Below are 72,089 nucleotides of genomic sequence, written 5' to 3'. Positions count from 1 at the left end.
ATCCTAAGCTTCCTTGGATGTAGAACACTTCTTTATTTGATACATGATCTTATCATCTATCCCCAAAAATATATCACCTAGGGATTTCCTATCCATTGCTACCCAAGCTGAAATATCACTTTCTAATGCTTTATCACTTGCTAGTTTAGGAAGAGTACCATCTACATATTGTGAAACTCCATTATGCATTAAGTGATACCACATTTTTATTGACCACATAACATAGTTATGAGGAGTTAATTTAGGGAACTTAAAGTTTCCCATAATGTAGAAAATGAAAGAAAAGTGTAGAAAAAAGAGAACACAAAACCAAGAACACACCCCCCCCTTTTCAATAAATCAAAAAACCCCCCCAAAATAGATGCTTTGGGTAATTTATTAGTAGTGCAATTATAATGGGCCACTTGCCAATTTTGGCCTTCATTGACTTCTAATTTTACTTGTTACAACCTCTAAATAGATTACAAATTTGGAAATTTACAATGTGCTCCAATTTTGAAGCATTACAAAGCAAAGAAAGACCCTATTGCTGAAAGTGACACTTTTGTCCACACAACCTTGCAATTTGATAGCAGATCTAGAGAGTAGATAAAAAATAACACACTTTCAAAAAAATGGAACCTATTTTCAAATCCAGATGTGCCCATATGGAGTGTTTGAAGTTACAAAGTGTAAGATTATGCAGGTATAGTTGCCAAAAAATGCAATTTTTGAACAATCCATGCACCAAAACCAAAAAATAGCTGCACCACTAAAATGTTTAGGAAATTATACCTAATTTCAAAAAAAAGTTGCACCTAATTTTGAGTCCGAATGTATGAGTTATGGCCTCCTAAAGTCAGACTACAAAAACCAAAATCAATTTTAGAGGGGTTGCATCAGCGAATGACGGGGTTAAGTTTGATGGTCATATAGTCATCGTAGTAGTTCAAATTGACCCTAGAATGATGGTCAGATGACTATCAAATTTAGGCTCATAGATTGATGATATCAGTGTCCCTTTAGCCTATGATGATGTCAGCATGATATGTTGATGACATCAACAGTATGGTTCCATACTATATGAATTGCACAAACACACAAGAAAAAATTGACGTGTCTACCAACAATGCGTTGACTGGGCTATCTTACATGGCACTGCTAACTAGATTTCCTACGTGTCTACCATACAATGAGCTAGTGACTGATTTGGCAGTCGACTACGTGGGTGAATGAAATCTTGCCACTTGTTTGTGGATCTAGTAGATGTGGATGACTATCTTCTGCGTGGTGTGATGTTGGACTGCCATGTGTCTGGTTGAGTTTGAGTTGTGTGTGAGATGTTTGCTACATCCGCTAGAATCTTCTTTTCTTACCGCTAGGAACGTGTTAATACAACGGTCAGTGTATGCCAAAATTCTATTAAATCGATAGCCGATATATTCCACGAGGACTATGGTAGTGTTTTCTAAGTTGTTCACGCATAGGTGCCAAATTTGGTATTCTAATACTAGAATGTACTTAGTGTTGTTAGATGTTTGAATGCACATGGTGACTGGTCTTCCTTTAGCGATGGCCGAGATTTATTAATTGACCGTCGGGGTTGCAATTAAAAGTCCCACATTGCTAGTGTGTGGGACTCTGTGGAGGTTAAAAGAAAACCAACACACATTGAATGGTAAGCCATTGGGAAAGGTATACCTGCTCGTCAATTAGTTGAGTTGGCTACCAGATTTGTAAAGTGGTTCATCCACTGATTGGTGGTGGAACTCTGCCAAATTTTAAATGGCTTTGGTTGTGGTATGGTGTGTGGCCATCAAAAAATTATAGCCCAATTTAATTGTAGAGGTCCACGGATTTAACAAGGAATATCCCTATGAAATAATTAATTTCACCACACCAAAATTATAGAGCCAAGCTGGGGTGTCACTGCCCGATTCAGCTAAAAAAAATTTCTTTGTCTGAATGAAATGATTCTAAAAAAGAAATTTAAAAAAATGTCCCAAATTGCAGAGAATTGAAATAATTGTAGATCTAAAAAATTAAATAATTAGATCAATAGAATGACCATACCTGAACTGCAAATTGGGGCCTCCGAGTTCTGATTTGCAATTTTTTTTTTGCCTCATGATCAAATTTCACCTAGCATAGGAAAATCTATAGTTGATCTTCACCAAATTGACACTTCAGATGCAATGGTGAGGTTAGATCTGGCTCTAGACACTCTTAATTTCTATGAATCCTCTAGATTTAGGTCGAGGTGTTGAAGCATGAACGGTCTCGAATGGCTATGTGATACCATGTAAGAATTTGGGTTAGGCCAGAATTCACCCAAGACCAAGGAACTCAAACACAAGCACACAATATACCAAAATAAAGAAAGTATGATCAGAATGACGATATTCATTCAATATGCCTGCTTGAGAGTACACTAGGAGTGCCTATATATAAAGGCCTCAAGAGAGCTTCTAGAATGCATAGAAGTTAGCATCATATAAATCATACAACCAAGCACATGTCCACTAGATATGGGTTATCCTCCATTAAGCATGAAATTAAGTGCGATGATGTGAGGATAAGGCTACAATGGTGTAGCACACAAATTAGTGGTGTAGAAAACATGTGCTAAATGAGGAGTGTGGATAACTATGTTGTCATCATGACTATTTAGTGAATGATGCAAACTCCTATGTTGTAGACACTATGTGCATAATTAGAGTTGCATACATTAATAAGAGTACACAAACTCCTAAGTGTCTTTCCTAAATGAATAATAAAATAATGCAAAAAAATTAAATAATACATTAACTTAAGTAAACTTAAGTAAGTGTAATAAGTAAATACTTATTTACACCAATAGTTTCACAACACATGCCCCATTTTTCCTAGAAATGGGGACCCCCTACATTATTTTTTAGCTTTCTAGACCCCTAGTCCATGGTTTGAGTCTTTTTAAGGGTTTTTGCCTAATGTCTTTAGTCAAATTTGGGTCCCAATTTCATAACCTAGATTTCAAAAACAAAATTCTGAGGGAGAGTTATTTTTTTTGTAAGAAAGAATGTGCACTAGCGTATCTCCCTAGGTGCACTAGTATGCTAAGGCAGTTATCAAACCCTTCCTTCTTGGAAGTGTGTAGCAACACAATTGTGCACCTCCGAGAGGTGCACTAAGGTCCTAGGCCTATAAAGCCTAGGACCCCCATCCCTCTCCTCACCTTTATTTTTCATCCTTCAAGCTCATTTTTTGCATCGTTGTATCTCCTCAGGTGTGTTGCTATGCCTTCTTCACCTCACCTCCTCACACCTACACAAAATCACATTGAACTTCACCAAAGAAAGGTGCATAGCTACGCACCCTTTTTTTGCATTAATCTTTAAAAAATAAAAAAAAAACTTAAAATAAACCCAACACACTAAGGCTAAGCTAGGGATAGATGCATAGTTTCATACCTATCTAAGGTGCACAACTATGTACCTTTACCAGGGTTGTATATTCCCTAAGGACATGAAAGAGTGCACACTTAACACACCCTATGAGGTGCGCTAAGGACACACTTATCTTATTTTGCACTTACCTTTAAGAATTAAGGGGTGTGCACCTAGCACACCCCATGAGGTGCACTAGATGTGCATGCTTAATAGAATTTGTATATATGTAAAGCGCACCTAGTGTACCTCTCAAGTGCACCAAGTGCACTCTTTTTTTCATCTCAGGGATAAAAATATGGTTGCTAGATATTTTTAACACTTAGATTTTCTAGGTTTAATCATGTCATCATTAGGGTTTGTATTAATTATTTTTTTTAAAACTCTAAACTAATAGATGTTGATTTTGTGTAGATTCAATGGCTTCTTCATCATCCTCCCTTGCTACAAACATGGTCTTGAAACTAGTTATTTTCAAGTTCCAAGGTGCTTTGGAAATGTAACACTTCCAAGATAATTATTTAGAGATCTGAGACACTAAACTTGTCATACATATTGGGACACATTCCTAGTGTTATGCAACAAGCCCACATAAAGGTCCCCATTGATATCCACTCTTATCCGATCAGGACTAGTCAATGCTATATCACACCCAGTATCAATACAGTCCTCAAAATTGATCATGACACTAGCAGAAAACTATGTTTCTAAAGAAAGGTTTGTGAAAAGTATAACTAGAGAAATCATGCTAGATATTTGATCTAAGAACATAGAAAAGATATTCCATCATCCAAGGGAAAATTAATTTATTAGATTAACCTATCACTAGTTAGAAAGATGGTATAGAGAACATGTAGTGCAAGTGTCTAAAATTATCTAGTCCTCATACCTCATTGAGAAGAATCCTTTGGGGTGTAAAGCAGATAAAGTGGACATGACAAGGGGTTACATGAAAGAAGATATTGGGTATTCTATAATAATCTTGAACAAAGTTATGGGGTTACCTGTATCAAGATTACCTACATCAGGACACCTAAACATATGGATGGTGCATTTAATTGAGACTATAGAAACAAAAAAGATGCCAATTGATTGGGCTTCCATTCTTAGTGAGAATTTGGATGAGTAGTTGGTGATAGTTAAGAATAATTATAAGTTTTACATGACATCATATTTTGTGTACCTACTAGCAGCAAGGGCAATGGATTATCCGAGACTCTTCAAAAAGGGCAACATGCAAGATGCAAATGCATGGCCTTATATAGTATATCCCAAAATGTTAAATGAAAAGCTTTGAGAGCACAACAAGGAATACATGATAGTGAATGATGATTTAATTTTTGTGATTATCCAGTTCATTGAAGGGGATTATGCAAAGAGGATGTCAGATGAGGCAACAACCAAGATTTTAGAATTTGGCACCTATTACATCCAATTTTGAATATTCACTTATTTGAAGGTAGCAGGTACCACTATCAATCCCAAGAAGTTCCCTAGGTATCCAAGTGACATACTTATACTTTTGAGATTGCTCAACAACTCTTCTCTACATATGATAGAGTAAGGAAGGAACACAATATAACATGGGTGTGGCCTATTACTATAGGACCATTTAGTGTGGTCTGGAGATAGGATATTCTATCTTTTAAGCCTAAAGGGGATAAGTATTTGGAGGAATATAACTCTCCTTGTTCTTATTTTGATAGCATTGGAAGAGTGTAGTACTTAGTGGGCAAGACATTTCAACATGAAGATGCAATTGAGGACCACTAGATGAATGCAATAGATGACTACGATATTTGTATAAGGGATTATTGTAGGATGAATCTCTATCTAGTAAGCCATGCTTTTAAGATAAAGGTTCCTTTATTAAGGTAGTGCAACAAGATATTGATGATGCCCTTGATCCACTGTATAATAGAGACAAGATTTTTGATTGACCCATTATGAATGCTGAGATTGATAAGGAAGAAAACTTAGATATTAATCATAGAGCTAGGCATGTGATCAAATTGACTAAGGATTGGATCAAAAGACCTTTCAAACTAGATCCAATTCATCAAGCAGTAGTCTTTTGCACTATAGCCAAACCAACAAGAGGTAGAGGAGCTAAGATAATAGTATTCACTTTTACAACTCAGTCCCTAGTGAGGCCGAAAGTAGTGCACCAACTTAATAGAGAAGTTGCATATTATAGGGCTTAGAAGGGTGAAGGCAAGAAGAAGAGAACTTCTCCCCAACAAGTTGAGCTAGAAGAGGGACCAACTCAAGCACTACTACAACCTATGACAAAAAATCTCCAATGGGTAGAAAATGTACAAGGGTCAGAGAATGTAGAAGCTATGCAGACCCAGGATAATCCTCAAGTACCACCGCTAGAACTAGGGAAAGTAGGGGTTGAAAAAAAAGTACAAGAAGTGTCTCCTCCTCAATAAGAGATGCAAGCCTCCCCATCTACTCCTAAAATAAGAAAGATCAAGACTTTGGTCAAGAGGAGACAAAAGGTTATTAGGAGAGTTATTCCTTTCCCATCAAACTTAGAAGTCATTCCAGAAGGGGAAGAAGAGGATGATGAAGATGAAGAAGATAACTTTCCTTTGAGTTAGAGGACTCATCTTGACAGAGCCATAGGGTTGGAATAAATCAAAAGCTCCACAATTACACCACCATCCATCCCAAGTAGCCTATTTAGTCTACCACTTTAAAAGATGAGCTGTAGTAATGTATTGATGAGTAGGAGGGTCAAGGGATTGATGTCTTTTAGATGTCAAATTTTGACTTTATGCTAGTTGACACTAAATTGGTGGGTGTACACTAAGAAAATATCCCACTCCAAACCCTTCTATCCAAAGGATTCCATTGAATTCAGAATGCTTGGATGTCGTCTTGGAGCTCCCTATCCATGGAGTGCAAGAGAGTGTATTTCAAGTATAAGAGCTCTCAGATAAGCTTTAGGAAATACTCTTCTTGCTAGTAAACCATAAAATGGGAGGTTCCAAAGATGAGATACAAGAGTGCAAATGTCCAAAAGGAGTTCCTCAATGATGCAATGCAAGATGAACTTAAGCTAGAATGAGAATGCAAAATGTAGCTATTCTAAACAATATGAAAGTGTTACAAATCCCACTATTATGCTATGTGATTTAAACTAGTGTAAAGAAACTACATTAACATGCAACTATGCTAAAATTATATATGTAAAATGCCATGGTTGAGAGAATGAGGATAATAAATAGAAGTTCTCCACAAAGAGCTCTCAAGAATTCAAATGGTAAACCTATAGCATTAAAATAATCAAAAGTGTGTATCCTTTGAGGGGGGAAGCTCTCTCCCTTTTAAAGTCATACAAATGGTAAAGATCAATATGAAGATGGTGGATGATCAATAGTGGAATTCAAAAAGAGGAGTGATCCATATGTGCACACAGGTCAACCAATAGAATATAAGTTGACTTGTCATATAAGACAAAAGTCACAAAGCCTTTTCTTTTAATTTGAAAATTAGAAAAGGACTTTATGTGTGCACTTTAAGCGGTTTAGAAGAATGGGTTCTTTTATTTAATTAAAAGGGGACATGTTCTTTTATTCAAATAATGAACTTAGGATAGCATAGTCAAACTATAGGTTATAATCAAATTAATTGATTATTAGCAAAAATGTTGAGAAGGGGCTAATAGTGTAGATGACCATTTTTAGGTTATTACATTTTCCCCTATTTGACTAATGTGTGATTGATTTGGGAACACATTACTTCAAAGAAAATAGAAGCCAAGTAGGTAGTGATATATATATATATAAAATTTTGAACAACGAAATGCAGAAAGAGATAGAAATTCTTGAATGTACAACTTGATAGCAGTAGTACTAAACACTAGGAAAAATATGATGTTAGAATTGAGGAAGAATGCTAACACCTAGCAAAGCAGTATATCAAAAGCAAGTGAAAAGATCAAACAAATGCTCCTAAGAAATAGATAGTTGTAGCAAGCAATAATAAAGTATTTCTCCCCCCTTGGGATCAAAATCAAAATGAGGTAAGGGGACACAAAAACAAGTACAATATGAGTAAATTAGAATATAGAAATGTCCAAGATGACAGATAGATGATTAGAACCAAAGAGTGACTATTAAGGAATGACATAATGCCCTAGTTTTGACTAAAGTTGACTATGAAGGATACAACAAAAAAATGAGGTCAAATCGAGTAGAAAGATGATTTTAGACATGAAAGGGTGAATTTGAGTAGATATGAAGCATGGAAATAATGAAGACATGAAGAAATGAAGATGCCCTAGTGATGATTTGGAAATTAGACCTCAGAAGGTTAGCTAATGGCTTAGAAGAAGGCAGAATTTTAAAATGAAATTTTGATTATCAAGATGAACTCAAATTTCAATTTTGATCCCAAAAATGGATCCAAAATGTCAAAATTAATTAAGGGTGCAATTTTCACAAAATTTCAAAGAGTTTGAAAATTAGGTCAAAAATGAGGTCGAAGGCTATAAAAGGGGCCCAAGTGTCATTTTCAAATCATTTTGTGTTTTGTGAATTTTGAGAGCTTATGAGTGGTCAAGAGAGCATCATGGATTTGGTGAAAATTTTGACTCACTGGCACTATTTCAAGTGCAGCTGGTTGTACAACTGACCAGATCACTATAGGGCATCAACAAGTCACTACTTTTTTGTCATTTTTTCAATCTTTTTTGGTCTTTTTTGCACATTTTTAGAAGTATAATGAAAAATATTGGGTGATATTTTAAAAGTATCACACAAGTACTTTATAAAATATTGTGTGATATTTCACATCAAAAAATTGATGCATGAGTAGTTTTAGTTATGTCATATGGGACACACCCATTTGTCGCCTAGACTAGTGCAAAATATCACACGAAAAAATTGTATCGTAGTGGTTTAGAATAAGTATCATACAATATCATTCCATCATTTTATGTCACTTGCATGTAGGAAGAAGTACCACACAACCTAATTTTGAGCATTTCTTCATTTATTTTTGTGTTGTGATCATGTTTGTGATGTGTTACTGATGTTTACATATCGTGTGTTTATAGGAGGTGTTTCCAACACTTCTTATCAGAGCTCCCAAAGTGGTGGGGTTGTGAGTTGTAAAAATTTTTACTAATGATGAGCTTGCTACTATATCAACTATGGGGTTGAGATGGGTTATATGAATGCCCCATATATGGGCAAACCATGGGATGTTGACTGGGCTTGCTGAGCAATGACATAGTGAGCATAACACCTTTCACTTATCGACTGGAGAGGCCTAATGTGTATCGTATGTTGTGAGTGCCTTGTTATTGTGATTCAATAAGTTTTACATTTGATTACTTTGTTGTATTTTTGCAATTTTATTTTGATGCAAGGTGTAGTGATGTCAAGTTTGATTATGTATCATAGGTCTACTATGATCAAACCCTGATAGAGGGGCGAGTGGCGATGCAAAAGATGTTTCAGGATGTTACCATCCTGGATCATCATCTAAGTTGGGAGCAACTCATTGATGAGTATGGTGTAGATTACCCTCTTTTGAGCTTGTTGTGTTCTCTATTAGCTTGGGCTTTGGTGACAATGAGGAGCCAGAAGGGCTTCCCTTTAAGATGATGTCAATTGATGGTAGATTTGGTTGCATAGCCACATATGATGGCATGAGATTAATGATACTAGCAGATATGTACCATGAGCTTCATGAGATAGGGTATCATGGTAGTCACTATTGGGCACATGGAGAAATATTGGCATAGATCTAGGCTTGGGAGCACATTGTTATGATCTAACCATGAGTGCAACCTCAAGAGCACAACTGACCCTACATTTTTGGGTACACAAGATTTTTCTTGCAGGCTCATAATGGGGACATGACATATTACCACCAAATTTTTATGAGCTAATAGTATTTATGTGGTGCCCCCATTAAGAGTGCCATAGATGGTTAGATGCTTGGGAGTTAGATTACATGAGATATAACAGGCCACTTGTGGGTAGGCATTCAGAGATCATAGAGTAGTTCGTAATTAGTCAGGTATGGCGGCATTTTGTAGAATGCCAAGTAATATTAGTGGAGACCACCACCTATGCTCATTTTCACTCTGATGAGGCATGGGGATGGTTTTTGATGTTGGATTACTAGATAGTGGTATGAGATACGAAAACTCTAGTGTGGAGTCCCTAGGATTATTTCCCAGATGTGGCAGATGCAGGAGCTGATTTGACCTACTTATATGAGATGTAGAGATATCCATTTCCAAATTTTATAGAGCCAGATGCACTACCCATAGGAGAGGGACATGGAGGAGGTAGAGGCAAAGGAGGAGGAAGAGGTAGTGGAAGGAGATAGATGGAGTTTGGAGAGGGTTCCTGATTTGGGAGGAGAAGGATGTAGGCATAGGCCACTGGGGAGGAGGAGGAGGTGTCATTGAGGTTATGATGAGTGGCATGGGTGGAGGTGGAGGTAGAGTAGCTAGCCCAAGGGGATGATGATCAAGATGCAAGATCTATACTTTAGAGGTGGAGCTATAGGCAACTTAGGTCATGATTGCAGTACAAGATCAACAACTCATAGATGAGTTGGCTTAGGGAGATGAGCTCCATAAGGAGTGAGATGTGGTGAGGTGAAAGGCATCATATCATGGTGCATGTACCACATATTATTATGTTTCCTACAAGGGTGTGGTGCCACTAGGGTAGGGGCTTCCTGACTACTCAAAGTGGGTAGGTAAGTTAGAGGGTGTGGTACAACTGCCAGATAGGAGACATGCTCCACCACTAGGGCCACCACTAACTAGAGAGGGTGTGAGTCAGTCATAGGCTAATTGTGACAGTTTTGACATTTTTGGTTGTAGTCTATGTATTTTTGAGGTGGATATCCAAATTTTGGATCTCACATCTTTATATATGTACTATGACACATTGATATATATATATATATATATATATATATATATATATATATATATATATATATATATATATATATATATATATATATATATATATATATATATATATATATATATATATATATATATATATATATATATATGAGATACTAGATTTTGATCGACATATTTGCGCACTTATCTCATTTTGATGGATGTTTCAATTTCTATTTCCTACTCATGTATGTGTTTCTTTCATGTTTATGTGTATATGCTCATGTATCTCTCTCACGTATAATGTTTTAGCTTGCATGTGTATGATATAGACTTATGGTTATGAAAATATGTGACACTTGGATAGATTGAATGTGATGTTTAGATTAACCCCTTGTGATGATAGAATAGCAAGATAGAGATGAAGTGAAAGCTTAAGAAGGCGAAAAGACATGATAAATAAGAAAAGAAAGAAAGATGTGAAAGCAGTTAGCTGATATGTCTACAAAAAGGATGAAGAGAGAGCTCTCCCCATATGCATGAATGTAAAACTAGACTAGAGAATGAACCTATAATGCAAGCTAATATACAAAGTGGTTTACCAGCAAGAAACACATAAAATTTATACTCTTATTTCATCATTGAACATTTATTATGGACATCATGATCATACAACCATCACTAGTATAACTATGAGGATATGAATATGATCAATATTAGATAGGTATGTGGAGATCCAATCTAAGCATCAGAGACATATAAGTAACGATGACTATGCAATTAGATTCCCTAAGTTTTGTATAACAAGATTACACTTGTATCAAGGCATATGCCAAGATAACCCTTGAGTGTAGTCTTGCAAAAATAATCAAGGATGATACATTTGCAAGTAAAAATGTCAAATAGGATAGGCCTGAATGCTCAAAAACATCTTAGACAAATAAAGTATACCCACAAGCAGAAATCAAGAAAACATGCCCCATGCCCCCAGTCTTCTAGTCAATTACATCCTCGAAAGACTATTAGGGAGGGAACATATAGCAAAATAAATTTTCATAGACAACACACAAAGTAGATAAAGATCAGCATACCTTATACATTTAAGTGTTTAAGTGCGTGTGTGTAAGTCAAATAGCCATTTCTTCAAGACTTGATTCTAATAGTTAGAAATATTGCGACATCAGAGACCATAGGTAAACTATCTAAAAAGTGTTGAGAAACACTTGATGTCAAGTTGGGGGAGTAGTGTTGAGAAAGATTGTTTTGTGAGTTTCCAAAAAAACCTTAATGTACAAAGACACCTTAATAGGATAAGTAGTTATGCCTTCGAGACGAGGACAAGAAACAATCCCAAGATAGGAAATGTGTTATAGAGTGGGTGATTGAGACTAATAGACATAGGTTGAAGGGTCTCAAGTAGCACCTATTTCTAGGTTTTCACCACTTAACAAAAAATTTCAACACTTTTTTCAATTCTTTTAGATTTTTGGATTTGTTATTTTTTTGGTGATACATTAAAGAGGCTATTGTTAGGTTTCCACTAAGATGATAATTTTTTAAGGACATTTTCTAATTTTAAAGATTTTCTCAAGATCATAGATATGTACAAGATAGTTGAACAGTAAGCCTCTAAGCATAGAAATTCTTCAAATGTAGGACATTGATAGGCTCTATAAGTTCTTTGCCTTTAGTAATAGACAAATGTTAAGCACTGGACCCAAATACTATTATGATAATGTATGGACCTAACTTTCCCTTCTGATCTCTATGGTACTAATTTTTTTTATTCTCTCTAAGCACAAGTTTACCTACTTGAAACTTCTTATTATAATGAGTAGATATGTGCTTCTAATAAGCCCTCATGTGATCAAAGGTATCCTTACAAAATTCATCAAGAGTCCCTAATTCCTATATTCACATAGCTCTATGGTCTTCATCAATTATCAACCCATGTAAGGAGACTCACAAGGAGTTGATCTTAACTTCTAATGGGAGGAAAACCTTAGATCCATAGACAAGATAAAAGGGAATGGCCCCTATAGGAGTACAAATGGTAGTTCTATAGGCCCAAAGTGCCAAATTTATCTATAGGTGCCAATCTTTACTAGACTTGTGAACCATGTGGTGTAAGATTTTTAGCAATGTTTTGTTGGAAGCCTCAGCTTAGCAGTTCCCTTAAGGGTAGTAAATAGAGGACCAATGTTGTTTGATTTGAAATTTATTGCATAACTTTTTGAGGTTCTTATTCTTGAACTATCCTCCATTATCAGTGACAATGGAGGAAGGAATACCATACTGATAAATGATGTGGTTTAGTATAAATAGGGAAACATGTTTGCCTGTAGCAGTAGATACTAGCACAACTTCAACCCATTTGGTGAAATACTTAGTTGTTGTAATGATAAACTTGTGACCACTAGATGAACTTGGGTGAATTTTGCCTACCAAGTGGAATGCCCATTGTTGAAATGCCCAATATGTCACAAAGGGAATCAACTCACGTCTAGGAGCATGAATTAAGTTTCCATGAAGTTGAAATTTCTAATATGACTTGACATAATGAACAACATCAATTTGCATGGTTGGCCAGTAATAACCCACCCTAAGAAATTTTCAAGCAAGTGCAAGGCCATTATAATGTGCCCCACAAATGTCATTTTGGACTTTAGCAAGTGCCTTTTTGGACTCTTCTAGTACTAAACACCTAAGAAACATTATGTCTAGACTCTTCCTATACAAGTCACTAGAGCCAAAAGTATAATGTGAGGCATTGAGGAGGAATTGACATTTTTGGGTATACATGAGGTTTTCAAGAATAATTTGATCATGTAGGTAAGAGAAGGTAGCGTATAGTAGGATGAATAATGACCTAAAACAATGCAAATCACTTGGTTATCTAAGGAATCATGGGTGGGATGACATCATTCTTCCACCAACAACTCAAATCATGATTTATGTTCTTGTAGTTGGACGATAGATGCTAGAGTGGCCATAGCATCAGTAGCCTTGTTTTCTACTCTAGGAATTTGTTGGAATGCCACAAAAGTGAAATAGTTCCTTAGAGTCTCTATCAACTTTTTGTAAGGTATCAACTTGTCATCCTTTATTTGATAGTCATTGTTTACTTGGTTGATAACAAGTTGAGAATCTCCATAAATGTGCAATTTAGTTATTCTCCATTCAAGGGTTATTTTGATCCCATTTGTTAGTGCCTCATATTCTGCAATGTTATTTGTACAAGGGAATAAGAGTTTGTAAGATTTGGGGATTCTATATCCATGAGGGGAAACAAACAAGATACCTACTCCAGTTCCATTCTATGTATGAGAACCATCAAAGAATATTTTCCATGTTCTCTCAGTGATGTACATAATTGAGGCATCTAGAAATTCAACTTGCATGGTTGTTGTATCCTCTAGTGGAATATTGGCCAATTGGTCAGCTATAGCTTGTCCTTTGATTACTTGATGTTCAACATACCGAATGTCAAATTCTAAAAGAATCATTATCCATTTAGTTAGATGACCACAACTTTTCTCATCAAATATTTCAAAGGATCTATTTTAACAATTAGGTGAGATATATGTACCAACATGTAATGTTAGAGTTTTTGAGAAGCAAAGACCACTGCAAGAAAATCATTCTCAATACTGGTGTAGTTCATTTTATAAGAAACCAAAGTTCAACTGATGTAATATATAGCTCATTCTTTACCAATCTCATCACTTTGGGCTAGTAGTGCTCCTAGAGAAGAAGCTATAGCTGAGATATATAAGATCAAAGGTTTTCCTAAAATAGGGAGCATCAAAACTAGAGGCTTTGCCAAGTACCCTTTGATTTGGTCTAGAATTTTTTGACACTCATTTTTCCATATATGAGTAGAGCCTTTATGCAAATTCTTGCTAAAAGGTTGAGCTTTGTCAACCAATTGAGAAATAAATCTTCTTACGGATTGTAGAAATCCTTGTAGAATTCTAAGTTGGTTGATATTTCTTGGAGGAGGCATTTCCATGATAGCTTGGACCTTTTTAGGATCAACCTCAATACGTTTTGTTGAGATAATGTAGCCTAGCAATTTTCCAGAGGTGACACTAAAGGCACACTTTTTTGGGTTTGGCCTAAGTTGAAATTGTTCTATATGGTCCAATATTAGGCTAAGGTCTTCAAGATGTGTGTCTCATTTTCTAGATTTTGCTAGTGTGTCATCAACATAGTCTTTCATATTTTTATGCATCATATCATGGAATATGGTGGTCATTTCTCTTTGATAGGTAGCACCAAAATTCTTGAGCCCAAAAGGCATGACATTCCAGTAGAAAGTACCCCATGCACATGTAAAGGTTGTCTTCTATTGGTCAGCTAGAGCTATCTTAATTTTATTATACCCAGAAAATCCATCCATGAGGGAGTACATTTCATAACCTACAATTATGTTCACTATCATATCAATGTTTGGTAGTGGAAAGTCATCCTTGGGGCATGCTTTGTTAAGTTCTCTAGAATTAGTACAAACTTCGATAATTTTATCATGTTTAGATATAGGTATGATGTTGGAAATCCAATCTACATAGTCAATAGCTCTAATAAAATTTCCACTCAAGATTTTTTCTAATTTTGCTTTCACCAATAAGGATACATGTGGATGCATCTTTCTTAGTTTTTGTTTAATAGTTTTGATCTTAGGAGAGATAGAAAAATGATGCATGATAAGATCTATGTCAAGACCAAGCATTTCTAAGTATGTCCATGTGAAATTGATCTTCTTCTCTTGAAAGAATTTGGTAAAATATTTTTTTCATAGTTGACAATGATTGAGCTACATGAATAAATTTAGGAGATTCCTCTTTCTCCAAGTTGATAGACTCTGTAGGTTCAATGAGAACCAATGATCTATCCTAAAAATATCTTGGTAGACTACCAAGTACCTCATTCATAGGTGCCTCAGGGAGGTTTTCACCATTAGATATGTCTTTGTTTTTACTTTTTTTAGGTTTAGATATTGCCACAATGTAGTTTTTGCCATATGACTGTTTATTTTTTCTTTTAATTTTATCACTAAGGTACTTGATATCTGATTTTGTCATATGAATCGTGGGTTTTCTAGTGGAAGAAGTGATGGGTTCAATGGAACTTAGGTAATAGGTGATCTCATAATCATTTTAGAAGATAATATTTTAGGTCTTTGATGTTGAATGGAAAAATCTATGAGATCAAGATGGATCAATGAGAGTGAGGTGGAAGCTTCAAGGTTGTTAATGTGAAAAGAGTCAACTCAGGAGACATGCAAAGTGGAGGCTAGAATGAATGTCATAAAGGAGTATAGATAAAGAATAGACCTAGAGGGACTAGCATGATCCACTAAAGCATTTTGCGAGCCAAACTCATCTAACCCTATACTAGACTCTTTGACTACATTTGGTTGAGTTGCATAGGGGTGAATAAAATTGAGTCCTAGTTCATAAGAGATTTCTGACAAGTTTTCCTTTCATACTTTTGAGAGTCTATACTCTACTATTTAGCAATTAGACAAGCAATATTTTGTCTAATTTTTCCTCTATTCAAGTCTTCATGGTCAGATTCATCTTGTTCTGGCTATCGAGAAGTGGAAGCTTTAGCATCACCATTGGTAATTAGTGTTTCTTCTCCCCAAAGAAGAGAAGTTATAGGCATAAAGTCCTCATCTTGTGAAGTGGTAGCAACAAAGGGAGGATCATCATATTTTGATTCACTAGATATGGGTTTGCTTTGATCAAATGTTGGCATATCATCCTCTAGCCCAAATCTTAGGCCAATAGTATCTCAAGTATTACAACCTTGAGTATGACTTAAAGGTTCAATTAGAGATTTTTTATTACCAGTTAAGGACCTGTGGCCCTGATAGTCCATATTTATAAGCATTTTATAGCCTTTACCATAACATTAAATAGAAATGGGGGTAGTGACTGTGACATCTTCCTCATCTTCCTCTTCACTATAGATCCAATCTTTAATTGCTTGTTCTTCTTACTATGCATCTGGGCGAGCTGAGGACTACACAAAAGTGCCAAAAAGGGTCATGGTGGAAGTAGAAGGCTTCTTTTTAGTAGATGGTTTCACATAAGACTAAGGAGAAATAGGTATAGTAGCAATGGAGTCTAGAGTGTAATCACCCATACTAAGGCTCATCATTTTTAATTTCTATTCATACTTTATAAAGGATGGTGTTGGCTCATGAGAAGAGCAATTATGTGGAACTAGTGTTTCAGTAGCAGATAATGTGTTGATAGACATGGAGTTGTTTCTAGGGACAATGATTTCAATACCATTAAAAGGGAACTTGATGCACTAATGGTATGTAGAGGGTACTTCTTTCATATCATGAATCTATGGTCATCCCAACAACAAATTGTATGCAAGTGGTATGTCTATGACTTGGAAAATGACATCCTTCTCAATTGGACCAACTTTGATTGGAAGCACAATTAGAACTTTGGAAGGTTGTTTGACCTCATCATAGGCTTTTATAGTGATCTTGCACCTAGGACTATTGGCAAATTCAGACATGCCCAACTATTGAATCATAGTGAATGATATTTTGTTTAACCCTAGACCATTGTCTATCAAGACTTGATGAACATGAGTGCAAAAGATTTGGACTTTGACATGGAGATAAAGGTTGTGGGGATGACTAAGTTCTTGGTCATCTTCTTTAGAAAAGGTGTGGTAGTAAGGTGAAGAGATATGGTTCACCATAGCTTGAAATAATTTTAGATCATTATCTGTGGGAATTTTTGTAGAATGTAAAGCTTTTTTGAGGATATCCTTGTGCAAAGGGGATAATTATAACAACTTGAAAATGGAAATTTGAGCCAAGTTACATTGCAATTGGCTGACAAGGTCATAGTTAGAGATCCTAGATGTAGTTAATTGTTTAGAAGATGAAGCATTCTTAGGATCATGAGAAACTTTTGGGACAACCTTAGATTTCCCCTAGTGATGAAATTAAGTGGTTCACTTTGTGAAGAGGAAGATTCAGCCACTTGGAGCACCACCTTAGTTCTAGAGTCATTATGGTGTTGAGAAACATTACGCATTTTTAGGACAACTTTGGGTTGTTCATCTTTAGGTTGGTTATCATCATTAGAACTTGCCATGCATAAATACTCAATAGGCTCAAGCATTCCTATAACATTGTCTGTGTCAACATAAGCATGGTTGATCTTGGCATCATGATTCTTCTTAGCAGCTTTGGAGATTTCACCTTTCTTGTATTCTAGCAAGGTTTGTTTAAAAGCTTTATGGTCAACATTTTTGACAAGGCCAACTATGAAAAAGTTTCCCTCCTCAATAAGATCTTGAATTATGTCTTTGAGCTTGAAACAATTTATAGTGTTGTGACCCTTGCTTCAATGATAACTATAGATGTGATCCTCTCTACACTATGGGGGTTTGATGGGTGGGTCATAGGGTCTAGAATTATCTGGTAAAGTAACCAACTTTTTTTCAATTAAATTTTTTAAGACCACTTTGTAAGGCTCAACAATTGGTGTATAAATATGTCATTTCTTGGTAAACTTAGAGCTCTTGTCAAATGTTTGTGGTTTCACATTTTCTTATTGTTTTGTAGCATAGATAGTAGTAGAAAGGTTAAATGCAAGTTCCTTGGTCTTAGGAGTGTCCACTACTCCATCATTGACAACATACTTGTTTTTATTCCAAGGTTTACCTTTGTCTTTACCATTTCCATTGTTATTTTTATCTTTGTTCATAACAATGTCACCCTTTTTGATAGCAACATCTCCAATGCTATACACACTCTCAACCATGGCATTAAAATATGTGAATAATTATTTTCTTAGATCAAAGTATAGCTTTGGTACAAGTGTATTGGCAAAAATTTCAAAATTTTCAGCCTCAGGAACTTGCCAAGGGTACCAAGAGTATAAGGCTCTCCATTGTTGAAGATATGTTGCAAAAGGTTCTCCCAATTTTTGTTTGATGTTGCATAAGTCCAACATAGTTACATGATTTTGAATGTTGTAGGAGTATTTTTGGATAAAGTGTTGTGCAAGTTCGTCAAATTTTTAAAGAGGGGGACTCAATTTAATGAACCATTCCATAGCTTTCCTTCTTAGACTCCTAGGAAACATATGCATAACAAATGTATCTTCATGCATAAAATCCTTTCTAAGAGCATAAAAATGCCTCACATGATTGTGAGGGTCATCATTTCCTTCATATTTTTCATACTTAGGAACTTCTATATCCTTAGGAAATGGTAGCATGTGTAGACTCCTATCAAATGGAAGAGTGCATATTGATTCAACAAATGAAGTTTTAGGTGGCTCTTTTGAAGTCTGCAATTGTGTAAATTGTTTCTTTGGTTCTTGTATTTCTTCCATTAAGATTTCAGCTTCAGTCAATTCTCATTTTTTAATTATACATTATATGTCAAAATCTTGAGGGAGTTTTCATCCCCTTGCTGCCATGTATCAAAAGTATTGGTATCCATTTTCCTCTAAAGCTCTAAGCATCAATTTTTGAGCAAGACTATATTGTTGGAATTTTATAACATATTTGGTAGTTACTTCTTCATCACTTTCATGATGAGAAGGGCATGTGCTCATGGTGACTCTAGGAGTTCTTGGAGGTGTGTTGTTGCCATCATTTCCATCAAAAGGATTTTGAGAGCAAGTCCCCCTATTCCCTTCATGGTGGGTATGGTTATCAATTTTAGCTCGTTGATGTTCTTTTTCCCTAGCATACATGGCTTCTGGGATACTTTGGTTCTCACACACTTGTTCTTCTAAGTGGTGTTGGACTTTAATAGGGTGCACCATGGTGAACAAACTATTCTCACCCTTAGGTGTATCACAAGGTTTATCGAATGGATTTTCAAAACTATAAAGTAGATTATGCTGAACTTGGTTGTTTGTGTTTGAGTAGATTTGGGGTCCTCCACACAAGGTTTTCTACGAGGAATCCTAGGTGGTGTTTCCAATTGCTTGAAGACAAAAGGGGTATGACTATCACTACCAACTTCAATTATAATTATAATCGACATGTAGGGATTCATCTTTGCTTAATAAGACAAGAAAAGTATGTTAGATTTGAAGCTTTTACAATCAAGATTAGAAACTTGTCAAAGTATACCAGATGTCTTGTCAAACAGTGCTCAAGAATTTATAGCATTGGTGACTCGAGTTGAGTGAGCAAGCAAGAAGCTCAATAGAGAGTAGCTAGTATGGAATGGTAACCAAATTTTGACAAGTGATTCATCAATGACATTTCAGGACTTACATCTAACAAACTAAACCCATCTTTTCAAATTTAGATAGCACCTAACAGATGGATGTGCAACTAGGAATAGGAAGGACTAGGGTGACAAGACCCTAGATTAAAAAAATTAGAACAAAGACCCTATTTTGGCAACAAATAATCTTAGACGATACTTTCTTAAATACCAAGTGATAATGAGAACATAATATGTGGTACAATATAGTATAGAACATTTGCATGATAATTCTCTCTTGAGTGACAATTCACACAAGGCAAGATGATAGATCTCAATATAGTAGGGCAATAGACTTTACAAAAAAAGGCCAACACAATTTTGGAAAAGATTGTCACACAATATTTTTGTAAAGAAAAGGTAATAAAAAGTGCCAATTTTTGTGCAAAAAGGACCAATTTTGACTCCAAAAGTTTATGTTTCAATTTGACAATTAGGTAATTTTTAGATTAGATAGTGTGACATTTTGGTTCACATTGGTTATTAGCAAGGTTTTCAAACAATAGGGGTTTTAACATGTCTCAAATAATTGAGCAAGGGAAAAAATAACCTTGCGAATATACATTTGTGATATCAGAACAACCTTCCTACCAATGTTACCAAGATGTTTGATTTATAAGAACATTAACATTGGTCAACACATTCAAAAATATTAGCCAAGAAATCTACCTTAGAGTCATGGTTCATTACTCAACAATTTGGCCCACACTTGATGCTCCTTTTCCTCACACCAAGTGGTTCACCACAAGATATATTGGCTTTCTCATGGAAGTGCCATAAGCACAACCATGGGAACACATATGGTGAGTGTAAATCTTGGGGTGATTCAAGTAGTCCACTAGGATCAATCCTTGCACCAAGAAGTTGAGCCAAAAAATAGGGTAGCTACTAACCTAGGGTGTTTATAAAGGGCTTCCATTCATAATGTTCCTCTTGCACCCAATTAAGGGACACCCCACCTTGTGGTGGGAAACAAACCTCGCAATCACAAGAGCACCTTAAGCATTCTTTCCTAGTGATTTTCTTATGGTCAAAATCTCATAAGAAATCACACTAAGTGAAGAAAAAAACTGCGTATACTGAGGTTTTGTGTCCTTGATAGCCTTGAGTCTATAGTGGGTTGGAAGAGCCATGTAATTTTCTTGTCCCCACTTGGGTAATTCCTCTTAGGTTGTCCAAGAGTAGGCCCTTTAAAGGATCCCAACTACCAAAAAATGGATCCACTCTCAAGGGTCAACATCTGAGTTAGCTCAAGGGTGAAGAGCATACTCTCCTATCTTGATTGCTTCATCCAAACATGCCAAGAAGCTTCAATTATCTGCTTGCTTTCAAAATCCAAAGGTACGTCAAGATTTTTGATTTATTGCAAGGGTAAAGAGCATACTCTCCTATCACCAAGGAATCCCAATTGCAAGTTTAATGTGCCTAAAAAAATGAACAACTAGTAGATGTCACACATGAAATAAAAAAGCAAGCAAGTTGGGTTTTTATGCATTGAGCAGCCCTAAAAACAAGGATTAGTAGCCCTTGTGCATTTGAAGCTTTGACATGAATTCTTTTAAGCAATTTAGACAATGTTGATTCTTCAAGACAACACCTTGCAATCACAACTATTAGCCCCACAAGTTAGCTTCAAAAACAATATACAATTTGTAAACAAAAACCTCTACAAAATAGCTAAGGAATTGTAAAAACTAGTAAGTAGCAAGAAACCATAAAAATAAAATAAAATCACCTTAAATGGAAAGGAAACTCAAGTCTAGTGATAATTTTTGCTAGAATACTATCATACGTTACTTCTTAGCATGAGTGTGTAATAGAAACTTCTTGTATGATATTTCTTCCTAAGCCAAATGACTAAACTTTCTATACTAGGGCGACCAAGTATAAAATAGTCATGTGAAACTATTTTCAAAAAAGTATCACCCAATAGTTATGAGAACTTTCGAATCAAATTGGAAAAATGTCGCCCAAAAACTATGACTGTGAAAAAAATGAAAGTTTGCAAAAAATGTAATTAAAAAAAAGCAAAGTAGAAGACAAAACTAAATGTTCTAGCCCATGGTGGGCATAAAAAATGTACACTAAGAAAGTGTCCCACTCCAAACCCTTCTATCCAAAGGATTCCATTAAATTTAGAATGCTTGATGCTAGCTTGGAGCTCCCTATCCATGGAGTGCAAGAGAGTGTGTTTCAAGTACAAGAGCTCTTAGTTGAGCCTTAGGAAATACTCTTCTTACTAGTAAACCATGCAATTGGAGGTTCCAAAGATGAGATGCAAGAGTGCAAATGTCCACAAGGAGTTCCTCAATGATGCAATGTAGGATGAAGCTAAGCTAGAATGAGAATGCAAAATGTAGCTATTCTAAACAATATGCAAGTGTTACAAATCCCACTATTATGCTATGTGATTTAAACTAGTGTAAAGAAACTACATCAACATGCAACTATGCTAAAATAATATATGCTAAAATGTCATGGATGAGAGAATGTAGACAAGAAATAGAAGTTCTTTAGAAAGAGATCTCAAGAATTTGAATGATAAACTTGCAGCATAACAATACTCAAGAGTGTGGATCCTTTGAGGGGGAAAGCTATCTCCCTTTTAAAGTTGTATGGATGGTAGAGATCAAGATAAAGATGGTGGATGATCAACAGTGGAATTTGAAAAGAGGAGTGATCCATGTTCACACACAAGTCAATCAATAGAATATAAGTTGACTTGTCATATAAGACAAAAGTCACAAAGCCTTTTCTTTTAATTTGAAAATTTGAAATGAACTTTATGTGTGCACTTTAAGTGGGTTAGAAGAATGGGGTATTTTATTTAATTAAAATGGGACATGTTCTTTTAATCAAATAATGAACTTATGATAGCATAGTCAAACTATAGGTTATAATCAAATTAATTGATTATTAGCAATTTTGGTCCAGGTAAATGATTGATTAAATTAGCCAAAATGCTAAGAAGGGGGCTAATAGTCTAGATGACCATTTTTAGGTGATGACAATGGGAGATAAAATAAGGGATAATCCAAATAATCAACCTCAATAGGAGGATTGGAGTTAGTTTCCATCACAGCTACAAGGACTCAAAGTAGCTCCACCATTGCCAAATGCAATTGCATTTTGTATGGATAAAGGTTTAGCTACTCCTCTTCCTCCTAGCAATGAAGAAGAACAATTCCAAGTGGAATAGGAGGAAGAGCCATAATAAATACCCACCAATTAAGTGTCAAAGGAAAGAAAAATATGTGAGAAACCTCAATAGACTTCCCAAGACATAGAGGTAAGAGTTATGGACTCAATAGATATAGGGACTGCCAATGCATAGCTCTCACAAAAGGAGAAGACTCTAGAGAGGAGTGATTAGGGGAAGAGCATAGTAGAACTAATGCTTTCATAATCAAAAGGAAAATCTCTAATGGTGTATGTTCCAAGATGGCTAAGAAAAGAAGCGATTAGAAATAAAAGGCAACAATATGATTCTAAGGAGGAAGGAATGAGAGAATTGATTGAAGTTCTCAAGAAATCTGAGTCACCACTAAAAGATTCATAGGCATTAGCCTTCATCATGAGTGATTAGAGTTAGGATTTATTTGCTCATGTTGCTATCCCTCCTCTGCATGTAGATATTTAAGAATTGAATCCAAAAGATTATCAAATTAGGGAGGTTATGCTTGGGAAACCCACATTGGACACTACTAAGTCAATGGTAACAATGTGAATCAAAGAAGTGTTTAGGCACTTAGAACAAGATGACATAGAATTGATAATACTTTGAAAATAGAATGAGATCTTAAAAGGATATCTTAAAAAAATTGTTTTTACATTAGATCCTGAAAACCTCGAGGAGACTTTGAATGCAACATTGGAGAAAAGGGATAAGGAGATGATAAAACTAGACCCATTTTTGAAAGCTTGTTTACAATGGAAATAAATTTTGAAGAGAAAGGTGTGTAGATTGTACAAGGAAAACTTAAGCTGTTACAACATATGTAGAATAATATAGATAAGCTAATGGATATTTTGAATAAGGATTTTAGTTTAATGGATGAATTACATACCTAGGGCAGGGACCTGCAAGCACTACAATCAGTCAAAGGTCAAAGGTGTTGGATGTTAATGGAGGTACATACAATGGAAGAGTTAGATAAAATTGATGATTGGATAGAGAATATTGTAGATGGAAATAAATTAATGGAGACATTACATGCAGATATTCATAAGCTCAAGGACCAAACCCAAGAGCAAATTTTGGAGGTAGAGAAACATTATAGTGATGTGTTCTTAGATATTTTTGAAGATGATTCAAGGGAAAAATTGTTGATTGTATAAGAATTTGTTGAAAAAATTTAGAAATTTTTTGAAGAAGCTTCTAATGATGATGATATTAGACAAGCATTTAGGACTAAAGAAGCATTACTAGATTTAGATGTGAAATTGGGAGATTTTGTAGAGACTCACATCGAGGTGGGTAACTATAGGTAGAAAGTGAAGGGAAAATATGAAGCCTTAGATTTTTGAGATGCAACTCAAGTCACTAATATTATTGAGAAATTGAAGAGCAAGTACCTAGACATAGCTCTAGTATGAAGGGGAAAAAAACCCAAAAGCTAGAATTTCAGTTTTGACACTTGGTGAATTTTTTTATTTTTTGAACTTGCTTTTGAGGTGTGTAGGTGTGCTAGGTGTGTAGGTGCACCAGGTGTGTAGGTGTGCTACTTCTGAGGTGCACTTTTTTAGAGGTGTGTTAGAATTTTTTTTGAAGAAGTCAGATGTGTGCTGATAGTTAACTACCAGTTCTAAATTTAGAGCTTTCTATGCATCAAAAACACATTCTGATGGCAGTTTAACTCTTACAATCTTCCCCTCAACATGAATTGAGGGGAATATTTCTTATAAATTTAGGAATTTAATATGTATTCTAGGCCATTATTTTGATGCAATGATATATGTTATTGGTTCTTGCATTAGGAGTGTAGTGATTCTTTCATAAGTGTATTATATTTTGTGGATGTATGTTCATGGAATGTAATTGAGTCAATAGTTTTATTGTGTTATTTTTATTGTGCGATCTATTAATTTTGATGTTTTCTATGGGTCTAGAAATTTTGCTGATGTACTTAGTTTGAGAAGAGATCATCTATATTGCTCTTGCATATCTTTTTGTCTTTCTTGAGTGCACTTTTTGTGGCCTTGCAATTTGATTAAATGTGAAACATCTTATGGTTATTGAATTCCCATCGACAATTGAATTAGTGGAATTCAAGAAGCATTGCTCCTATTTTCATTGTTTACCTACTCATCTTTTCAAAGGCTTAACTTGCAGATGTATTTTTTTCGTGGCTTATGTCCTTTAGGATTTTACTTGTCATTTTATTTTTAAAATTTATTATTACCCTATCTTCATTATTTTCTTTACTAACCCCTTAGTTAAATTAGGAATTCATATAGTTGCATTTTTAGATTGCATTCATCATAAAACAAAAAAAGTGCAAAAATATATTTCTTTTTGTGTGGTTTTTATTTTGAGATAGAAAATAGATTCAAAATCTTATCCAAATTGTTTAAGAACTAGAAAAGGCCTCCTCATGAACACTCACATTTATCCTCTACTGAGTAGATTCTAGTAGGTCACAAGATCACCTAGAACCTTGGAGTTGATCCCAATTAACTTTTCAAGAGAGGAGTTCGAAAGGATTCTTGCTATTAAGCATTATGCAAAATGATAGCTCAATAACCACAAAGAGACCATTTCCTTTTGACCATATTTCTCAAAGCATCAATGTCAAGTCTAGCCTCTAAAAATTTACCAACTAGGGTAAAATCCATAGTTGAAATAGAATAATCAACAATCGAGTCCAAGATGAAGATTTGAAACTCACCTTTTTCCCACCAGGATTTAGAGGTTACTAGTGGAAAAGAAGACTTTCCTCCTAGTCTTATTCCAAACAAAGAAGACCACTTGTGTTGATCCATTTCTAGATCTTCCTTATTTTTCTCCTCCACATATAAAAAATTTGCATTCTTAGTCACATCCTCTGAAATATTCCTTTCCTATAGTGGGTCCCTACTATGGATAGGACACTAGGGAAGAGTATTAGAGTGAACATCAATGACCCCACTTCTTGTAGAGCAAGAGCCTGAAAATTCTCTGTCTTCTTCTTGATCCAATAGTCCATCACAATCCGTGTTTGACTTCCTTGCAATTCCTATTGAGATCTACACTTTCAAAATTCCTACCTCTCCAGAATTAGCCCCTACCACTAAATTTGTGCCTACCAGGTTCCCGTCTACCAGAGCTCCCACGATTTCAAATTAAGTTAATTGAATATTTATGTTTATTTTTAGATTTAATAAAATAAAATAAAAGTGTAATTAACATATTTCACCTCTATAAATTATATATATATATATATAACATTTGTATTCTAATATAACAATCAGTCTTTATATATAAATAAAGATTATTTTTTGTAATTATGTAAATTAAATTATTTTAATGTGATGATATTAAATTGCCATCAGTGGCACATGTATTCTTTTTTAGGGACATTTAAAAAAAAAAAGGTTGAATGTTCCCAAAATTTGTCCAAAATACATCGCAGGATGTTGATCTATATTGATCAAATGGTATTCAACGTGTCCCCTTGTTGGTAGATTGCTGTCCATGTAGATGTCATGTATATGTCTAACATTTAACACATAATTAGTTATGTGTCATCATTGTTAGTGGACACTAGAAATTTGTCATGATTTCAAAAGTATTTTGCAAATTTTAATTTTAATTTTCCCTGCGGCTCAAAATACAACATACACCATTGATCTATTGTATCTAATAGTTTTTAGGTCTTAATACTAATTTTAATGGACAATGAGTCCCGTAAAAAATAGTCTAAATTAAATATTGTACATGTCATATTTTTTGGGGAGTATGAAAACCTAATTCTCATTCTCAACTTTGACCCAAAATACTCCTTGAACTTTTGATTTGTTTTAACCCAATGGATGAAGGCATTTTGGATATTGATTTTTATATATGTAAACTATGCAAGGTAATTTTTTTTTGATATTATACTAAACTTAATTACAATCTTATCATTTTATATGAATAATAAATCTTAATGTCAAAAATATTAAGCTGCCAAAAATATTTAAGAAGTCAACAAATGTAGTTCCCCTCATGTTTGCATTTTTTTCCATGGCTTATTATGATTTCAGAGATACTTTAGTGATTTTAGGTATATTTTCATATTGAGATGCTTTGATAACTTTACATTATTTTATTTGCCACTGTCATAATTGATAGATTTTAGATGTGTTACTATTTAGTTTGATCATGTTTGCATGCTAATGTGACATGATGCTTTATGATGATGTCTAGATATTTTATATTTAGACATGGATTACTATTTAAAATTGTCTAATGGAGATCATTAGATTTGTTGATGGTGTGATTGCACTACATATATTTATCTTGTTCTTTCAACAAACTTATGCAATGATGTAATGAAGTTAATTAGATGCTTTATTATGTGATTAAGCATACTTTTTTCTTTGGTGATTATGTATTGTGCATTTACACTTGACATTTTCTTGTTTACTATACACAAACTTATACCCTGACAATGACACCACATATTAAAGTTAGTGATGCAACCATTCATTCTGAGCCAATTTCATCCCTATATGGGAGACATATCTGTCTAGATGATATTATTAATCCTCCACTAATTAATAAATTAGAATTCATAATGCATTTTGTGATTAGACTCCTGAGCATTTATGTGAATTTAAGATTCCACAATTATCATAGAAAATATTTTTTTAATGCAATTTTAATTATCTAGAAAAATTTATATATATTTTATTTACCAGCTAATTTACCATCGTTGAATTTTAAGAAATTGGAATTTCTTTATTTATTTGGGAAAGGGGGCCTATTAGTTATTAAGTCATTTTAATAACCTAATTTATAAGTCACAATGGAAAAGTGCTAATATTGGCAAATGAATTTTTTATTACACTTTTTGCATTGCCATTTTATGTTTTTGGAGTAAAACTCCTTAAACTCTCTTGTTGGCAAAACCTCATTTTGTTAGTTGGGAGAGATTGGCTTGCCAAATTGTTTAGAAGCTGGTAATGCTGAATTTGTAGAGGGGAAATTTTTCTTTTCCAAGAATTTCATCATCTTTGGTTTATTATTCATTATGTATTTGCGTTTCTCATTTTGATCCTTTTGGTTGTGAGGTAGATCCTTCTTGTTTTATTTTGTTCACTCCATTTTAGCTCCCTTTTTTATTGCTAAATGATTGGAGGATGAGAAATAGTGTTCCCCTCTATTTTCTTGCTTCAATTCGACTCAATTGGCCAGGAGCAAGAATATATGTGTTTTAGAGGTTTTAATTTGTAAGTTTTTGCACTCTTACACTATCAAAATTCACATGAGAGCTTATTTTAATTTGTATTTGGGTTTTTGACCTCGACTACGAAATGGGTTTTCAATATCATTAAATTATGAGGAAATAGATTTTTGAGAAAATTTACATCACCTTATTTTGTGTACCAACCAAATTTTGTGAGAATTTAGCGGAACAAGTTTTGATTATAGATTTGGAATGTATATAAGGTTTCCAATATATGCATGGCTTTACTTTGTGTGCATTGGGATTCATGTCAAGTCAATACACCCAATAATATGTCCAATTGAGTGAGTTTTAAACTTTATACTTTTTATGTGTTTTCATATCCAACCCTTGCTTTTGGTTGTTATAATTTTTGTGAAGTTGGTTGTGACCATACATGAGTACATGCACATGCATATGACTAGATCTTGTGAGACTTGAAATCCTGAATATAGGAAGATTAAGATATGGTTCATTGGGGTTGGGTTTGAAAGTTGCATTAGCTATGGGCACTCATCATGTAATGAGAATAGGTATGTAGGGTAAACACGTGGAGTGGCTTCTCTTATGTAGTTTGACCTAAAATTGGCCAATAAGGTAATATGAAGAGGTTCTAATAAGTGATGTCCAAAATTGAAGTATTAGATTATTAAAATTAATTAGATAGTGATGTAGCCATCCAGGTGGTAGCCAAGTATCTTGAGGGAGCCAATACAAGAACAATGTATCTAGGTAGTTTCCAATCTTCTATGGGAGTTGGTTTGAGGGCATGAAATGAGGATTCCTACTAGAATTGATCCATGATAGGTATGTAGCCACTTGAGGTAGTTAAACCATACCATATTTAACTTGGGCTTGTTGATGCCAAGTGATTTCACTCCACTATATTCCCTACACAGTTATCCTATAGTGTTTAAGTAATGACCCATATTGCATTGTCCTCAAGATCATGGTGTTGTATTTTTTTTTATTGGAATGAGTATAAGCCTTGGATTATTTTATTTTGTGTATTTTGTTAGGTCACTATCTCCATCAATACGACAGCTGTGGACCTAAGGGTACTATGCGATTAAGAGACATAGCTACCTATACCACTGTTGGGAACCAATGCACATAGATGGTCTTCTTCCAATTCAAGGTTAGAGATTGATGTTCACTTGAATTATTTGGTTATCCAAATTATATATCCTTGTGGTTTATGTTATTCTTTTATGGTTAACATATCATTTTATGCGATAATGTATCATATGTTTACTTGATGTATTCCCTTTTTATGATGTTGTGTAATATGACATAGAAGTAGAAATTTACTTCATGAATAATCATGAATAGATTTATAGCTCTTTTGATGCTATCAAGTTCCTATTCCTCGATACTCATAGATATGGTACTCCTTAGTGTGGAGGTTCTATTATTGTATTAGATTATATTTATGTTTTGAACTTAACTTAAGTTCTTGGTCAAAAATTGAGGAATTATTTTGCATGATGAAATGATGTAAGAGTTTCATCATACCCAATATAAAGTTTCATCATGCCCACTATTGAGTTTCATCATATGTATTATGGTTTTTGTAATGCCCTGCCAAGGGAACCAAGAATTAACCTAAATTTTTACTAAGTTTGGTAACATTTTTTTAAAAAAAACATGAAAGTAAAACCATTCATAACATAGTAGCAAAAGCAATAACATTAATCAACTAAAAGTATACATAAACATACATGACAAGTTACATTCTTCATGGATCCCTTAACGTTGAATTACATCTAAATCAATTATTAATGATTCCATCTACATCCACATAAAATAATAATGAAAAGTCCAATGTTCATAATTTACATTTCTGAATGCACAATCATCCACTGTACATGTCACAAGGTATGAAAGGCTTAAAAGAATATACATCTATGTAAATAAAGTACATCATCATCCAATACTAATCCATGATGCAGATGCTATAAGGTAAATGAAACCACATTTCATACATGTTACATCATCATAAGAGATAACCATAAATCATCAATCATAATTAACTAAGTGCACAGTTCCTCCCAACTGTAAATAGCATCATTAGACCATTATGGGCCCTAGCCATCCCTCTGTGTGTAACATTCCAAATCACTGAAGAGATCATCGATTATTAACATAGTAGGAATGTCACTCCTAAATCATACTACATCATATGCAGAAAGCAATCTAACATGCTACAACATATAATAAGAAATCTAATCATGCAAAATAATTCATAAGATAAGTAAACAACATCATCTATCATATGCTAATCATCAATATAAGGATACGTGTCCACCATCATAATCAAAGAGTGCATTAGCCATGGTATCTCAGACGGTTCTCGTATGGTAAGAGTGAAAAAGCACTACCGCCTGACTGTGTGGAACCTAAATGGTCCACTCCGATCATGTTGAGGAGATAATCTCAAGTCCCAAATGGGTTATCAAATCACATAACACAAATACTCTCTAAGTCCAAGAATCCTAAAAGTATACTAACTCAAAGGTTCCAATCACAAACTGACATCTAATCCTAGAGGCACACAAAGACATGTAGTAAACCTACTATGCAAGCGAGAAAGTGTCATCACATGGATCATGCTAGAGTTACCTTGGTAGTCTGCCAATAGATCTTGACCCCCTAGTGATCCCTGTGCGGGCCACTAGTATCCTCTCATACTAGTGAGGCATACTACAAAATGCAAGGTCGCAACCAAACATTCTCTCTACTCCCATCCTAGTCTGTACTAGCACTTGAGGCATGGGCGAGAACAAACAATTATCTTATTAGGTTCATTTGAGTCAATATTAGGTGTAATATTTTCACTTATTAAAACAACTTAGAATGAGTTACCCTGGTAGCCTCTTAGGGCTCCGATCCCCATTGCAAGCCACTTCTTGACACTACAAGTAGATAACCTACCCTAAGCTCATAGAATCATAAATCAAAAAATCATGACAGTCCTATACAAGCGACTGAAAAAATACAAAAAGATAATCCACAAAAGAGCATCAAATCTCCATGAGTAAACGAAAAGCATCCATAGATAATCATGACCACAATAGTTCTCTATTGGTAACTGAAGGTATCACTGATAATCTCAATAATCATTGGTTCTCAAAAAGCAACCAAAAAGTATCTCAAAGTAATACTAATCAAAGACTCCAAAATGGTTGAGTCAAACATGTCACAACATGACATTCTCAAGATCAAATAAATAATTCAATCCCATCAAGGCAACTAGAAAGTAATCCAAATACAACTGATCAATAACTCATAAAAAGGTTACATATATCACAGCTTACACAAGAAGACAATTTCAATCAACATGCCATCACATAACCATGGCTGAGTTTTAAAAAAGATTGAGATCAAAAGACATCATCATGACATCACAATCATAACCCCTGAGCCTCTGGTAGACATCTTATAACTAGTCAACAAACTAGTCAACCCAAAAACCCAAAACAGATAGCATAGAGAAAACACAAAATGCAAGCACAAGTTTGGGTTCGTTAAAATCTTATAATTGAATTAGGTGTGGAGGTCTCAATTTTCATTTCCAAGTTTAGATGTTGATTGGAGAAATTTGCACGTTTACCTAACCTATGTACCCGGTTGATAGATAAAAGTTTTTCCCATAACCCATTAAATCTAAATTTTAAGATGTTACTAAAAGTGTATACAATATTTGAAAAAGACCCCCATCGTGTTTCATAGGACATAAGGAAATTTCAATGTAAACAAACACAATTCATACTCATAACCTAACCTTCATTCTAAAACTGATTAAATTGGATTTATATTAGTAAACTAAAATATTATAAGATGATTAATTATTAAAGAATCAATATATTAATAAAATTCTATTTATAATATATATATATATATATATATATATATAATATTTAATAATATATAAAAAAATTGATATTTAAAAGTTATTAATATTTAATAACTTTAATCACATTAAAATTGAATCACATATTTCAATTAAAAATAAATAAATAAAAAACATATTATATATGTGTTCAACCGTTGTCGCGGTATGTAGGTACCTAGCTGTCGTAGGGCCTACGGCAATAGCGAGTATATCATACCCTCTGTCGGCGCAGTACCTGCGATGGCAGGTACCCTGCGAGACAGTGAGTACAGGGCGTGGGTTCGTTCCCCCCAAGGTTCAATTAATTTTTAAATTTTTTTTTCCTAAAACGTTTATAATAAACGTTCACCCAATACGATTCAAATATATATATATATTTTAACATTTTTTCAAAAATGTTTATAACCTGCATGAATCAGATTGTTTTTAATATGTATTTCCACTGTGACTTTTAAAAAAGATCAGCGTTTTTACATATATATGCATATGCATATGCATATGTATATGTATATATATATGTGTGTCTGTATATATATATATATATGCAGATTTGTAAATGTAGATGTATATTTTAAAAGAATACATTTACAATAATGTCTGCGATCAGATATATATAATTTTAAATAAAATGGGTTTTTTCCAATTTTATAAATTAAGAATTTTCCCTTTAATGATCGTTCTCTAGATTTGCCTATAGCATCATAAACCCTAGTCCAATAAATTCCTCAGATTTAAGCATATGAAAATTTCTTATCTAGAATGCATACCATCAAGTTATGAAAAATCCTAAGAAAGCAATCAGAAGAAACGAAGAAGATAGGAAGTGCAAGAAGCAAAATTTCATATGCAAAATTCATAGGTGTCTACCTGGACACTGATACTAATTCACTTCTCCTTAGAATCTGCAGAGCAAGCTCCTTCTTTCTCCAACATTCTCGAGTCCTCCAAACACACGTTGTCTAAGCTTCTAAGAGTGCTTGAATATGAAGAACTCTCAGGAAGCACTTAGAATGTCTCTAGAAACAACAGAAGGTGTTGACAACTAAGCATGACTCTTTTCCAACCTTCTAGATGAGTCACAAGGTTGTACACACGATGTGCTTAATTTGTCCACTAACTCTTGTGTTGTTGACATATGTGCAATCAAGAGGTGCGTTTACTCCTAGGCAAGCTTATAACTTTTATTTTAATTCTTTTATTATTTCTATTATTATTATTTATTTATTATTTTATTATTATTTTATTATTATTATTAATTTTAATTTCTTTTATTTAATTCTTTTCCTCAATTAATTCCCATTTAATTAATTATAATCAAAATATCTAAAGATCATGATATTATATTAATTTTTCTCAAATAATTAAAGTATTAATTAAATCTTTTAATTTAAGACTTAATTAATAGAAAATTCACCATAGACCTCCAAGATAAAATATGAAAACCCATCACAGAACAATCCATACAAAATTAGTCTAAAGGGTTAAAAATCATGAATTATGTCATTCAACACATTCAGAAGGTAAAATATCCAGATATTTGTTCGACCTCTCTAGGACAAAAGGTTTAAGGGTTTAGGATTTGGACTTGAGAATTTATTTCCCCTCTCTTACCATTGAGACAGTGCGATAGGGTACGCTCATCCTGGTAATTCAGGGAAGTCGATACCCAATACCTGCAACTTACATAAAATCCATGCATGTACATACAATATATATGAATGCTAAGCTAAACAAGCAATGGCAGGAAGTGGTGCATCGTGTAGATCCCGACTAGTAGGTGACTACGACTCCCTTCCTTAACTACATTAGAAATGCCATACAATAAGAGAACAAACACACACACCATACACATGCAAGTGTGGGGTAAGTATCCATAAGAAAACACATGTGATAAAAACCATCTATCTAATCATTATCAATAACTGGAAATAATAGAATAATCATCATGCATATATGAAATGTAGAGTCTAAGTAATCTCATCATACATCAACTGAATCCATAGCATAATATCTGATAGTCTCAAAAAAATACTACTAACCATCATCATAAAACTAGTCTAACATAGTCTGACAATAATACCAACAATGTGTCCAAAAAAATGTAAACGAGGGCAAGCACTACATCTCTACATGTTTTAGTTTACTTTTGCAATTACATGGTTAAGCCAAATATGAGGTTTCAATTTTTGTTTCAAGTGTATAAGATTCTTCATTTAATCTACAACTCAACTCATTTATTTTTTTGAATAAAACATAGAATTATCCCTCCATTATTTTAAAACAATTTTCTAAAATAATCATAAGATAATTATTTACTTATTTAAATCATTGAACTAGTTCCCATTGACTTTTAGATAAAATCATTCACATTATTCAAAACATTAGAATAATACTTATCAACTTTCAAATAATTAGTTTACAATTTCCTTTAAACACTTCAAGGACAATCATTTATTTAAAATAATCTTCATTGATTTTAAATAAAATCAATCTCATTAATAATTCAATTATTTAATTCCACTAAACACTTATTAATATCTCTTTTCTTTTAATTTTCCCTCATTTAAAAATCCATTTACTTAAATTGACTAATAATTAATTAGACTCCTTCTACTATTAACTAATCTTAATTTAATTAAATTTAATTATATTAGTTAATTAAATCATATAAAACTAATGCATAATAATAAGATTCTATTTTAATTCGAACCCAAACCCGAATCAATTTCCAAATCTTGATTCTACTAAGGGAAGATTGCAATAATATTTTTAATTCCCATAACTGCATGAAACAATATGCATGCTCGAATTACAAAATTGAAAATTCATTCATAGAGAATTATTCAGATACACATAATAGACACGATGAAGCCAGGAAGAGAAAGAGTGTAATAAAATATTTTATGAACATTGGACTTTTCATTATTATTTTATGTGGATGTAGATGGAATCATTAATAGTTGATTTAGATGTAATTCAACGTTAAGGGATCCATGAAGAATGTAACCTATTATGTATGTTTATGTATACTTTCAGTTGATTGATGTTATTGCTTTCACTACTATGTTTTTGATAAGAAAAACAGGTCTTAAGGGATCCTGAAACCCATAAGTTTTACAAAAACAAGGTTGATAATAAGCCAAAGAAGCCTAGCCAAAACAGAGGTCCAATAGTTGAAAAAAAACCTGAAGGCCCAGCCCAAAACAAAGGCTCACAAAAAGGCCAGAAACCAAACAAACTTAAACAGACTACAGAAAGCCTGTCGAAAAGCCAAAAGCCAAGAAGACAAAAAGACAAAAGACAAGAAAACTAGTCTTCAGTTATCTTCTCCATTTCCTACATAGTCTAAGCTGCCTCGATTATCTTTTGCTGCTCCTTTACCATTTGATCCTAGACCTTCTCCATGCCCTGATCCATACTGGTGAGAGTACTGATTGTGGCCTTGTCATCTTCCAATTTGGCCTTATCATTGTTATGTCCTCCCTCCTCCACCAGCAAGCCCCTATCCTTAAGTTTACCAGCAAGGGATTGGATGTTGGCATTCATCGAACTCAGGAGAGAAATCATCCGACTTGCTAAGTTGTGGTTGTAGTTTTCAAGATTTCTTAATCTCCTTTCATTTAAGCTTTCTCTATTTTCCTGGTCCTCCTGGCTGTCATTACATGTCTTAGTCTTAATACTTTCCATCTGAGATACCCTTTCTCTAACTTCCTCCAGCTCATGGAAGAGCCATTTGATTGATCTAAATTTGTCAATCATACTACTGCAGGCATTATTTAGAAGGTTCATTCCAGTCTCCCTTGCATTGTTCGAGATGGCCAGGATAGTTGGGTCTATGAGCTCATTGAGCCTAGGCTACTCCAAGTTGTCCACTAGGATCTGAGGGTTCATAGCTTCCCTAAAAATCTCCATAGTAGCAGTCCTCACATTGAAATTTTTCTAGGCCTTTATCCTATTTTTGACCTGCACTTCCCCCTTGTTCTCACTAGTGATGTCATTCACTTTTTCCTCTGAAGGAGGCTAAGACTAGACAGGGGAGAGGGGAAGAGGCATAGCATCTGTCCTCTAATTTTTAGTCTCCTCAACTCTCACAACCTTCCTCTTCCATTTTTTCCCAAGTTTCTCCTCTTCCACCTCCTCCTCCAACACTTTGTCAAAATCATTTGTATCCATTTCCTCCTCCTCCTCAACATAACCCTCTTTTTCTTGAGCTTGGCCATGATCCCTATGGATTTTCCTACTAGGAGTTGTAGTAGTGGACAATTTCCTGGCTTGACCTTTTTTCTTCTTTCCTAAGGAAACATTCTCCTCCTCTGAGCTAATGCTCTCAATGTCTTTAGAGTTAGAAGAAGAGCTAGAGCTGCCTTCGTCAACATCCTCAACATGAGGAGGGTTCTTGCATATAGACCGAGCTTTGAAATGCTCATGGATGAGGAGCAATAATCCCTCATGCAAAGCAGGGTTAACAGTGGCTTTCTTCTTGAAACTAGAGATTTCCTTGTTCATAGAAGTGAGAAGGTAAAAGGGAATGATAATTCTTTTCTTATGGGAAAAATGATTTAAAATCACAAAATGGTGAGTTCTGACCTGATCAAACCTAGGGTCCATGGTAACATAATCAATGAGGGCATATAAAACATACCTCCAGATCTTCTTTATAGTCTCCGTCACATAGAAAGACTCTTTCTTTTCTAGCTTGTTCATCTCTGCAAAATTTTTCACGAACTCCTTGATTGCATTGGATGAAAGTTTCTTTTCCCTGTAGAATTTGAAACCCTCCATAGGGATACTAGTGACCTCCGCAACCACCTCCTTTGTGATTTGGAAAGAAACCTCATTCACCTTGACCTTGCCATTGTTCCACGAGTTCACCATGCTGTTGGTGACCTCAGGGTCAAAACCATGGAGTTTCTCGAAAAAATTTGCAACTCCGCCCTTTTCCAATTTTTTCCAGACTTTTCCCATATTCTTCAACTTCTCCACTTCACCCGCCGGCTCCTTTCTACTCCATTCTCCAGTCATGACGTCTATTTTTCTTCAGCAATTCTCATGAGCCCTAATCTCTGCAAATTTTTCCAGCCAAGATTTTGGCTCTGTTTCTATAATTGGGTTCGTGATCATTCACCTCTCTGATACAATAGCGAGTGAAAATGATAACAATCCTCCAAACATGTCAAAAAGATGGAGAAAATCCCTTGAGATTACAAAAACCAAGAAACATATTATTGGTCGTACCAACATCCCTTCTTTCTTTATTAAACATGATTACAGTTAGATTGACTTATACTTCCGTGGATTTTCTCCAACTTGATTAGTGACTTGGCCTCCATCGAAATATCTTTTTTAGAATGCCAGATCATCTCTTTATCTACTCCCACCCCTTTGTTAGCAAACCAGTCAGCAACTGGGTTTGCCTCTCTAAATGCATGAGTGATGTGAACCTTCTCAAATTTTGTGAGGGTGGCATGTGTCTCATCAATTATATTTGCAATTGACCACGAGGGAGGGGAGATACCATTAATATTGTTAATTATGTTTTTGGAGTCCCCTTCAAGCTAAAGTTTGGAAACTCCAGCTTCAAAAGCTAGCTTTACCACACTGCATGCGGCTCTGGCTTCAACCAAATGGTTGGTCTGGGTTCCAAGTAGGAGATCAAAGGCCACAATCCCCTCCCCAAAACTATTTCTTATAATTCCACCACTTCCAGAGGGGCCAGGGTTGCCCTTAGAAGTGCCATCAAAGTTGGCTTTTGACCATCCTTCTGAGGGTAGAATCCATCTGGCATCCTGTCTTTTGGGCATAACATGGCCTCTCTTCATGAGGTTATCTTGCATTAGAATTTTGTTATGAAGGGCCAGCCAATAAAATATGTTGATCTTAGGAGTGATCCTCGAGAGCTAGGCATCCACCCAAGGGGGTTTCTCCTTTAAACCCCAGAGAGAGTTGTAGCTAGAAGCAACAGAATAACTTCCATTGGGATTATCCCTCCAGACCATCTCATCCTTATTATTACTAGGGATCAAAGTGTTAAGCATAGTCATTATTGGTTTCAAGTCCTTAGAAATGAGGGAAAGGTCTCTCCATTCCTGACCAACCCTATAGTTGCCTACTTTAAACCCATATAGCTCTGTGCATTCTTGCACCCATCTATCAAAAACTGGGTTGCTTTCACTACTATGTTATGAATGGTTTTACTTTCATGTTTAAAAAAAAAAAATGTTACCAAACTTAGTAAAACTTTAGGTTAATTCTTTGGATCCATTGGCGAGGCATTACGGTTTTATTATACCTAGTTAAAAGTTTCATTGTATAATACAATACAAAGTATTGCATGTAGTATGAGGATCTCACCATATCTTGTATAGAGTTTTATCATATGATGTAGTTTGGAAAAGATTGCATCCCAAATAGTAAGTTATTCTCAACACATTCATAGAATGCAATCTTGTAATTCAAATACACTTTTGGGAGTTGTTTCTTCCCAATTAGAAATAGTTTTCCTATTGGATATTTTTTGGTTCAAACACTTTGACATATCACATTATTGTGCTTAAAATTGATTAATATACTTATATTTCTTAATCATCTAAGAACTTGTGTTTTATATTTAAAATGAATATTTCAACAAATGTTAGCTTATTTCTTGGAATGAACCTTGCATGGTTAATTTATGTAGATGGAAATGAGCATATTAGTAATTAGTGACACTTAGAAATATTTGGTGTTTGGAATTTAGTATTTCATTGTGATCTTTGTACGATTGTATGCATGTTGTATCTTTTATCTTTAAAAAATGTTAGTCTATGTCTATCCTTGTTTCTAAGGATCTCTAGTTGAGGCATTACATCTGGTATCAAAGCCTAGTTTTAATATTTGTATCTCTATATATGATCACATTGTGATATTTGGATATTGAACTCTTAATTTATTGATACTTGTAATAATGGTTTCTAATTTTGATATAGTCTTGTATTATTTTGTGAGATTCTAACCCGTGTCATGTTGTCCCCTAAAGGATGCCTCTTGCCTGATGCGTGGATGTTGTGATTGGAGAAACACCTACAAGAATGACCAATAGAAAGAGAAACACGAGGAATTCCTTGATAAGGAGTGTTAGGAAGAAGGGGTGAGATAGGGTGAGAATAGAGGTAGAGATGAGGCATTGGTACCCTTGCTTCAAGAGCTTATATCTTAGTTGAGACCTTGAGCCAAGAGTTCTCAACATGATAGTTCTTGGTTAGATTTGATGGATTATAGTGTGGAAACTCCCACAGGTCATAGTGTGATGAGGGGAGAGAAGATTATGAGGATGAGAATTCTCACATGCCACCTAGGATAAGAAAGTATCACATAAGAGATAGAGACCATGGTGATGAGGAAACTATCTAGTTGGATATTATGAGAGACCTTCAATGATCTCAACCACATTTATTTGATATAAAAGGAGGTGGTAGTAAGGCCAAGACTTGGTTGTTGGACCTAGGGCATTGCTTTTCTATGCATCCTTATGTAAACAACCTGAGAGTCCATTATAAAGTTACCCAATTGCAAGATCATGCATACACTTGGTGGAACACAAAGGAGAAGAAGCTCCAAATCAATTTGGTAGATATCACATGGGATATATTCAAGGAGAGGTTATGTGAGAAGTTTCTATATTCTTAGTAAAGAGAGACTCAAGTGGATGAGTTCCACGAGATTAAATGTGAGAACTTGATAGTGGAGTAGTATGAGATGAGGTTATTTGAGTTGAGATAGTACTCAATATATAATCATGACAAGGTACACCTCACTCATCACTTCTTTTGGGGTCTCAAGAACTCTATCATCAAAGATGTCCATATGCACCAACCTAAGAAACTTGCATTTGTCACTAAGAAGGTGAAGATTTCTAAGAGAAATTTAGATAGAGATTAAATTAATCAAGTGGGTACATAGAGTCATAGTGTGTGAACTATACAAAAAATTACACCTTCTTCATAGATAGAGTCCACAAGATATACTCATTCCCTGTCAACACCCTCAAAAAGTGGACACCATCATCCTAAAAGGAAACACTACCCCATAGTTAGCAGAGTGATTTGGGTTTAGGTCCTATAGGTTAGAAGGTGTGTGACCATTAGTATGAGAGGAAACCACAATAGAGTCACCTAGTCAAGTGTGATAAAGATAGTTCCAACAAGGGGAACTTCCAATAGTCTAGTGCTCCTTAGGGAGGACACAATTATGGTTTTGGGGCATATTTCTCTAGTGGAAAGTTTTTTCATAAGTTAGTAGTATGTCCTTTGAAGATGTCAAAAGGGAAAAGGAGAGGAATGACCATGTTATAACCTACCATGGGGATGTAGGTAGACCCCATAGAGTATTTGTGATGGTTGACAATTGATAGGATGGACAACATGTTACCATAGTTAAGACTATAGGTAGATTACATGGTTTCTCTACCACTATATTATTTGATTGTAGTAAACTCTTTTATTTCATCATCCCTTCTTCAACAATGTGGAATAATGGAAATATAGTTGGTAGATAGGTGGTAGGGTGAGTCACCAACATGATCCAGAGTGACTATGGATTCCTTAGTTGGTGGTTATTTATTGGACTTAGGCACCTTCATCACCATTATTTATCTTCATATCCTACCCTTCAAATATTACAACATCATCATGGGTATGGATTGGCGAGATTCGTATCAAGCATGTATTGATTGTTAATGTAATTTGGTACAATGTTTCAATGACATAGGTGGGCGAGTTGAGCTTGTAAGGGTCTATAGATCAGTCTCACTTCAAATGATCTTAGCTAAGTAGCTGAAACAAAGTGTGTATGTATGTCATATGTTTGTAGTATCTATTAGTACCATCACTGAGGTTGAGATTTGATAGGTATCTCTTGATGGCCAACCAATCTTATATGAGTATAAAAAATGTGTTTCCTGATGAGATACTAGGGATGTCAACACAACATGACATTAATTTTTGTATTGATCTTATTCTAGGAGTAGAGCCTATTTCTTGGGCACCTTAACACATGAATACTTAGGAGTTGAGTTAACTTTGGTTCCATCTATTAGGTTGTGGTGACTAATCAGGAAAGTACTATACATACTTCATAAAAAAAATTTGGGCCATGGCCGACATGGTAGCTGGCATATTATGGCTGAAATATGGCCGACATGTTATAACCCTAAAGTGGTTTAATACTTGTATAAAAGGGCTTAGGGTTGGGTATTTTTTATTATGTGTTGTGATGCGAAATTGGTTCTTGCAGCAGTATTGAGCTATAAGGGATTACAGATTGTAATCAGGTTGTAATCACTAGATTGTAATAAGATCAGACTTGCTATTTGGTGGACGTAGCCCAGGGATTGGGTGAACCACGTTAAATCTTGGTGCCTTGTGTTCATTTCTGGGTGTTCTATTATTTTCTATCCATGGTTTATCCTAACAAGTGGTATCAAAGCGAGGTTGTCTTTCAATTATCCGCTGCAGGAAAGTCTCACAGTTAAGTGGGAGTCTCATGGTTGAGTGGGAGCGATGGCAGATGAGGGTAAGTTGAGGGTTGACAGGTTTAATGGGAAAAACTTCCAATTATGGAAGATGCAAATGGAAGACTATCTATATTAGAAGGATTTATGGAAGCCGTTGGAAGGCAAAGCCAAGAATCAAGGAACTATGTCAAAGGCTAAATGGGATCTCTTGGACTGAAAGGCACTCAAAAGCATTCGGTTATGCTTGACACCATTGGTGGCATTTAATATTACAAAAGCAAAGATGATAGAAGATTTGATGAAAACCCTAGTGACACTGTATGAAAAGCCCTCCGCTTCAAACAAGGTATTTTTCATGAAGCATTTATTTAATATGAAAATGGCAAAAGGTGGATCTGTTGCAGATCATTTAAATGAGCTTAATACTATTACTAGTCAATTATCTTCTGTGGATATCCATTTTGATGAAGAAATTAGGGCTCTCTTGATTTTGTGTTCTTTACCTAAAAGCTAGAATGGCTTGGTAATGGCTGAGTAATTCTGTTCCTAGATCTAGTACCCTAAAATATGATGATGTGATTGGTGTTATTTTAAGTGAGGAAACTCGTAGGAAATCCTCAGGTGGATCTACATCAGGAAGTGCTTTAAATGCACAAAGTAGGGGCAAAATGATTGAAAGAGGAAGTAACTCTAGAAATCATGGGAAATCAAGAGGAAAGTTAAAGGGGAAGAGGGCACAATCGAGAGGACCAAATGATTGCTGGTACTGTGGGAAACCAGGGCACAAAAAGAAAGATTGCTGGAATCAAAAGAAAAATGAAGGAGATAAATCAGATGGAGAGAAGGAGGCAAATGTGGTAAGTAACAAATCTGAAGAGGATGGTTTGCTTCTATCTTTAGAGAGTGTTGATGATTCATGGGTTTTAGATTCTGGTGCTTCATTTCATGCTACACCTCATAGAGGTTATTTCATTGATTATGTCCAAGGGGATTGTGGGCTTGTTTATTTGGGGGATAATGAACCCTATCAGATTTTTGGAAAGGGAAAAATTAAGATTAAGTTGCAGAATGGGAATCATTGGCTACTACATGAGGTAAGATATGTTCCAAAACTAAGTAGGAATTTAATTTCAGCAGGGCAACTCGGTGATGAGGGTTGTGTAGTTACTTTTAATGATAAAAATTGGAAGGTTTCAAAAGGTTCCCTTGTAGTAGAAAAAGGTGTGAAAGTAGGCACCTTATATCTTTGTACAGGTCATATTGTTCCTTCTACTTTGATTGTTTCAGAGAAAAATGAATGCTCAGGAACAATTGCTGAAGTTGAGCAAGGAGAACAAATAGCTGCTGTAGATTTTGATACAGTGCTGTGGCACAATAGACTTGGGCACATGAGTGAGAAAGGTATGAAAGTACTTCATTCAAAGAAAGTTTTACCAGGTCTGAAATGTGTGAATATGGATTTCTATGAAAGTTGTGTGTATGGAAAACAAAAGAGAGTGAGTTTTGTAAAGATAGGGAAGGAAAACAAAAAGGAGAAATTAGAGCTTGTGCATATAGATGTATGGGGACCGGCTCAGGTATCTTCCCTTGGTGGCTCTCATTATTATGTTACATTTATTGATGATGCAACTAGAAAAGTATGGGTTTATTTCCTTAGACAGAAATCTAATGTATTTCAAACTTTTAAGAAATGGAAATGCTTGGTTGAAAATGAGACTGGTAAGAAATTAAAATGTCTCAGATCTGATAATGGTGGTGAGTATTGCAGTCACGAATTTGAAGATTATTGCTCCACTAATGGTATTCATAGACAAAAAACTGTTCCAAGGACTCCACAGAAAAATGGAGTGGCTGAACACATGAACAAGACTATAATGGAGCGCGCAAGGAGCATGAGGTTGCATGTTGGGTTGCCCTTACACATGTGGGTGAAGGCTATCAATACTGTAGTATATTTGATTAATAGAGGTCCCTCTACTCCTTTGGGTTGTGGTATTCTAGAGGAAGCATGGACTGGTAAGAAGGTGAGTTATTCGTTTCTCAAGACCTTCAGTTGTGAAGCTTTTGCTCATGTAGACTCTAAAAATAGAACCAAGCTAGAAGCTAAATCAAAGAAATGTGTCTTTGTTGGATATGGAATTAATGAATTTGGTTATAGGCTTTGGAATTTTGAAAATCTTAAAATTGTTAGAAGTCAGGATGTCATATTCAATGAGAAAGTGTTGTACAAAGATCTATTGCAGCAACATGAGAAGAAAGAAGATGATTATGTAGTGTTGGATGATACTCCAAAAGCTGATGTTCCAGCCATTCCTCATGATGTGCAACAACTGCAACAAAAAACACCACACACACCAGTAAATGTTAGACAGTTGTACACTAGAAATGTGTCACACTCTAAACCATTCTATCCAAATGATTCCATGAGTTGGAATGCTTGGATGCCGGCTTAGAGCTCCCTATCCACAGAGTGCAAAGGAGTTAGTATTTCAGCATGAAGGCTCTTATCCAAGCCTTAGAAATGTACTTCTTGCTAGTAAACCATGCAACAAGAGGTTCTTTGAGATAAGAGCAAGAGTGTAAATATCTTCAAGGAATCCCTCAAGAATGCAATGCAAGTATGGAAACTAAGCTAAGATGATAATGCAAAATGTAGCTATACTAAGCATGTATGAGATTGTTACAAAACCAAATATTTAAACTATGTGAGATTATTGCAAGAAATCAAAGTTAAACTAAAATGCAACTATGCTAAGAATGTCATATGATCTTATGCTAATTTGATGGAATGAGAGAATGAGACAAGAAATGAGAAGTTCTCCACAAAGCTCCAAAGAAACCTGTTAGAAAACCTGCATCATAACAATAGTCAAATGAGATGGATTGAGGGGGAAAGCTCTCTCTCTTTTAAAGATGTATGGATGGTAGAGATCAAGATGAAGATGGTGGATGATCAATGGCAGAATTCAAAAAGAGGAGTGATCCATGTGCACACACAAGTCAACCAATAGAATATAAGTTGACTTGTCATATAAGACAAAAGTCACAAAGCCTTTTCTTTTAATTGCAAAATAGAAAAAGAACTTTATGTGTGCACTTTAAGTGGGTTAGAAGAATGGGGTCTTTTATTTAATTAAAAGGGGACATGTTCTTTTAATCAAATAATGAACTTAGGATAGTATAGTCAAACTATTGGTTATAATCAAATAAATTGATTATTAGCAATTTGGCTTAGGTAAGTGATTAAATTAATTTAGCCAAAATGTTGAAAAGGGGGCTAATAGTCTAGATGAACATTTTTAGGTGATTAAATTTGCCCCTCTTTGACTAATGCGTGATCGATCTGGGAACACATTACGTCAAAGAAAATCGAAGCCAAGTAGGTAGTGGTAGATATAGATGTCTAATTCTGAAGAGTGAAATGCAGAAATAGATAGCAAGTCCTGAATGCACAGCCTGATAGCAGTAGTACTCAACACTAGGAAGAGATGATGTCAGAATTCAAGAAGAATACTAACACTTTGAAAAGCAAATAGAGTGAGAGCAAGTGAGAAGATCAAACAAATGCTCCTAAGTAGTGATAGAGTATTTCTGCCCCCTCGGGATCAAAATTGAAATGAGGTAAGGGGATGCAAAAACTGGCTAGAAATGAGAAAATTAGAATATAGCAATGTCCAAGATGACAGATAGATGATTAGAACCCAAGAATAACTATATAAAAAAATTGATAAAATGCCCTAGTTTGACTAGAGTTGACCTTGAAGGATATAGCATAAAAATAAGGTTGAAATGAGTAGAAAGGTGATTTTAGACATGAAATAGTGAATTGAAGTAGATATGAAGTATGGAAATGATGAAGACATGAAGAAATGAAGATGCCCCAGTGATGATTCAGAGATTAGACCTCAAGAGGTCAGCTAACTACTTAGAAGAAAGGAGAATTTTAAAAGATAATTTTGACCATCAAGATGAACTCAAATTTGGATTTCGATCCCGAAAATGAATCTAGGATGTCAAAATTATTTAAGAGGTCAAAAATTTATATAATGTGATGACAAGATAGAAAAGAGATGAAGTGAAAGATTAAGAAGGTGAAAAGACATGAACAAGAAGAAAGTAAAGAAATATATGAAAGGAGTTAGCTGATATGTCCACAAAAAGATGAAGAGAGAGCTCTCCCCATATGCAAGAATGCAAGACTAAGCTAGAAAATGAACCTAAAATGCAAGCTAATATGCAAAGTGGTTTACCAGGAAGAAGCGCATAACATTTAGACTCTTAATTTCATCATTGAGCATTTATTAGGGACATCATGAGATCATACAACCATCACTAGTATAACTATGAGGATATGAATATGATCGATATCAAATAGGTATGTGGAAATCCAATCTAAGCATCAAAGACATGTAAGTCAAGATAACTACATGATTAGATTCCCTAAGTTTAATTTAGCAAGTTTACACCTGTATCAAGGCATAAGTGCCAGGATAAACCCCAAGTGCGATCTTGCGAAATAGTCAAGGATGATACATTTGTAAGTCAATGTGTTGAATAGGACCAACATAAATGCTTACAACACTATAGGCAAACAAAAGTATACCCATAAGCAAAAATCAAGAAAATATGTCCCATGCCCCTAGTCTTCTAGTCAATGACATCCTCGAAAGACTATTAGGGAGGGAACACATGGCAAAGAAATCATCATAGATAGCACACAAAGTAGATAAAGATCAGCATAGCTCAGTCATTTAAGTGTTAAAGTCTATGTGTGTAAGTCACTTGGCCATTTCTTCCAGACTTGATTCTGATAGTGAGAAATATCGCAACATCAGAGACCATAGGTAAACTATCTGTAAAGTGTTGAAAAACACTTGATGTCAAGGTGGGGGAAGTGTTGAGAAACACTATTTTGTGAGTTGTCAAAGAAACTCTAATGTACAAGAATACCTCAAAAGGCTAAGCAGCTGTGCCCCCGCAATGAGGACAAGAAACAATTCCAAGCTAGGAAATGTGTAGTGAAGTGGATGATTGAGACTGATAGACATAGGTGTGAGGGTTTCAAGTAGCGCTTGTTTCCAGGTTTTCACCACTTGATAGATTTTATTTTTTTTCAGGGTTTTTTTCAATTTTTTGTATTTTTAAATTTTTTTGATTTTTTTGGTGATACATCAAAGCACCTATTGCTAGGTTTTCACTAAGATGATCATTTTTTCAGGATATTTTTTGATTTTTAGGATTTTTTAGAAGGTTTTAAGAGATTACTAGTTCTCAAGCAAGATCACATCTTTTTCTCCCAATGTCTAGCAAGGTATAGGACATGATGGAGAAACAAGCCGATGGATAAGCAAAGATGCATAAGAAAGGAATGCGAAGCAAGTAAAAGTGCTCCTCAAGGACTAACTCCTCAAGAGTACCCAAGCTAGGGAAAGAGGTGAAATAGTCATATGAAGCATATTTTGGATAAGCAATGGAAGTAATGAGAAAGATAGCATGTAGGATAAGCAATGAAGTGAACAAGTGAGATAGCATGAAGATAAGCGATGGAAGCCAATGAGTGAGACAACATGAAGTGTGTAGTCCAAAAGAGTAGCCATGTCAAGAGACCTATGAGAACCATGTTTCATTTATTATGATCAAGACCAAGGGGTCAACTAGATAGTATAGCAATGGATTAGAGCAATAAGAATAAAGCTCAAGATAGAGGCTATGAGTGAATGGGAGAGAACAATAGAAAATCTAATGGATAAGATAGCCAATATGCAAAGATAGCTCAACATTGTCAAGATCAAAGAGAGAAGAGGGGATAGATGGATGATGGAAAAATTACGCATGATGCCTGTTTGCCAGGTTTTCATCATGGTACTTATCCAAGGTGCCACAAGAAGTAGTTTTCACCATAGGATAAATTTATTTCTCTTTACTTTTGCTACCAAGGTGCCACAAGGTGTGGTTTTCACTAAGGCACATTTTCATTTTTTTCATTTTTTCTATTTTTTAAATTTTTTTTTTGAATTTTTAGAAAGAGCTCAAGCTGTTTGAATGTAGATAGTGCTCTAATAGAAAAGATAAGTCATGATAAGCCAAGACCATAGAAAGGTATGCTCAAAGATGTTGATAGGGTGATGAAAGAGAAATGGTAGTAGGAAGAGTATATGGAGGATAATAGTTCATGTATAGAAAGTAAGTGTAAGCTTTAGAGGATTTCATGAGGGTGGTTGAAATATTGTACAAGATCAACATTGACACACACCTTGAAGGGTATTGGAATGATGGAGGAATCATGGATGAAGTAGCTTGAGGTTTAGATGTATGAGGTGGTAGAAGAGATTTGGAAGAAAGTGGAGTGGAAGGCTTTGGAATAATTTTAGGAAGATTTTTGGAAGAAGATGGAATGGAAGCCTTTGGAAGCTTGAATGTCAACTTTGAAATATTTTCAATATTCAAGTCTTTTAAAAGAGACTTGGGAATCCTCATAGCTTTAGATTTTCCTTGTTGTTTGGGTGCTTGAGAGTGCATTTGTATAATGATGGATTTAGGAACCCATATTTTCTTTGGTTTAGCTCTTTGAGTAGTGGACCTTTGCAGTCTTTTTTGTGCATTCTCCTTCGTAGCATTCACATGTCGATTAGATGGGACATAGTGATCTTTATTTTTCAATGGATTCTTATGTTTATTATCACTTCCAAAGGACTTGGGATTTGTGGATGAATAAGGATGATATGAATGGTTTAGATTTATAGATGGGTGAAAAGTCATCAAGGATGAGTGTCTTTGTTGATCTTGAGGTAATATAGGAGAGCTAGGGAATGAGCTATGAGTGAATGTAGGAGATGGAGGAACATAAGGCCCCAATATGGATGGAAGGTTTGAATGCTTTAGCTTAGATGGATAAGGACCAAGGATAGATTTAGAAGATGTAAAGGGATAGTGGGAAGGGATATCAACATCTTTAGAGTGAGCAACATGGTCAAAGCCATCAATAGACTCATGAGTACCTTTGATAGGAACACCATTTTTAATAGAAGCACTTGAAGCTTGAGCACAGTTTTGAAGTGGATATGGAGAAGTAGAACATGAGGGGATGCTTTGATCTTGACCAGTAGCTTTGGATAGCATATGAAGAGAAATTTTCTCATAATTTTCAATAAGCTCAAGGGAGATAATGGAAGTTGTGTCTTCATCATACTTAGGAGGTGGATAAGACATAGGATATGGAGGAGTGACATTTTGAAGGAGATGAAAGGGTGCTTGATCTTGATCTTTCTTAACATTTATAGCTTTTTCTTTTTGAGAGTCCTCTTGACATGAAGCCACTTCTAAGGACAAGGGAGAATGAAGAGTGAATGGAGTAGTGCTTGGATTAGGCATAGTAGTGCATGAAGGTTGAGGATGTTTAGGATTAGTAGCATGGAAAAGGTTTGTAGCCAAGTGAAGGTTAGCTTGAGTTTCTTTTAGAGGTAGCCCTTGAGGATACATGTAGTCAATGTGGAAAGCATTAGGTTCTTTATTTGATAGATGTATGTTGGAAAGATTTGAAGTGTTGGGAGATGCATGAGTGTTGGAAGAAGTGGAAGATGTAATGGAGCCACTACTAGACATAGGTTGATCAACGTAATCTTGCTCAAGAGAAGTATCCTCAACACATGAGTCACTAGAGGTTCCAATAATTCCATTATCAATAAGATCTTGGATTTTATGTTTTAGCTCAATGCAATCTGAAGTACTATGCTCATTATGTTGATGATAAGCACAATAGATATTCAAGAATGGGTTTCCATATGAGCTAGACTTAGGTAACATGATGATCTTATTGCCAAGAAGCTTTTGCAAAGTGTCATCATAAGAATCTTCCAAGGGAGCAAAAGTTCTATAAAAATTATGTCTAGAGTCCTTTTGTTGTTTCTCAAGTGAATGGTATGCATCCATATCTTCATCATTAGCTTGGTCAAAGATAGGTCCATCATTAAATTTTAGCATAGGCTCAAAGGAGGTATCAATTTTTTTCTCTCTAAGGAGGTCTTTAGATCTAGAAGATGAAGACATTTGATGTCTTGAAGTAGAGCATGTAGACCTAGAAGAAGAGGATGACCTCAAAGAAGGTGACTCACATGCATGTAAAGACCTTAAGGAAGATTCATGTAATGATGCAATCTTCTCCTCTAACCTTTTCTCAAGTTTAGACTTCATTTCTGTCATGCGTTTAGATAGATGAAGGTAAGAAAGATCATTTGTCTCTTCTAGTTCTTTGTATTGCACATATAGATCTTGAAACTCTTTAGTGACATGGAGGATATCATGATCATCTAGATTTGGTTGAAGTTTGGTAGCACAAGGTTTAAATCCCATAGTTTTAGATGCAAAGCCAAGCATAAAAGAGCCTAGAAGATAACTTGATGTTGAAACTATAGGAGGTAGAGTGTTCACTTGCCAAGATAGTAGAGAGAGATTAAAGTGACTTGTCAAACAATATGTCCAATAAACTTACGACATGAATGACTCAAGTCAATAGCTAGGCAAGATGCCCAAATAGCCAAATAGATAGAGCAAGCAGGGTGACAAGTGAACAACTTTTCCAACCCAAGAGTGTAGTCAAGAAATCAAGGCAACCATTTCAGAAAAAAAGATAACTAGCAAGTGGACATAGACCATGAAGATAGAAAGACCAAGAGCACCAAGACCAAAGAGTCACTTTAAGCATGTTCAAGAACTAGATTCCTAAAAAATAAAAATAAAATGATGAGACTCCCCTTAGCAAGCAACACAAGAAAATTTTTGCATTTGATGTTTTGACTTGGTTGACAAAGTTTGACAATAGTTGATAGCATAGCAAGTTTGATGTTCAAAAGCAATTTCTTTCCAAGCAAGATAGTGACACATGGAGTAGTCTTCAAAAAATCAAGCAAGGGACAAAGAAACCTTGCATGATACAAGCATATGTGAGGTCTTAAAAGAAATCTATATAACTATCATCATGTGTATGTTCAAAAGATTTCCACAGGTCTAGCACATTCGAGAACACATAAAGCAATATCTACCTAAAGGGCATGGTTCATTACTCAACAACTTGGCCCACACTTGATGCTCTTTCACCTCACACCAAGTGGTTTCCCACAAGAGATATTGGCTTTGTCATGGAAATGCCATAAGCATAACCAAGGGAACACATATGGTGAGTGTAAATCTTGGGGTGATCTGAGTAGTCCACTAGGATCAATCCTTGCACCAAGAAGTTGAGCGGCTAAAAAAAGGTTGTTACTAACTTAGAGTTTTTAGATCAGGCTTCCATTCATAGTGTTCCTCTTGCTCCCAATTACGGGACACCTCACCTTGCAATGAGTAACCGATCTCGCGATCACAAGAGTACCTTAAGCATTCTTGCCTAGTGATCTCCCTATGGTCGAAATCCCATAAGCGATCACACTAGGCAAAGAAAAACACTACATCTACCAAAGTTTTGTGTCCTTGGTAGCCTTGAATTTATAGTGGGTTGGAAGAGCCAAGTAATCAGCTTGTCCCCACTTGGGTTGTTCCTCTCAGGTTGTCCAAGAGCAGACCCTCTAAAGAATTCTAAACTACACAAAGAGTGGATCAACTTTAGGAAGTCAAAATTTTTGATTCACCATAAAGGTGAAGAGCATACTCTCCTATTCCAATCATTTTCTTCCAAATATGCTAAGAAGATTCTGTTGTCTCTTACTTTTGAAACCAAATGGTAAGTCAAGATTTCTGATTCACCACAAGGGTGAAGAGCATACTCTCCTATCACCAAAAGATATCAATTGTAAGTTTTAATGTGCCTTAAAAAAAAACTAGTATATTTCACAAATGTAAAAGTAAAGAACAAGAAAAATTGAGTTTTTATGCATTGGGCAGCCCTGCAAACAATCGTTAGTAGCCCTTGCGCATTTGAAGCTTTGATATGCGTTCTTTTTATGCAATGTTTCAATTTTTTCCTTTCATAAGGATGGCAACCTGTAATCACAACTTTTTAGCACCAAAAGTTAGTGTGAAATAACATAAAAATCTGCAATAAAAAGTGGTGAGTTGCCTCAAAAATCCAATTTATCTTCCAACCAAGTACATGCAAAGAAAGTGCAAGTTAATCACAAATGCTCTCATTTTTACTCTTTAGTTTTGACCTAGTCAACAAGATTGGACTTGTTTTCTATGATTTCATATCCAAAAATAAAAATGAAAAGAAGAGACCCCTATTAAAAATCAGAGAGCTTTCCAAAAATGAAAGAAATTTAAAAAAATCTCTTCATTTGACCTCTAGAGATTGATTTTGTCAAAACAGGCCAAATTTCTCAAATTGAGTTTTTGATCTTCAATACGACCTCAAAATTCAAAACACAAAGAAAGAACCCTCATTAGAATTGAAAATTATTTCTAGAAATGTAAGTTTTTCTGAAAAATACATTGATGTGCGACCAAAAATGACTTTTTATAAAAATAAAAGAAAATATCATAACTTCTGCAAATCACTTCAAAATGCTTTGAAAATAGGACTAAGACATTTTGAACACATAAGAAATCTAAAAAAAAAAATTTAGAACCAAACTTCAAGCGGTTTAAAAGATATGATCAAATCTTTAAACCAACTAGATTTTTGACCTTCAAACCAATCTACTTATGGGTTGGCCTTAAAATCAAAGTGATAATTCTACAAAAACATTTGATTAGATCTAATATGCTGCTGTAAAAAAGAAAAGATAAGAAATGAAAGAAAATGGAGCTAGAAACTTGATTCATGCCCCACGGTGGGCGCCAAAAATGTACACTAGAAATGTGTCACACTCTAAACCATTCTATCCAAACGATTCCATGAGTTGGAATGCTTGGATGCCAGCTTAGAGCTCCCTATCCACGGAGTGCAAGGAGTTAGTATTTCAGCATGAAAGTTCTTAGCCAAGCCTTAGAAATGTACTTCTTGCTAGTAAACCATGCAACATGAGGTTCTTTGAGACAAGAGCAAGAGTGCAAATATCTTCAAGGAATCCCTCAAGAATGCAATGTAAGTATGGAAACTAAGATAAGATGATAATGCAAAATGCAGCTATACTAAGCATGTATGAGATTGTTACAAAACCAAATATTTAAACTATGTGAGATTATTGCAAGAAATAAAAGTTAAACTAAAATGCAACTATGCTAAGAATGTCATATGATCTTATGCTAATGTGATGGAATGAGAGAATGAGATAAGAAATGAGAAGTTCTCCACAAAGCTCCAAAGAAACCTGTTAGAAAAACTGTAGCTTAACAATATTCAAATGAGATGGATTGAGGGGGAAAGCTCTCTCCCTTTTAAAGATGTATGGACGGTAGAGATCAAGATGAAGATGGTTGATGATCAACAGTGGAATTCAAAAAGAGGAGTGATCCATGTGCACACACAAGTCAACCAATAGAATATAAGTTGACTTGTCATATAAGACAAAAGTCACAAAGCTTTTTCTTTTAATTGTAAAATAGAAAAAGAACTTTATGTGTGCACTTTAAGTGGGTTAGAAGAATGGGGTCTTTTATTTAATTAAAAGGGGACATGCTCTTTAATCAAATAATGAACTTAGGATAGTATAGTCAAACTATTGGTTATAATCAAATAAATTGATTATTAGCAATTTGGCTTAGGTAAGTGATTAAATTAATTTAGCCAAAATGTTGAAAAGGGGGCTAATAGTCTAGATGACCATTTTTAGGTGATTACAACAGTCAACAAGGCAAATTAGACCTCCACAAAGGTTTTTTTCCTCTTTGTATTCTATTTTACTTACTGATGCTGGTGAACCTGAAAGTTATGATGAAGCTGTGCAAGTGGATACTAAGATTCAGTGGGAGTTTGCAATGAAAGATGAAATGGACTCTTTGCTGAAAAATAAGACATGGGATTTGTGCAAGTTGCTTGCGGGTAAAAAGGCTTTACAGAATAAGTGAGTTTATAGGTTGAAAGAAGAGGAAGGAGGTAAGAAAAGATTTAAGGCCAGGTTAGTTGTAAAAGGATTTGAACAAAAAAAGGGAATTGATTTTGATGAGATATTTTCTCCTGTTGTTAAAATGACTTCTATTCGTACTATTTTAAGTCTTGTGGCTACTGAAGATTTTCATTTAGAGTAGATGGATGTTAAAACAACCTTTCTTCATGGTGATTTGGATGAAGAAATATATATGGCTTAGCCACAGGGTTTTGAGGTCAAAGGTAAGGAGAAATTAGTGAGCAAATTGAAGAAAAGTTTATATGGCTTGAAGCAAGCACCTCGGCAATGGTATCTGAAATTTGACAGTTTTATGCATGAGCATGGATATAATAGGTGTCATTGAGATTATTGTGTTTATTTTAAGAGGTTGGATGATGATAGCTACATTATTTTATGTCTATATGTTGATGATATGCTTATAGCTGAGTCTAACATGGATCATATTAAGGGGCTAAAATGCCAGTTAGCACATGCATTTTCTATGAAGGATTTGGGGGCAACAAAACAAATCCTTGGCATGAAGATTTGTAGAGATAGGAAGAACAAAACCTTGACGCTATCTTAGGCTGATTATGTTGAGAAGGTGTTGCAATGTTTTTGTATGGAGAATGCTAAATCTGTCAGCACACCTTTACCTAGTCATTTGAAATTGACTAAGGAGATGTGTCCCAAGACATAGGAAGAGGAGGATAAGATGTCCAAGGTACCCTATGCTTTAGCTGTAGGAAGTTTGATGTATGCTATGATATGCACTAGGCCAGATATTGCACATGCAGTGGGAGTCGTTAGTAGGTATATGAGTCATCCAGGATTTGAGCATTGGAATGTTGTCAAGTGGATTCTCAGATATTTGAGAGGGACATCCAATAAGTGTTTACACTTTGGGGGCTCTACTACTAATTTACAGGGCTATGTTGACTCAGATTTGGCAGGGGATATTGATACCAGGTGGAGTACTATAGGTTATGTCTTTACTGTTGGTGGGGCAGCCGTGAGCTGGGTTTCTAGGTTACAGAAGATTAATGCTTTATCCACTACAGAGGCAGCCAAGGAGATGATATGGCTTCAGTTCTTCATGGAAGAATTGGGACATCCTCAAAAGGATAATTATTTGTTTATAGATAGTCAGAGTGCCATTCATCTTGCTAAGAATTTAGCTCTGCATTCTAAGACCAAACATATACAGTTGCGGTACCATTTCATTCGGTCAGTTTTGGAGGATGGACAGTTAAAGCTAGAGAAGATACATACCAATGACAATCCAGCAGATATGTTGACAAAGGTTGTAACAAGGAAGAAGCTGAACTCCTCTTCAGCTTCGGTTGGTCTTTTAGACTGAACCTGAATAAAAGAACAATAGAGTCTAGGGTGGTTTGATCCAGTGGGAGCCCCATGTGGTAGTTTTATTGCTACAGGATCAATCTCCAAGTGGGAGATTGTTGTTTAGTGTGGAGCCTGATCAGTCCCCAAGTGGGAGATTGTTAGATTATGGTGAGTGATCAGGAAAGTACTGTATATACTTCATAAATAGTGGGGTTCGGGGCATTGCCTCAAAAAAAATTTTGGGCCATGGCCGACATGGTAGCTGACATATGGCCGACATGTTATAACCCTAAAGTGGTTTAATACTTGTATAAAAGGGCTTAGGGTTGGGTATTTTTCATTATGTGTTGTGATGCAAAATTGGTTCTTGCGGTGGTATTGAGCTATAAGGGATTACGGATTGTAATCAAGTTGTAATCACTGGATTGTAATAAGATCAGACTTTCTATTTGGTGGATGTAGCCCAGGGATTGTGTGAACCATGTTAAATCTTGGTGCCTTGTGTTCATTTTTGTGTGTTCTATTATTTTCTGTCAGTGGTTTATCCTAACACCATCTAGAGGATTTATTGGCTAAGGGCCATATTTATCCTAGTGTATCCCTATGGGGTGCACCAATCATCTTCATAAAGAAGAAGGATGAATCAATACATCAATGCTTTGACTACTACTAATTAACTAATGTGATAGCAAGGAACCAATATCCCTTGCTAAGGATAGATGAATTATTTGATTAGATGAACAAAGTGAGAGTATTCTCAAAGATTTATCTTTTTCTGGGATACTATTAACTTCAGATCCATGAGGTTAACATTTATCAAAAAAGTGTTCGTAGACATTTTGGGCATTGTGAGTTTGTATTTATATCCTTTGTGTTGACCAATGTGCCATTGACATTCATGAGTTTGATGAGCATGGTTTTTTGCACATACCACACTCAATTTTTCGTTGTGTTTCTAGATGACATACTGATCAATTCTAAAACTATGGAGGAGAATGAAGTCCATTCATGCCATATTTTGTAGTGTTTGCATGATCATTAGTTATATGGAAACTTGGGCAAGTGTGAGTTTTCCCACTTTGCAGTAAAATATTTGGGGCACATCATTATGGGCAATGAGATTATAGTGGATCCTACTAAGATCCAAGCTATCATGGATTGGCCAACACCCATTGGCATTCTAGAGGTTCATCAATCCATGGGATTGATGAGTTACTACTATCAGTTCATGAAGGTTTTCTCTTATGTGGTTCATCCTATCAGTTCTTTTTAGTGGGAAAGGAAGAAGTACCATTGTAATAAGAAATGTGAATCAATATTTGAGGTTCTTAATAGCAATTTCCCAATGAATCTATGCTTGCCATACCTAATACTATTGGTGAGATCATGGTGTGCTTTAATGTATCATTAAAGGGCATGGGGGTAGTGTTGAGATAGGATGCCTGAGTGATTGCATATTGTTGAGTGGTCATTTTGCACGATGCTTAATGGAATAAATCCTTTCAAATTTCTCTCTTGAAAAGATGATCAATGATCAACTCCAAGGTTTTGGATGGTTTTTTTTCAACCTATTGGGTAACTCAATTAAAGATAAATGTGAATGTTCACAAGGAGGCCTTTGCTGGTACCAACCAATCTACACAACTCCACTAAAAATGTAACCAAAAAGTAAGATATGTTTTTGTATTTTCTATTTTATGATGAATGCAATTTCTAACCAATGCAACTATATGAATTCCCATTTTAAAAGTGTTTTGAAAAGTAATTAACAAAGATAGAGTAATGAGAAATTTAAAAAATTACTAAAAGGGAAATTCCTAACAAAAAAAAGCTAAAGTAACAACACATCTGCAAATTAAATTATCCAAAGGATTTGGTAGCAAACAAATGAAATTAGTAGCAATGCTTCCTCGACTCCATTGATGCAATCATTTTTGGGAGTTTCACTAATGATTGAAAGATGTTTCATATTTCATAAAATCATGAGGCCATGGAAAGTGCACTCACACGAGAGAAAACACTATGCAAGAGCAAAAATAATCATTTCTCCAATTTTCCACAAGAGTAGAATTCATTAACAAAAGGAAAAAAACATAATTAAAATATCATACAATTATAACAATGGAATAAAACCATTAGTTCCATTATTATTCATAAACATGCATTCACAAAAAATAACACACTCTAACAAGATTTATTACACTCAGAATGAGAGCACCCATAACATATATTATTGCATCAAAATAATGGCCTAGAGTACATATTGCATCCATGTATTTAAAACAAATCCTCTCCTCCCTTTGTGTTAGGAGTGAGAGCTCTTCTACTACAACTCATGCTAAAAAACTAATAAAATAAATCTATTTACATACAAACTAACTCTCTAATTGGTGCTAAGTAGGTCTTCACCCTTATTTATATTAATTAATGGGTGCACTTTACATGACATAGAGCAATAAAAGAAGAAGGAGATAAGAATATACAAGCCATAAGATGATATGGGAGTCATTGAGAGCTCTAAAAATGGATGCCCGACCTTCTCTAGGTGTCTATGAGATTTGAACTTCCATCAAAATGCATTTATGATGCATGGAATGCTCTTAAAATAACATCTGATAGTTAACTATTGGCACACTACTTCATCAAAACTATTAGCACACCTTGGAAAAGAGCACCTTCAAAAAGTGTGCCTTGGAAAAGTGCACCTTCAAAAAAGAACATCTTCAAAAAATGCACCTTGGTGTCAGGACACAAAAATTTAAAAAAATCTCTTAAGTGTCAAAACTTGATTTCCAATTTATGGGTTTTCTGCCCCTCATACTAAAATGATGTCTAGATGTATGATTTTGAATTTCTTTATTATCTCTACCATTTTTTTGGCCTCTAGTAAATCTAATAGATCATACTTATTTCTAACTACTTGATAGTAGTTTCTCACCTCTATTCTTGTATCCACAAAATCATCAAGCTTAGAATCTATTCTAACAATGCTTCTTCAATTTTGAATGCTTGTTTGATATCATTTTCTAAAAAAAATATGTGTCAAATGTATCCCTAAATTTTTGAACTACCTTTTTTTTTACTGAGGAGAGTTTAGTTTTTTACTCATCTTCAAAAATATCAAGGCTAGCGACGATGTAGTATTTATCCACTTCCAAAAAGAATCTTTATTCCCAAAAGATATATTTTCTATCTAGCCATTTATCCAATTCCTCCATTGAGTATATCTCCTTAAGCATCCAATACCTTTTTCCTTTAATATATTTGAGTGCTTGGAAATCATTGGCATAGGTACATGATAGGCTAATATTGGGTCAAATAATAACAAACAATTAACAATTTTATGATGAAGTTTGGTTGGTCTATATGTGTCAATCCAAGAGGATAAGCTTGTGAAAGGTGTTCGAGTAGTATGCAATCAAGGGATGATAGTTGTGAGATGAGGTTTTATGAGTGCATCTACAACACACAAAATTGAATCTATGAAAAGCCAAGTATTTCCCAACGACAGGAACTATCCCTTCCTGGCAACAAGAACATCATAAATATAAATAACTCAATCAAACTAATCTGTAATAAAATTAATTACAAATCTTAATAAATTATCATCTCATAATATAATTAATATGAAATATTATTATCTAATTAAATATAGATATTGAATATATAAACTAACATACTATGATTAAATATATACTATGTAATGCTAAGCTAATTAAAATACAAATGAAAACCAACTTAAATACACTCCACACCCAAATGAAAACTAATCATTGGGTAACTTCAAAGTGGGCCCTGCCTCCTCAGCTACTTGCTGATGAAGAAAAGTAATAGTTTTAAACTTTTGAAACCATGCATGTGAATATGGGAGTTATATTGTGGAATAACAATAGTTTCTACACAATTATATGTGTTTTGCAGAATTGTACGTATATATATCCTCACTACATATGCCTACTTTTGCTTATATAGATGTAGCTTTACAAATTCAATAAATATAGTGATATGTACTCCATAAAAATAATTTAAAAAATCTAATATGTGCAAAAAATAAGCATTTTATCATTTCAACAGAATGCTAATATCTTCATATTCACTAAGTCATAGTTTTGAAGCAACTTGGAAAAGTCTAATTATTGGGCTTTCTACGTGAGGCTTGGAAATCCCTCTTAACAATAGTATTTCATCTCCTTAGCATCAATAATAATGTAGTTATTTGTTGCATGGGTTTTTCAATAGCCATGTAATTCTTGGGAATGAATCTCAGTTGTAATATATGCTATCTCAACCGCATTCATGCTATCTCAATTGCATTCATTGTTTGCATGTACAACCATCAATCTAAATAATAGAATGGTCCATAATCCCTTCAGTTTAGTCTTCAATATCCTTTCCATATGTTCATGTAGGGTGGATGATATCTATAGAAAATATATATTTATGCTAATAAGAAATAATAGGCAATATATTTCAAAGGGGATGGAACTTTGTATTGCTGAAATAGCTATAGGAAGATTTGTAGGCGATAGGAAGATTTGTGCTACAAATCAACATGCTACAATATTAAAGATTAGTAAAACATAATCAACAATGAACTTTCCATATTTAAATCCCAAAATAATATTAAATACTACTTATTTTTATTAAACTATATGCAATGTTATAATGGTAAAATGGAATGAAATAGGATAGAAATGGAATAGAGAAGTAAGTAGGAAAGTGCATAAGATAGATTAAAATAGAGCATTAACTAAGTTATAATTGGCTCTCACCATTCCCCCCAACTTAGCTTATTGCATGTCCTCGTGTAATCATTATGATCATGAGATCTTTAGTTTTAGTGGCAAGCACTTCAGGTTTATGGTTTTTAGCTTTGTCTCCACCTCAAACCATGATAACTCATAGAGACAAATCCATTTCTTTGCTTCACATTAAAAGATTTTGTTTTTATTCTTTGATAGGGACATCTCTTTCAAATTTTCATATGTTATTTCTCTACTCCCTTTTCTATTTCTTTTTGTTTGAATTTTTAATAGCATCATTGTTCAAAAGGTTTGATATAGGAAATTTTATCCCAATTTGCACAAGAGGAGTTTAAATGGGTGAAATAGGAGAGATGAGAGATTAAACAAAGGCTATTGTATGATGGATATAATGGATATTATGATGGGTTTAGTAAGGGTGACAGATGGAAGATAATAGGGTGACATTCCTCCCCCCAACTTAAATGTTGACCATCCATAGGAAACAAGGAGAGGATAAAGAGGGATGTTGCATAGTGATTAACATAATAAGCAATATAAATAAAGTTAAGAGAGAAAATAAGGAAAAGCAAAATTGATTGATTTACCAACATGCATGTGTAGAGAGACCAAGGCTGGAACATAGAGTAACTTAGCAACTTGGGCCACCAAAAATGATGAATCATCAGTAAGGAATGAAGAGAGGCATCCAAAATTGCACTGCAACACCACAAAAGGCCACCATCTGACTGAAAGTAGCAAAGCGAAGACCACTAAAAGAAACCATAAAACATGGGACAAAGAGGGAAATCTATGGGGCCACCATCATCAAATGAAGCACTAGAGATCATACAGTAGGTACCAAAATCCACTAAAACACCTCAATAGATCATGCAACATGTACTAGGGGTGATCAAAGATTTGAGGATCACACTGAAGAGGAGTAGATCTATAGGAGTGAGTGACAGGAGGTGCTAAAGAGGAAAGAACCACTAAAACCAATGAGTGTTGCTGAAAAGAATGATTAGCAGAAAAATCAGGAATACCAATTCTTGCATTTTTATTTTTTATTTTTTATTCTTTTATTTTTTTTCATTTTTCACATTTTGATCATGACAAGTGATCGTTGGGAAGCCAATTTTCAATCACTCACCGCTTAATGGCATTGTAAAAATAGTTTTCACCATTAAGGATTTATTTTGCAGTTAACATCCACTAGAAACTAGTCTTCAAATATTAATTGGCCAACAACGCCTGAAGGTTTTCATTGTTTGATCTTTTATTGTTTTTTTCTCCTTTTTTTTTTTTTTTTTTCAATTTATCAATAACATCATAGAATAACTAAAGAAATGAAATTCTGACATAGATGATGAAAAATGATACCATCCAAACTTGATTTTTGACCATGACCATGTAGAAGGCATTGTTGAGACTTGATTGCATAAGGAACTTGAAATAATCACCAAGAATAACCTCATCAGAATTGGAACTAAAAACCACTACACTAGAAATATTTTGATCTATGTATCTCAGACCACTAAATTTGAAAAATGACTGGAGAGCTTTAGAACATGCTCAGACACTTGGGTAAGAGTATTACTCATAAGGATGATGATTCTCATATTTCTCTATGTTGAAGATATGAAACCCTATTCTTGTGAAGCTTGTGAAATATCCATTGTGGAAAAATGTGAAGTTGTGAGTAACACACCTGTAGACACTTAAAATTTTCCTAAACATTATATTAATTTATTTAATATTTCCTATAATATTATAATTAATTATTTAATTAATTATATTTATCATATTCTTCTACTTATTTAATTAAATTTATTTAACTAAATAAGTTCATTTCCCTAATGTATTTAAATTTAATTTAAATACTTCCCCCTAATGTATTAAATTTATTTAATACATAGTGCTCCATAAATCCCCTTTTAAATAAATTTAATTTATTTAATCCCCTCCACTTTATTAAATTCTTTAATCTTATGATTAAGTCAAATCTTATTTAACTTAATCCTAATCCTATCCTAAAACCTAGTCTACACTCATCACTCTCATCCTTCTAAGCCTACCCACTACTTAACCCTGCTTATTTACCTTAAACACCTTTTTAAACACCTTTTAGCTCCTAAGTGTTTTCTCACACATGTGTGAGAAGCTTTTGATCCAATAAACCTTCTACTTCATTTATACCTCTTACACCTCTTACACCTTTGTCCCCCACTCCTTCCCCTAAAGTTTCTCACACTTGTGTGAGCACATCTTGAGGCTCACAATTAGAATGGCTCTTTTAGACTTTTTTCATGGCTTATCCTTTAGCCCATGTGTCTCCCTTGTGGCACCTATATGGATGCTACATAGATGCCACCTCCGCAAGGCCTCTCTCAAACCTATAAATAGAGTCCTTGTCTCAAGCATTTTCCATCTCCTCCATATGCATTGTTATCATGCTAGTATAGTTCTACAGTTTTTTAGAGATTTTATGCTTGGAACTAACCTTTGGTAATTGTTTGCAGTACTTAGATTTCTAGTTTTTGCATTAGTTTCATGGTAGTATGATGTTGTAGGTTTCTTTCTTACATTCCATTTCCATCTCACTTCTTAGAATTCTTTGAGGATTGGCTCACTTGTAGCCATTTTTTGAAGGTATTCTCCATTCATCTTAGCATAGACTCATTTTTTTTTGCATTTTCATTAACAAGGGTTCAATAGTTGTGTTTGGGAGAGCATATCTACATCCCTCACACTTGAGCACACAAACAAGCCCTCTTATGGGCACCCTTGTTGAGTTGCCTTGAGGTTGTGTGAGGACTTTAATTTGTGGCTGCATAAGTTGTTAAACTCAAGTTGATTTTAGTTGTATTTCCATTTGTTTCTAATCTTCCATATGCACATGTTAAAACTAACATTTTCTTGTTTATGCATGCTCCCAATAGGTTAAGTTTTCACATATATATTTTGGCATGCTCGGTGGGACCCACATCCCTATTAAACTTTCAAAAATTGTAAAAAACCCATTAACTCACTATCAAAACCTACACACTGTCATCTCCATTAGGATGTATTATCATCTGTGAAGACATTCTGTCGTCTATGTAGATCAGCATCTCCACAAACCAACGTCTGTGTAGATTGACACCACTATCACTTTTAAAATCAACCTGATACTGCATTAAATCTAAGTTCTATCATCTCCATTTGGGTTTTATCATTTCAAAAGCCTATGTTATCGTGTTCGCTTATTTACAATACTGTCGTCTACATTGCGGGTAGCCATTAAACTAGCTATTAGACTATATTGTTGTCTGTGATTTTTACTAAGTTCTATCATCTCCGATCATTATACTGTCATCTGTGTTGTGTGCCAAAAAATCTATATTATCGGTACTTTGTCATTTGCATATTCTAGCATCTCTGAGTTTTGGTGTCTGTGACCCTGTTTTGTCATCTGTGACTAACAACTTATCAGTGAACAGTTAATCATACATCCTAGTGTTCTATCATCTACGAATTTTTGCATCTATGCAGTTCTATCATCTATACCTAGCTTTTCTCATCTCCACTTTTTGATAGATTGAATCAATTTTTAACACTCAAATCATTGATTGGATGATTGATAGGAATTTCTAATCAGTCTTATTATAGGAAACAAACATTAGAAAAGTTTTTGTAGTGATTTTGATCATTTAAAAATTTATAGTGATTTTAATCACTTAAGGTTTATAGTGATTTTAATCACTTGGGAAATTTGTAGTGATTTTGATCACTTGTAGGATTAGATGGTGAATTAACTTGTATGAAATAATCATTTTTCTTTGGAATGTATGTTGCAAACTAATACATAAAGGCCAAACACTTTCTTGTAATGTAAAAACATTACACCCAATCTTGAGTGCCTTAAGGAAATTTACACACATTTCATTGGAATGAATAATGCTCAAATACACTCTTGAATTTCATTAAAGAATGAACAAGTTTTTCATTGGAATGCATGTTTAGACTAGTCAAACACAATCTTGAATACCATAAGGAAATTGACATGCTTTCATTGGAATGAATATTTAGATAGAAAATACACTCTTGAATGACTAAGGTCATTGAAGCTTGCTATGAAGTATTTGGATTTGGTGTTTAAAATAAATTCACTCAATCTTGAATGACTTAAAGGAATTGGTTTCATTTTCAGCAATTTTCTTATGTTCATGATCGATTTACTTTTGTTGACGAATCTTCACTTTTCATTATGTTGATGATGTTGTCAAGTTGGAAAGAGCAATGCATGCTTAAACAAGAGTGTTTTCAAGAGTAGATTACAAAACCTAAAACTCCATTGGGAAAGAACAAGTGTATTTTAACCCTAAGGCCACTTACATATTCTCTCCTCTCATGCCTTTAGGTGATCTCAAGTGCACAAGAAATAAGTGGTCTTGTTTATATTTTTTAGGAGGCCTATTTGGGGATTTCATCACCCCTTGGGATGACCTCAACTCTAGTGTTCTAGTGGAATATAAGAATTGGAAGGTGAATTAAAAGACACCTCTCTTGGAAGCAAAATTTTATCACTCTTGGCTAAGCTACAAAGAACTTTATACCTTTGGGAAGTGAAGACAGAGATTTGGGTTGCCATCTCCCTTGGCTATGTGGCACTATTTTCTTTCATCTACAAATTTGGGCCTCACGTACCTTGCATTTATTGAGGACTCCCTTTAGATAATCTTTTTACATCCTAATGATATCCTTATTAGGATTATTGATGTGTCTAGCATACTTGATTGTTTAAACATCCAAAACCTATACCAAATATCAAACAAGTTAAAAAATGAGTGAAATGGTGAGCTAAAATTTTAGTGAGTGAAATAGTTGTAAGTGGGTCCTCTTGACCTATGGTTATTTTTCAAGAGTTCTTATATTTGGGCTACAATTTGGAAGTCATTGGGTCTTTTGGTCACAAGCTTATTTGTAATATTTTTTGAAATTGGGTTTTTTTTGTTCTTCCCATGACCGAAAAAGTCAAACCTAAGAAGGTGAAATTTTCTAAACCATTTTCTTACAAGGAAAGGAAAAACCTAGCATGTGGTGATAAAAAAGTTTGATACACGATCAATGACATCAAGAAAGAAGAAGTTGAACAAGACCTATGATAGAATCGAATACAATGCTAAAATTTGAAATCAATTTGCTTTCCCTAGATTGAACCCAAGATTTTTGTTCCTAGTGAGAGAAGATTGAGTTAACTACATAGTGACCATAACACCTTCATTTTCCACATCAACCCCATTTTCAAATTTCTAGTCTTCCATTTGCAAAATTTACTCTAGAAAGCTTGATCATTTGAACCTTAATCTTTTGGCATAAGGACATCTTAGTTACAAAAGTTCTGAGATTCCAACACTAGACTTTTATCCATAAGAAAACATTTATCATAGTTACACTCACTCATTTGGGATCACAAGTCCATCTCCAAATAGCAGATAATCAATTCAGTGTCCATTCTTACCTAATGATCACTTGTCCATCTTTGGTAGGAGAAAGCTAATTTTATCCTATATCACACTTGGTTTGCTAAATCAACAAGGTATTTTGTTTACATTTAGGTTGTTGGCCCTTTTATCACATAAAGTTTAGTTGCTCTCCCACACATTCTTCTCTTTATTCCACAATCTTTCACCCATTGGTTTGGTCACTATTGTATGGTACATACACAATCTAATAGATTCACATTTAATCCCATGTCTCATTTGTTGGAATCATTAAGGAAATAAGAGATGGAGAATCCTTTTCCTCCACGATAGCCTCATTGGGGAGCACATTTCCATCTAGTATGAACTTTGGCATGCCTAGCTCAACATCCACACAAGAACTAGAGAATCATTTTTGCAACGCAACTCTGGGAAGTAATTCACATAATGACAAAGAATTATACCAAGATGAAGATCCTATTGACAACAACAATATCCCTAATGATGTCCGAACATTTCTTGTAGATCCATACAACTTGGAAATGATGGAAAAGTCTATTAGGGAAAACAAGATTGAGATCTTCTTAAACTTGGTTAAAGATGGTGTTAATGTCCCTATGAGTTTTGATGAGATCACTTTGTTGAGATAGATTACCAAGGGTGGTGCTCCCGTATTACCAACTTCAAACATAGCCCAAACATCTAGTAAAGAGAAGGAACCTATGGTGAGAACTAGTTCCATACCTACATCAAGTATTTCAACACAACCAACATTCCAATTAAGTGTGGAACATATCCAAAAAATTATTAGTGCTATGCTCAACACTACTAATGCTAGTATTCTATAGTCAACCTTGACAGGTCCAATTGTAGGATGCTTAAACATTGGGCAAGTACCTACACAAAAGATGGCAATTCAAACACAACTGATATATTCCTCTTATTTAGAAATGCCAACAAGTATGGTGAAAACATATGTGCCAATTTGAATGACTGCATATCAATACATTGGCCAAAGTGGAGCACTTCCATCACCTCATAATAGATTTGGTACTTCATACAACTTAGGAGGTGGGTTTATCAATTCCCAACAATCACAAATGCAACCAAACCAAGATCTAGCCTAGCAGTTGCATGAACTTCAAAATTTGGTCCATACCATGAGGAATAAACGGGTGAAGGATTTCTCTTTTGAGAATGTTTTTCCCTTTCCAACTTGAAAAAGCCACTAACATGATACAGTTTCCACCAAACTTTGAGATTCCTAAATTTGACAAATACATAGGAGAAAAATGTCCTATCACACATCTCAAGGAATTTTCCATTTTGTGTCAAGAAGTAGCCTATAGTGAGGATTATCTTAAGAGGCTCTTCACACAAAGTCTTGGAGGCCCCGCACTAGAGTGGCTAATGAACTTACCCAAGGGTTCCATTACTTCATTCAATGATTTAACAAGGAAATTTGTAGCACAATACTCTTACAACATTGAACATCATGCCTCATTAAGTGATTTGTGCAACACAAAACAATGAAATGATGAAACATTTGCCAACTTTCTACAATGGTGGAGGCATTTTACTAATCACATGCCATATAAAATAGAGGATTCCCACCTTGTGGATATATTTATCAAAAACTTGATACCAGAGATGTCTTTCCACATGAAGATGGCTAGTCCTGAAGACTTTATAACCTTGGTCAAGAAAGGAAAGAACATTGAAAATGGACTCCTAGACAAGGGTTCCATTAAACATTATAGCTCTTAATCCTTGAACAATGACACGAACAACAACAAAAAACTCAAATTTTGGTCTAAAACACCCATAATGGTGTCACTGATGTTAAAAGTGTAAAAAACTTCCAAGGTGGGAACAACAACAACAACAACTATTGTAACTGAAACAAAAACAATTCAAACCATCACAATCAGAATCAAAATAATCAACAATCTCATAATCAAACACAATGTTTTCCTCACAAGAAAAAAAATACCAATAGCAATTATAACCATGACTATGATCAAAATCAAAAGTTCACTAACTTTCATGAACCCATGGATGCCATATTCCAAAAACTAATGGATCACAATTTGATGGTGTTTCCCAACACACAGTCCTTTGATGAAAATCAACCCAAATCAAAGTGGTATAGGGAAAATGAATATTGAAAATATCATTGCATCAAAGGATATCACAAAAACAAGTGTGTAAAGCTTAAGGTCTTCATTCAAAATCTTGTTAATGATGGAGAAATTGAGGTAGAAGGGGGACCACCCTCTAAAAATGCTAAACTGAAGATATTTCAAAAGCCATTTCTTGACCACAACAATGACAATAACAGTAGTGGAAACAACAATACAAATAATATAAATCAAGCTTCCACACCAAATGCATTACACTATGACTATTTTACTAACCACATATCAAGATTTGACTCCTTGTGTGGTAAAATAGAAACAAACGATATATGTGGTTTTGACTCCATGTGTGGTCACATTGAAGAGGTAGACACTCATGTGAATACCCTTGTCCTACAAGTAGTTGATTTTTATGCAACCACTCAATGGAGAAGAATCACTTTGCAAGCCACCACTCCCAACCCCACTAATTCATTTGTTCCACATACGCCTACTGCATTATCCACCTTAGAAACACTTCCTTCTCGCTATGATGTATTATCCTATTTAGGGAAGACTCCTACACAAATATCTATTCTAGAGCTCCTCACCACCTCACCCATCCACAAAGAGATTTTGGAGACTACTCTTTTAGAGTCTCATGTTCTTGGAAACATTAATGCATCCCAATTCACCACTATGATTGGAAATCTTGTTGCACAACAACACCTTGTCTTCACAGACAAAGATTTCCAAGGTCATAACCAACACCACAATTTGTTGCTCCACATTGAAGTCTCTATATAGTGACATAAGATAAAAAGAGTCCTTATAGATAATGGATCTGGTTTGAACCATTTTACATTGAAGATGATCCATTTCTTAGGGCTTCCTAAAGACCTCCTAGATATCAATAAAAGGATAACAATCAAAGCATATGATGAAAGAGAAAGAGAATCAAAAGGACTTATCATGCTACCACTAAAGGTTGGGCCAGCTCTCATAAACCTTGAATGTCATGTCTTAGATTTGGATTCACCATATAACATGTTACTCGGCTGACCTTGGATACACACACTCAAGCTGGTCCCATCTACATATCATCAATGCTTGAAATTTCCCTACCAAGGAAGAAAGCTGACAATTCTAGGTGACCCTTTGCCATTTGCTTTTTGTAAGAGATTGGAAGGTCCATCAATTTTTTTTTGTCCAATTAATGAGTTTGCTAAGGTTATACCTAGATCTTTCACCATAATAGAATCACCTTCCACAAAAATCCTAGAGTTATCCAATAATGATTCTAGTTCCCATAAAGGAAAAGAGAAGGTTGAAGATACTAAGGTCAATACTATAGGGAAGAAGGTTACTTTCGTTGACCTAAGAATGGGAGAGTATAAGTTTAAAAATGCCTTGTGTGTTGGAAAAATACCACTCTCCCCCTGTTACTTTCAAAAACCTTCACAAATCCACCTTCTACAAATAAGGATACTACATGTTAACAAGATAACATTTGAACATTGGGTTTCACTTAGTGATGAACACATGGAATCTAATATCCTGGATTGGCTATATTTTTTTGGAAAATGTGAACCTATGGAATTTCCTAAAGATAAATATGTTAAGGCTCCTCCCATCATTAAAAACATGGGATATCATGGTATCAGCTTTGGGCCTAAAGAAGATGGAATCAGACAACCCCATGAGGCTAATAGCTATCCTAAAGGATGTGGTTGGGGCTCCATTAAACCAAGGTGTCCTTTGCTAACAACTATTGTATGGTTGAATCTGATTCTGAGACTAAAGAGGAGGAATTATTTGAAGTACCCTTCTATGCATTGAGGATGACCTAGATAACCATGTCCATGTCATTACCATAGCTGACCTTTCATCCACCGATCTATCTCTCACCAACCCTGACATGATAGACTAGGATCTGTTGGACAAACCACTAGCTCTCAATATCTATAACTTTAACAAAGCAGTGATGGAACTCTTTGGCCTTAAGAATCTCCAAGAATATGAACATGAGATCCAATATAATGAGGAAGCCTACTTTTCCAGCCAAGTCAACTCTCTTAGTTGCAAAAATGAAAAAGAAAATAAAAAAATAAAAACAAAAGGAACATCCTCTAGTGAAAACTCTTTTGGAGCACTTTTGGATGAAGAAAAGGATAAAATAAAGGACACATCTTTTGGTGAAAACCTTCTAGAGGTGCCAAAAGAGGGAGAGGTTGACTTGTCATTCAGATCTTTTCCACCAAAAAAGTCATCTATGCTAAATGAGGACACAATTCTAGTTAATTTGGACACGGTAGATAATCCACAAATCACCTACATTACTACCACCTTAAGTCCTGAAGAACAAAAAGCAATGGCTAAGTTCCTAAAAAAAGGAAAAATCAATTTTACATGGACATACAAAGACATGCCTAGTTTAGATACAAATTTGGTTGTGCATCACTTAGTACTAGATCCAAAAATTGAAGTTGTGAAACAAAAGTTACACAAGATGCATCCTAAGATAGCATTTCTAGTCAAAGAAAAACTACAAAAAATGCCAGAAGCAAAGTTTATCTACACTATTGGTTATCCTAAGTGGGTTTCCAGTTTGTTCCTATAGGAAAAGCATCTAGGCGCATCTGTGTCTGTTCATATTTTTGAGATTTAATCTTGCATGTCCTAAGGATGATTTTCTACTTCCTAACATAAGCATTATAGTGGATTTGACTACTGAACATGAAATTTCATGTTTAATGGATGGTTTCTCTAGTTACAATCAAATAAAAATTGTAGAAGATCAACATAAAATGACATTTTCAACCCCATGGGGGACCTTTTGTTACCAAGCCATGCCTTTTGGCTTGAAGAATGTTGGCACCACCTATCAATGCATAATGACTACAATCTTCCATGATCTTCTACATGTCATAATGGAGGACTATGTTGATGAAATTCTAGGGAAATCTATGACATGTGATTCCCACATTGATGTGCTCACCACCATTTTTGAAAGGTTGGAGAAATATAAAGTGCACCTTAATCCAAAGAGGTGTGTTTTTGGGGTCAAATCAGGCAAGTTGTTAGGCTACATAGAGTAAAGAAGAGGCATTGAGGTAGATCCCACCAAAGTGAAATTCATCATGGAAATGCCTTCACCTACCACATTGAAACAACTCCATAATTTTTAGGGAAAGTTACAGTCCATTAGATAGTTTGTGTCCTAGTTAGCAGATAAGGTCCATCCACTTCAACATTTTCTTTGAAAAGACACTAAGTTTCAATGGGATTTCCTATGTAAGAAAGCATTTGAACAAGTTAAGGTATACTTGGCTAATCCACCAATTCTAGTCCCTCCAATTATAGGATGACCATTGATTCTATACATTTCAGCCACTTCAGTTGCCTTAGGTGCCCTTTTGGCACAGCTAGATGACAATGATAATGAGCAAGCTATATACTATCTCAGTCAAACATTAGTTGGAAATGAGTTGAACTACACTACTATTGAGCGAGCTTGTTTGGCAGTAGTCTTTTACACATAGAAACTATGCCATTATATGCTTAGTCACTCTACACATCTCATTGCCAAGATAGATCCACTCAACTATTTGCTATCAAAATCCTCCCTCATTGGTTGAGCTGCAAAATTGGTCTAGATTTTAAGTGAATTCAATATTGTCTATAAGGATCATAAGGCCATTAAGGGACAAGCAATTGCAGACTAGCTTGCTGAGGCTCCTCTTCAAGGAAACCATCCCATTATAGTAGATTTTCTAGATGACACAATTATGAATGTTACCTAGTATAAAATGGAGGCTATTTTGTGATGGTTCCTTCACACAAAAGGGATCAGGGGTAGGAATTTTGTTTGTTACATCGCAAGGAGACCTTATTCCTAAGTCTTATAAAATTTCATTCCCTTGCACAAACAATATAGTTGAGTATGAAGGATTAGTCACAAGGCTTCATCAAGCTATCAAATGGAATATCAAAATCCTTCTTGTCTTTAGACACTATCAGTTGGTCATTAAACAAGTCATAGATGAATACCAAACAAAGGATTAAAAGTTGTTGCCATATTGTCAGATAGTTGAAGATCTTCAACAACACTTTACTAAGCTATTTTTTAAGTAGATCCCAAGGACTAATAACAAAGTAGAAAATTCCATGGCCACCATTGCCTCCATGATTACCATGCCTGAGTACAATCTTAAGTGTGAGTTTCTTCTTGAGAATATTTTTCTTCCTACTTATGAGAAACCTGATTCAAAGCTAGTGTGTGAGATTGTTAGTACTAAGTCTCCATGTTATGCCAACATTTTTGCCTACCTATGTCACAAAATGATCTCCATCACCCTCTCCTGAATCAAAGAAAAACCTTTATCTATTGCACTACCTGATATACTATCCTAGCTGATACACTTTTCTAAAAATACTTTGATGAAACCCTCTAATGTTTTAGTTCAAATGAAGCTAGAACAATGTTAGAAGAGGTCCACCAAGGAAATTGTGGTGCCTATTCTAGTTTCCTTACATTAGCAAAAAATCTCCTTAGAATGGGTTATTATTGGCCTACAATGGAAGTGGATGCCTATCATTTTGTGAAAAGATGTGTTCCTTGTCAATAGCATGGCAATTTGATACACGCTCTTACCCAATAACTTTAGCCTACCATCACACCATGGCCAATTTCCTATTGGGAATTTGATCTTGTTGGTCAAGTATATCCAAATTCCACAAATGGCCACAAGTATATTATTACTGCCATTGAGTACTTCACAAAATGGGTTGAGGCTATCCTATTAACCTACACCACCGAAAAACATGTTTTGAAGTTCATCTTGAACTACATTATCTGTCATTTTGGTATACCTCAAGACATCATGACTTATAATGGAACTCCTTTCAAAAATTAGGAAGTTACCACATTGTGTAGGAAATTCAGAATCACCCAACATTTTTCCACCAAATAATACCCCAAGGCAATGGCCAAACTAAAGTTGCCAATAAAACCATTTTGAAAATCCTAAAAAAAAACATTGATGTAGTTGGCCGTGATTAGTACCTCCATATTTCTCCCACCCTTTGGACCTACCAGACCTCC

Source organism: Cupressus sempervirens, chromosome 6, assembly GCF_028749045.1.
Source record: "Cupressus sempervirens isolate cs-2001-9-10 chromosome 6, ASM2874904v1, whole genome shotgun sequence".
NCBI lineage: Eukaryota > Viridiplantae > Streptophyta > Pinopsida > Cupressales > Cupressaceae > Cupressus > Cupressus sempervirens.
This window is presented reverse-complemented; position numbering follows the sequence as displayed.